This window comes from Melozone crissalis, unplaced genomic scaffold (genome assembly GCF_028551555.1).
Source record: "Melozone crissalis strain CALT ecotype California unplaced genomic scaffold, PUWL_Pcris_2 ptg000046l_1, whole genome shotgun sequence".
Lineage (NCBI taxonomy): Eukaryota > Metazoa > Chordata > Aves > Passeriformes > Passerellidae > Melozone > Melozone crissalis.
The window spans coordinates 10,255,103-10,326,739 of NW_026535824.1; positions in this window are offsets into that span (position 1 = coordinate 10,255,103).

The following is a 71,637-nucleotide window of genomic DNA, read 5'->3' on the forward strand; positions in this document are numbered from 1 at the left end:
TTCTTTAATCTTTCTCAGAGTAAATACTGTGAAAGAAATTGAGTATCAGACAGTGCAGGGAGACTGAATTCTCCCTCCTCCATGCAGGCAGGCCTTGTGTACAATGCTAACTTTGTGTTTAGCTGAGGCCAGAACCTTGTGCAGGTGTCCAAAGGTGCAGGGAGAGCCCAGGCTCCTTCCCCCAGCAAGGGCAGGGAGTAGGCTCTGGCCAAGGCTGGCGCTGCTGCTGCTCCTTGTCCCTGTGCCCAGGGTTTGCTCTCTCCTCCCCAGCAGCTGCCCCGCCCCTGTGCGCAAGTGTGCAGCCCAACTCCTCCTGTCCCTGATGGAGAGGATTGGAGTCACCAAGCTCGCAGGCACACCCAGGGCTGAGAGGCTGCCACATGTGGCAGGGAAGCTTGCTCAGGACTGTCACAAGGACACAAGGTAATGATCTTCATTTCACCTCCTAAAACAGGAAAACCGTTTTGTGTCTGGCTATAAAGGTGAAACCACACAAGAGTGGAAACTAAAGGGAATATGAAGTTACCTCACAGTGTGAATAAGGCTCACAGAATCATGGAATATGCTGAGTTGGAAGGGACCCATCAGGGTCATCAAGTCAATCTCCTGGCCATGTGCAGTGACCCCAAGAGTCACTCCATGTGCTTGAGAGCATTGTCCAAACTCTTCTTGAGCTCTGTCAGCCTTGGTACTGTGACCACTGCTCTGGGTTGCCTGGGCAAATGGCTCTACTGGGAAACCTGAGGTTGGCCAGCAAAAAGGAACATTGCCAACTTTTCCCTGTGGCTTGAAGGATTCTTTACTGAGATCAAAAGATCTCAGATCTGCCAGTCCAACACTTTTGTTTGGCCTTAGGTGGACAAGAAAAAGCCAAAATGTTGGCTAATGTTCATCACTGAAGCATCCCAAACATGCATTTCTCATTAACTTCAGACTTTCCTAGAAATATTTCAGGGGTCTTTAGCCAACATATTCAGTCTTTCTAAACCTGTTCTGCAGATTTCTAGAATGCTGTTATCTGTGGCTCAGTGAGCTCCACATTTCTTCTTGAAGAAAACTGTGGTTTCCTAGTAGCAAAATCAACCCAAACCACACAAATCCCCTACCTTTGATGATGAAATTGCCATTAATAGCTGCCAAGAGCAACTAGCTGCCCCTGTGCATACACATAGTATAGAATAATCAAGAGGATGCATGAGGTGTTTTGTCCTGGCTTCCCTGCCAGTTAAAGAAAGGCAAATTATTGTGCAATGGCAGCAAGACACTGCTAATAAGCTTTGACAACAAAGCAGATGTGTTTTGCTTGTTCCCTGGGATCCTTTGATGCCACAGAAGCACACCCACAGTTTCAGAGTGAAATGGTATTTTTCTCTTGCCCCACATTTTCCTCTTGCCTTTTGTGTTCAGCTGACAGCACTGTGCAGTGTCAAGTGAGGTAAATTTCCCTCTTTGCTGAGTAGGTAATGCCTTCTCATGCAAGGATTGCACCTGATGAGTTTAAGGTATCAGCCTCTTCTGTTAAAACTCTTCCTTTGCTTGTTCACTTTTCTTTTGTTTCCTTCCTTCCTGCCTTCCTTCCTTAGGCATTATGGACAGGAGATGGTGAAGATGTTGCTCAATCATCAACAATTTAAAATGCTTTTGGAACGATCTCTTCCCCCCTGTGATCTGGAAGATATTCTGACAAGAATTCAGAAGAAAGTAAGGGCTTGGCAGGAGAAATGTCTCCTTTGTGCAAGTATTGCCTCTGCTAATATGAAATCAAAGATACCCAATCTGTCTTTAGCTAATTCCTCTTCTGCTGAATCATTTTGCTCCTGGGAATGAGCTGTTAATCCTCAGCCTGTTCATCTGCAGACCACAAAGGAACTGATATTATTAGGGAAAAGTGGGGTTTTGAATATTTTCAATATCGGTCACAAAGAGGAAAGGGAAAGAGGAGAAAATGGTTTTACATTTAAGCGTAAGCCCCCACCATGCTCTCTCTACTCTGCCCCCTGTAAAGCAATTAAGTGAGAATTGTACTTCTGAAGATAACAGAGTCTTTGCAAAGTACACTGGAAGTAGTAGTACCAAGAAAATTCCCAAATTTACGAAAGATGTCCAAGTCAACCCTAATTACTACAATGACTGTCTGTCGTTTGGGAATACTGCCCTGCTGTCAAGCCCTGTGGAGCTGGAAGAAGCTTGGTGAATTCAGCAGCATCCATTGGAAAATCCTTTGTTTGTTTGGGGGAGGATTTTATATTTTGTTATTGACATTATAGAAGGGAGCCTGCCTTTGTGCAGGAGCAAGGAGAGTGAGTGTTGAACCAAATCGACTTGCAACACAATGGGCCAACCCCCAAAAGAGTCCAATTTTTTCTGTTGATTCCTTTACAAACACTTGTTGCCTACCAGTTTGCATTATTCCCATTTATGCTCAAGACTAAGGAATTTGGGATTTTAGACTGCTGCTCAGTCTGGTAGCACCCATAACCTGCCTTGGGCTATTGAAAACAAAGACTTGGCATCACTGAATCTCTGGTCGGTTTCCATCTGTAAGTTAGGAAATGTTTCCCTAAGCCTTGGTAGCAGTGGTCCTGGTTCTAACTTGTGTTTTAAACAGGGAATTTCCTGTTTTATATTCTAAAGATTGATGAGGTTTCTCTATGTCTTTGTAGGGGATGGAAAACCAGAAGGCTGAAGGCCCATCTGTCAAGGAGCCGGTGAAGGAGAGGAACGATGGCTCAAAGAAGCCCCAGGCCACATTGTCTTCTTGCAAACGGTACTGAGCACTTTTCTTAGATGTGACAAAGCACATGACAAGCTTTACATGTCTCTTCCTCAGGAAAAACTTTCTGGCAGAGATGACCAATGCCACAGATTGTTTCCTTTCCCTACTCTAGGATATGCTCTAGGATAAAAAATGTCTACTTTTGCATTGTGCTGAACACAACTTCTCTGGAGGGGTTTCCACAAAAATGGAGAGACAAAAAGACACCCATTGGTTGCAGCTCAGACGATCCAGTGCAGTGGCAAGGGCAGTGCTGTGGAGGCTGGGAGAGGGCCAAGTTTCTGCTGCCTGACTTGGCACAAGTAAATTCAAACAGTGTTGTAATCACATTGTTGTATATCATATTTCAAGAGTCTCATACCTTCTGGGTGGTTTTCTCACAGCAGCTCTTCACAGCAGTGGTGTTGTTGCTTCTCAGTCAGGACTCCTCTCCAGCCCTCCCTGAATGCCTCACCCCCTTTTATCCTAGCTACCTCCATGGGCTGCAGCTGCTGCCCAATTAAGGACATCATAGCTGCAGCCAACTTACAATAACTAGAATCAGGGCAGGGTCACTTATACAATACAGAGATCTTTTACTGCCATACATATATTTACTCAGACCCCTATATTTCCCCCTTTTCTTTTAACAATTACAGTAGTTACAATACACATATCTGTCCCAGCTCTCAGGCTGCCACAGCTCTTGGCTGTCCTATCTTCTATCATGTCGGGGGGGTCCCATACCTTCTCTCGGTGTTTTCTTATGGCTGCAGATCTTCATCATGTCAGGGTCACTAGATGTTGTATTCATATTGTTGTATATCATATTTCCAGAGTCTCATACCTTCAGGGTGGTTTTCTCACAGCAGCTCTTCACAGAAGTGTTGTTGCTTCTCAATCAGGGCTCCTCTCCAACTCTCCCTGAACACCAACCCCCCCCCCCGCCCCCCGCCCCTTTTATCCCAGCTACCTCCACGGGCTGCAGCTGCTGCTGCCCAATTAAGGACATCACAGCTGCAGCCCACTTACAATAACTAGAATCAGGGCAGGGTCACTTATACAATACAGAGATCTTTTACTGCCATACATATATTTACTCAGGCCCCTATAAAAAAGGGCTTTTTTTCATCTGAGTGGAGTCATTTTCAGATAGGTGTTTTGATGAGAAATCTCAGTCTGGAAGCAAGATGCCATTCCACAAAGGTGGAGTTCTCATCTGTGAGGTTTGGCCTGGCTGAATCATGGTTTTCTTTCCCTCAAACAGTACCAAGTTTGAGTAGTAAGTAGCAAGGCAATTCCTGAACAACTTCAGTCAACAGGTGTCTGAATGTGGACTTTTTGCCTTGATATTCCTGTTCTTCATGTAATTTGCTTGATGGACAGCATGTTTGGTTTATTTCCCCCTGTGCTGCAATCAGCATTTAAGACAGGAATTGCTCCTTGCTGTCTCTTCATCGCAGTTGCAGAGCTACTTGTACCTGTTCTCCTCTGAGAGCAGAGGGGATTTATTTAGCTCTGTCCTGCTCAGCAGTGGCAGGAAAGTGACCACATGCCTCAGTAGCATAGCTACCATCTTCCTGTGCTCATGGAAGAGACAGGTTGATCAGGAGAATTGTTCCCAGTGGGGTTGTTAAGCTGTGCATCTAGTCTCCAGGGAAGCAAATGAAATGGGAGCGTAGTTCTGGGATGTCTGGCTTTTGTTTTTATCTGTTACTGATTTTCTGAATCCTTCAACTATGGCCCTGTTTATCTGTTCAGATGCATCTGAGCTACTTTTCCAGATTGTCATGCCTGGTTGTAGAGACACTTCTCCAGAGTGATGAGTTCCCTTATTCCTAGACACACATGTCCCATATGAGGAGGCATTTAAACTTGGAAGTAGTGTCTCTCTTTCTCCACAAAGCAATGTGACCTGTGTGCCCTGGCAGCCATCTGAAGATAGATCAGATGCATCTCATCCTTGGTTTTCCTGAGTGAGCACTGGCAAGAATGTTACTTGCAGATTGTCTGCCATAATGATTATCATGAAGTCCACGTTGTTCTTCAGAGCCTCATGATTTTCCAACTTGAAATCACATGATTAGGAAAACTGCTCAAGATGTTTTGCTCACAATTAACTTGAAGGTATTGTCTGTGGCTGCAGCTCTCTCCATAGAGAGCAGCAGGCACAACTTTGCCAGGCATTGTCCTGGGGAAGGATGTTAGAAGACCAGAGAAAAGAATGAGAAACAATTCTATCTTCACTTGCTGCACCTGTTGTTGTGAACATGTGGAATGTGATATGGAGATTTATTTACCAAAGGCTAATTTCTTAATTGGCCACTGGTGATGGTGTTTTGGATTCAATTGGCCAGTCTGGTCTGTCTGTATCAGACTGTCTGTAAGGGCAATGAGGCATGGCATGGCATGGCATGGCATGGCATGGCATAGCAATTGATCAGCCTTCTGGAATCATGGAGTCAATGCTAATTATTTCCTCAACGGGGGTGCCATGCTACGATAATTATCACCAACAGGTCCTCATTTGGTTTTATTTTCCAGGGTGAAACCTACCTCTGATGGACACCTCCTACACTGTGCAAAAGCCCAGGTCACGTCACCTCCAGCTGTGGAAGAAACGGAGCTGCTCCAGAAGCTTTACCATCTCCTGGAAGTCAAGGGGTTTCAGACAAGGATGGAAGGAGTGGAACTCCTCCTAGACCTGTGCAAAACCAGCCCCCAGCTCATCTCCACTAACATTGTTCAAGTATGTAGGGTATCTTCAATGCTCCTTTCCTTTAGCTCCTTTCCTAAGCCTGTAGCAGCAAAGTTAATTCAGTGTGTCTTGGCACTCCATCCTGGCTGTTTGTCACACGCTGGTCCCTCTTACCCAGAAAAAATTTAATTCAGGTCCAGGCTTCAGGACAAGTTATTTCAGTCCAGCTGTATTTGTCTGGCAGGTGCTTATTGATGCTGTTCATCAGATGATGGCAGAATTTTCTGCTGGTGTAACTGCTGCTCTCTCCTACTCCCAGTTGGGTGAAGTGAAGGGAATCCAGCCCCTGAAAGCATGGCAATTGTTCTCTAGACCAAACATAGGTTTGCATAGGGAAGAGAAGTATCAGGCTGGGTTGGTTTAAACCCAGTTGCTTTTTTAAGAATACTTCTATATACTCCATCTTGTCTTACACGGGCACAGCTCTGGCTACTCATTTCCCTTCTTGTTCCTATTCCTCTTTGTAAAGACAGTGCTCACCCTTCTTGGGGGTCTGTTTTTCTCTTTGGAAAAGGAGGAAAACAGCTAAGGACTCATCTCTGCCTTCCGCTCCCAGTAGCTGCTTTTTCCCTTTTTCCAGGAAAAGGTGCCTGATAATGAGGCTGTCAAGGGACTGAACCTGCTCTAATGAGAGCTGTACAGCACATGACATTTCAGAAGTCTACTTGTTACTTAGAGAAATGGTCCAGATCCTGGAAGAGTTGATCATAGCCCTGCACTTCTCCAGACACTGGCTCAGAAACAAACAAAAGAAAACTTAGATCTCCTCCAGCCATAGTTTTGGCAAAATCATAATTGCCCTCAGTACTTGAGGCAACTGTATAGAAAACCGGGCATTGTAAACATCTGCTTCCATTCAAAGCAAAGGTACTCTTTAGCATTAATAAATGGAATTAATTTAATGATTTATGGATGGAGAGAAATAGCATAGGAACTATTCTGTCCCCAGCCAAACCTCTTAAAAACAGAAGAAAATCTTTCAACCAGCATGAGGTTGTGCCACCATTCCAGTGAGTGGCCCACAGGAAAACAGTGAAATTATGCAAGCGAGTGCTGACCTGACAGAAAGAATCACTTTCATCTTTGACATTGCTGACTGCTACATCCACTCTTCAAACCAGGACATTTGAATCCAACTTTCACGTTGCTTGTTCTCTTCACAGATTTTTGAATATTTTGTCCTGAGAATATCTGACAGCCACAAGAAAGTGAAGCAGAGGGCGCTGGATGTGCTGGCTGAAATCACAGGGGCCCTGAAAGATGCCTTGAACCCGGTGATCATTGGTTTGGTGGAGGGAATAACAAAGAACCTGAACTCAAAGGATCCCAGGGTTCGTGGGGCAGCTGTGAAAGCACTGGAAGAATCCATTGCTCCTTTGGGTAAGGCTGAGCCCTGGCGGCGACTCTCCTCAACTTCGTCTCTGTCTCTCCTGCACAAGAGAGCGCTGAGTGCCTTGACAGCTGCTCTTGTCTGTGGAACACTCCAGCTGACACCCACCAGAGGCTGTGCAGGTGCAGTCCTTATGCACCATCCCCAACAGGCTGGAGTGGGATCAGCATTCCCCAACAGTCCCAGGAGCCCTTGGCTCTGTGCTGCTTGTCTGAAGAGCAGGTCCTGGACTGCAGCTTTGCTACAGTTCAGAGGCAAAGGGAGTTGTGGAGTTTGCTTGGGCACCACCTGACTTCCCAAATGAACAGCTTTGCTGTTGGCATGAAGGGACGCTGACCCACCAGAGCTTCTGCAGAGCAGCCACCTGGGAGGCTCCACATTAGAGGCATTAGCTGCCTATTTTCCACTTTTCTTCTTTGTCTTCTATTTTCAAGGGGGAACTTGTGATTCACCAAGTTCATTTCTTTAGAGCAAAGAGGTATAAACCCAGCTGTCAATGATGCCTTGTTCCACTTGTTGTTTTGCATGGGGCAAGATGGCCAGAGCAATTAACTACATAGGCAAGGGCTGCTCTAAATTCCTTTGCCACACACATTTATGTCAGCTCTGAAAATTCCGTACTGGGGGAATATGACTGAAAAAAGGAGTGTTGAAGAGGCAGGTCTTCAAGGGGAGTTTCCACTTTCTCCTCCCCAGCTGCTCTGTGATCTCAGGAACTGTCTGACTCCGTGCCTTTCTGTGACCCAAGTATGGGGCTCTTCCTTTTTGCTCTGGGATGCAAAACCTTTTCACTGCTTCCATGTGACTGAACTCTTGAGGTCTCTGATGTGAAATGTTTTAACACAGCTCCTGGTACAGCAGACATGTTTGGATTTACAAATGTGAAAGGAGAGCTTTTCTTCTGGAATTTAAAACCCTGCCAAGTATGCTGGAAGGAAAGAAGAATAGGATTCAAACATCTGCAGAAATGTGCTTGATTTTATAAAATGGGGTTGGCCCTGCCCTTTCTCCTATGACCTGAGAAAAGTGAGCAGAAACATGTGTTTCACTTGTAGATAAAGTGTCACTGCTGAAAGAGTTCAGCTACCAATGGAATCACCTGAGTGGCCAAGCCCTGCTGGATGTCACCGAGCGTATCACAGGTATGGCCTCCCCTTCTGAGCCAAGAGCTCTTCCCAGGGAGTATTTACAGGGAATGCCTGTGAGCAGACAGCAGAGCAGCTCCTCCAAATCAGGAGGTGCTGAGCTTGTCCCTGCTGCCCCATAGCCAAGGCAGGTGGGTTTGGCAGGTTTTCCCTGGCTGCTGCAGAGCTGGGCAGCATCTGAGATGGGGGCAGCGCTCGGCCTGGGGCTGAGCTCTCACTGGGGCATCTCAGAACCACCTCCAGCAAAGGGAGGGCTAAAAATGCCCCAGCTGGCTCCTCTCTGGGGAGCTCAGGGACATCTGTGACCTTTGAGGGGAAATGGTGGCAAATGCTGTTTCAGGGCATCAGTTTGTTTTGTTCTCACAGAATTCTTTTTTTTCTCTTGGAAAGTTTTGAGACTGAACTGTGCAGAGCCTGGGGGTCACAGCTTGGGTCAAAACTCAACAGAGGTATCAGAGGCACGGGTTTAGTGCAAGGCAGCCTCTTGGGGCACAGGGACAGAAGCAGAGTGCTGAGGCTCCCTGCCTGTGCTGTCAGAGTGGCCTTGGACTGAGCCTTTCAGGGTGTGCAAACAGTGTCTGCCTGTGTCAGCGCTGTCCAAAATGCTGCAAATGCAGCTGATAATTGATTCCTCGGAGGAGCTTGCTGTGTTAGCAAGAGCCAAGGAATGGAAAAATGATAATCTCAATATATAGTAGAGAAGATGATTGATAGCCTTGCTTTAACTGGGGCTAAATCCACTGCTAATTATGCCAACATCTTTGAATGCAAGGTTTAATACACTTTGTGTCTTCATTAGGAATCTCAAAAGGGCATGTTCAGCGATTGGGAATGTCAAAGGCCCTTTAAAGAGCATTTGAAAAATATAGATCTCCAGCAATAGGGCATTTAGTTTAGCAGTTCTTTTGATCTCTTTTTCAAATAAAGGAATTAACCATAAATTAGGACTACTTTAGAAAAGGCAGATGTTCTCTCTGAGATTTAGCAGGACCGGACAGCTGTTCCTCACATTCAGTAGTCACTGATGTCTTTAATTGCATTTAAATTCAAATGAATTCCCATTTTAAAATGGGTACCATAACCTTTTCTTGCTTAGAAGAATTGGTTTTGGGCACTTGCAGGAGCTCTTTCAATGTTGATGTCTGCTGGTGGATTAACAGCATAGAGAAAATGAAGTTTCTTCCACCAAAGAATATTAAATTGCTGCTGAATAACATTTTGTCCGATTAGAAAATAAGAATGGTCTCCAGAGCATTTCAGGTTTTCATCTCTTAGCCAAATCTGCCTGTTACAAGGAGCCTGTTGCTAGTAAACATTTGTCCGTGTTTGATACAGTTCAGTTCAGAAAATGAGCAGAGAGATTTCAGAGACAATATGAGAAAACACTCATGTTTTGGTTACATTTCAGTCCCCTGTGTAGCATTTTTCTTTCTCTATGCCCCTATTTGAGTGGACATTATAAGAAAAAATGCCATTAACATTGGGAGGGGAAGTGGCATTAAAATGTGGAGATGGCCAAATGCCAAGGCAATGGGGTCTGGGTAATTGTCTAAGACACCCTGAGGTTTGAAACAGCTCTTTGTTGGAAGCCCCAAAAGCATTCTGCCAAAGACACCAGCTGGTCACTGATGTTTCTCATCCAGCTGTCAGGCAGCAGCCATCTCTGGTGGGCTGGAGTTTTAAGGTGTGTTCTAATCCTGCCCTTTGCTGTGTGTCACTGAGCACAGGGAAGAGCCAGATTAGACATTTGGCACTTGGCATCAAAGTTACAAAAATGGAATCATCCCTTTTATTAGAAATCTCTCAATTTCCTCTCTATGGTACATTTCCAAATCTTCAGTGTTGGTTTAGACAACTTCTTAATGGAAATCAAAGGCAATTGGACATTTCATTCATTGTTCATGCAGAGATTGTGAAATAATTTAGTGAAGGTAGGAAGTCTGCTACAGGGACAAGGGCTCTGGTTGGAGAAATTATTCCTGAGGGGTTGGTGCTTCTGTTTCCAGGATGATCAGCTGCATTGCCCATTTCTGGATCAAGGGGTCTGGGCGCTATATTGCTGATCTTGGCCAGAGAGGCTGGCAAGAAGCAGAAGCAGAGGTAGATCCTTGTTTGCATGGAGGCTGGTGGGTAAGGAGCTGTGTCTCTGTCCCGGCAGTGCTTGTGCAGGAGGTTCATGCTAGGAGCCCTGAAGTCGTCCAGCGCGACGCCCTGCCTGTGCTCTGGTCCTTCCTAGGGAACAAGGTGCTGCCTGTGCGGAGCGCCAACGTCCGCACCGTGGCCACCAAGCTTGCCTCTGCCCTCTACAAGGTGATGGGCACCCAGCTGAAGAAATGTGCTGCCAGCAAGCCTCCACGTGTGCGGGAAAACCTCTCCAAAATGCTGGGCTGTTGAAGGTGATATGCTCTCCAGAAAGCTGAGGAAGTGCTGAGTTGGACACCTCTGGATTTGCCTTTTTAGCTGTGCCAAAAATGACGAAATCCTAAGGAAGGGTGTGCATCTGCCCCCACTCTCTCCATTGCCCTTCCTAGTCATGGCATGGGTGGCCTGAAGCAGCTCCAGACTGAGGACAAGGTGAAGGGCAATCATGGCTCAGCCTCACACAGAGGTGACGGGGGAGCTGGGCCAATCTCTGCTGGGAGGAAGGGTCTTGTGGCAGCCCAGAGAGGCTGTGCACATTGCCAGGGAACAGCTGTGCCCTGCATGTGCCCTTGCACTGAGCTGTGCTGCTGCCAGTGCCCCTGGAGCTGTGGGGCTGCTGAGCTGTGGGGCAGGCAGAGGAGCAGGAGGGTGCATGTGCAGCTGAGCCATTCCTGTAGAGCACAGGGCTCTGGGCTCCCTGCTGTCCCAGGGTGGCCCAGAGGCCAGGCTGTGCCTGTGCTAGCTCTGGGGAAGTGGCTCAGGGTTGTGCCCTGGCCTGCCTCAAGTGTCTGCCAGCAGGAGCATGTTTCCCTGTGCAGCTGTTTAGAAGTTTGGAGGAAATGTGTCCCAGGAAATATGGAGCTTCAGATGCTTTAGGTTTACATGGTGGCCTCTGTTAAACTTTGCCTCTCTGTTAAACTTTGTGTCTCCATTTTGCAGATCTGGCTGGTTACAGTCTTACCGAGGAGTTTTCTCCGGACTCTTTTCATGTTCCCTCACCCACAAAGTCCTCCTCTCCCGTCCAGAAGAGCTCTCTTTCCTCCAAGCTCAAGAAGAAGCTGCCGCCTGTATGAAGAGTGTTTGAAGAATAGGATTGATGCATTAGGCTTCATAGTTACAGATGTACATATGTTCTGATCTTTAGATGTAGTTTTGAATTAATGTGTTTTGATTGTATCTTTAAAATTTGATGACATATTTTTAATTGTATATATTTTTTGATGATGAAAAGAAAATAAATAGATAAATAAATAAAATATAAATAAACCAAGAGAAGAATGTGAGACTTGGCATTACAACAGGGTCACCTGTTGACCTGTTTGAGGGACAATGGATCCAAAAGATCCTGCCCAGTCAAAGGTTTTTGTCTTGGTTTGGAAAGACAGGAGTCCTCTAAGGAAGGCAGGAGCCTCCCCTGAAATGGAGAATGTAAACCCTCCCCGCCCCTCCGAATTGCTATAAATTTTAAATTAAGGGGCTCTCATGCAAAAATATGGGAGCAGGAAATAACAGTTCTTTAATAGGGAAAAGAAAAAAAAAAGGATAAAATAAACAATGCAGTACACTAGAACAACACTGACAGAGTCAGAACCCAATCAGACACCCCACAGGTCAGGGTGTTGGTGGCAGTCCAATTGGAAATGTGGCTGCAGCCCTCCTGAAGTGTCAGGTGTGGTTCTGCTGGAGCGGGGGGCATCTGTAGAGAAGGATGTATTCTTCCTCTGAAGACCCAGTGGGAGAAGCGACAGCTGCTGTTCCTCTGGGGAATCCCGTGGAGAAAGCCGTGCTAGTGTAGTGTTCCAGAATCTCGGATTTTATCTGGGTAGCAATGCTTGGCTCCTCCCTCTGGGTGGAGCATCTCACAATGGGATGTTATAGTTCTTATCAGTCATGCAGTGACATTCAATAGTCTGTTATCAGCAGATGTCCCCTCCCGAGGGAGATGTGAATGTGGTCACTCAAAGAGAGAGATAAAGCAAACTGCCCACTTGACAAAGGTAATCTGCCATACAGATGGTAATGGAAAACATTTTGCATTGCAATCTTCAACACCAGTGCACACCAGATCTTGGCAGGGAATGTGCTGACACTGAGAAATTGCCAAATGACACTGAGAAATTGCCAACTTTCTGTGCCAGCAAACTGCTGGAATTATGCTGTGCAGGCATCTGAAAAATTCCAGATCTGGGCACTGGCGGTGTCAGCAAACACAAGATTGGGCTGGTGTAGGCGCCAGGTATTTGTCTGGTTTGGCTTTCTTTGCCAGCAAATTGCTGCACTTGGGCTGTGGTGGCACAGGGAAATGTCCAGATCTGGGCATTGGCGGTGCCATCAAATACCAGGCCTGGGTGGTGACACTCTTGGCACCAGGAAATTGCTGTGTTTTGTCTTTTTTTTCCAAAAAAATTGCTGCTCCCCCATTGGTGCATCCTGTGTCACCCTACTATATCTCCAGCCCCGGCTCCCTTCTCCATTGGATCATTTGTACCCTGACCCCTCCTGCCTTCCTCCAGTTATATACCCTGGCCCCAGCCCTGCTTCTGGCTCTTCACCTCTGGTTCCCTTCAGCAGAGGTTGTGCTCCTGCTTGCTCCTGTTTCCCTCTTCACCCTCACTTCACCTGGACCCTGGGATTTTCCCTTAATAAACCCGGCTGGATCTGCTCTGTGAGGAGTCCTCTCATCCCTCTGGTGAGGCTTTGATTGCACCATCTGGGCTCAGGGTCTGCTGGGCTGGGGGAGTTGTCAAGGCAGTCCCAAGTGGAGACACTTTCGGTGCTGCAGGCACCTGACAGCACCTCCCTGGGGAAGCTGCTCTGGCCACCCACAGCAACCAATTCCTTTTCCCAAGCAGCAGCTCCCAGCGTCCTCCACCGAAGCCCAGAGAGAGAGGGAGCAGCTGCCCTCAGCCCTGTCCTTTACCGCATCCCAATTCTCATGGAATGTCCCCCCTCGGAGAGAAACTCCCAGAGAAGAGAAGTGTGACCAGACCCCCTCCTCCCCTGAGCTTGATCACTTCTTTTGTTTCTTAAGGATCCAGTCCATCAGAGAAGTGGGACTGCACTGACAGCTGGAACACCAGCAGGGGATCACCCCACACTGCCCAGTGTGCACCAGGCTCAACAAGGTCTGCTTTCCCCCTCATTCCACCAGGCCTCTTCCCTTGGCTGTGGTTTTGCTGGATAGTGGGTCAGGACAGTGAGAATCTCCTTCATCCATTCATTCACTATTTAGGGCCCTGTAGACACTTCCTCAATTTCTCTCCAAGGTGACCTCAGCCCACCAATGATGTCACAGCTCTTGTCCATCGGGTCAAGAATCCCCCAGGAGGACACTCTGGTCTCTTCCAAGGACACAAAGCAGCAAAACCCCCAAGGAAAATCTTCCTCCTTGGGTGAGTTCCAGAGCAAACAGTCAAGGCAGTGGCCTGAAATGTTTTCCCAGCTGGTCAATAACACTTCTCTGATGGATCCACATTGTCCCTGGGGAAAGAAATGTGCAGAACCCTTCACTGTTGCCCTGGAATGTCAAACAGGAATCACAGCCACAGACAGCTCTCAGGAACCACTTCAATGTGGATTTTCCTTCCTGGAAGCCCAAGATGTCTGAATGTCGTCCTGGTGCCTCAGGGCCTGGGCAAACAGGGCTTGTCAGAGATGCTGGCAGAGCACCAAGATCCCTCCTCCTCACAGGGAACCTCTGTTACCCCAATTAGCTCCGAGTCGCTGCCTGGGGACAGGTGCCCACTTCCCCATGAGCCTGGGATGGGCACATCCTGCTCAGGGCCAGTGCTGGCCTGGGCCCAGAGCCAGGGCCATGGCCCAGGTGCTCTGGGAGGGCTCCATGGCTGCATGTGTGACAGGATGAGGGGCACAGCAGGGTATATTCCCCTCTGGACAGTGCTCTTGGCATGGAGCTTGGTTGGGTTTGGCATCTACAGCGAAAGGGATATTGGGTTGTGTGGATGTGGGAATCTTCACTCCTGAGCCATTCCCCAGCCCTCAGCCTTGTCTGCAGGTGATCAGCATTGCCCAGTGCTCCCCAGTGTCTGCAGTGTCTGAGATGCCAATCAGTCACCTGATCACATGTCCCTTGTTCCCCTTGTTCTCCCAAACATGTTGGGTTTGGGGCCGGGCTCAGCTCTGGGGTGTCCCACAGGGAAAGCTCTGGGAGGGGACGGGCAGCAGGAGATGGGGGATCTGGCACTGGGGGCTGTTGGAAGATGGATTGTGTTGGAGTGGGGGTTGTCCCCACAGGGTCCCCAGGTGCCTCTGTCTCCCTGCCTGCCCCCCTTGGCCCCCCAGGTGCCTGGGCCCTTCCAGGGCCAGCTGCCCCGTGCAGGAAGCTGGAGGGATGCCGGGAGAGGGGGCTGGATCCGTGCCACACGTGGGGTGGGATGGACTCTGTGCCAGGGCTGGGCTTGTGGCTAGGGCGGGGGGCTGTGCCAGGCTGGGCTTTGGCCTGAGGGCTGGCAGGAAGGGTGAAGGGAGGAGTCCCGGCAGGGATAAAGGTGCTCCTCACCTGCTGCAGCCTCAGGCAGAGCTGCCCAGAGACACAGGAAGATGAATGTGGCTGCGCTCAGTGTGGCCCTGCTCTTCTCCATCCTGCTGTGCCTCCCAGCACAGGCCAAGGTGAGGCACCAGCCAAATCCTCTCCTCACATCCTGCCCTTTCTGGCCTCCCATCCCACCCTTTTGGTCCCTCCTCTGTGTCCCATTCAGGGTCCCCAGGTGCCCTCCCACTGACCATTCCTGAGGCCTTTCCTTCCATGACCCCCATCAATCCTTTGCCTTTCTTCCTGGCCACTGCACAGGGGTCCCCCTGTATAACTCCCTGACTCACCCCCACTCCCACAGCATCTCCCAGTCTCGTTGGTTTTGTCCCCACCCATCCTCATTCTTCTGTCCCCACCAAGCCCCTCCCTTGCCCACCCATGTCCCTACACCTCAATTCCTTCCTCCTCCCCTGTACCTCACACCCTGCTCCTTCCACACCCTCAGCCCTGTCCCCTGGGCCCTCAATTGACCCCAGATCAGTGTCTTTGGGTCTCCCCTCACCTCAAACAGATCTCCTTGGAGGCCCTGAATTCCCATCCCTCTGCCTGCATCCTGCTCCCTGCTCCATGTGTCCCCCTAGCCCCACAAGGTCCAGTCCAGACCCAGCCTTTGTTCTCCTTTCCAGGCACTCCTGGAAGGAACCCAAGATGATCTCCGGGAGGTGAGCAGGCTGCTGGCATTGGAGGGCATCCCCTCAGGGAACTGGGGGGCAGTGGTGTCCCCCCATCCCTTGCTGGCACCAGGGACATCCCAGTGACCAGAGAGGTCTCCTGGTCTCTCTGCAGTTGGATTTAGACAAGGTTGCGGTCCTGGAGACGCCTCTGGTGGGTACCACGAGTTCTGCCAGTGTCAGACCCTTCCCTTGTGTGGCCACCACAGCCCAGGCCATCCCAGTCTGTCCCAGCACAGCCCAGTGCACCCCTCCTGACAGCCCAGACAATGCCCTTCCCCAGGGATCCTCCCCAGGGAAGCCTTTGCCCAGGGCCCTGCTACATTCCCATCCCTGACACCCCAGGACCCCCTGGATGAGCCAGGACGCAGCCCCTGCCCCAGCTGTGCCTCTTGGCCAGGAGCCCAGCGCTTCCGGGCAGCAGCACAGCAGCTCCTGCACCCCATTGCTGCCACAGCCCCTTCCCCAAGGCCCCCCTGCTCTCCCCTGCCTCCCAGTGCAGCCCAGTGCCCCCGGTGTGTCTCTAATGCTGCCTTTGTCCCCAGCCCCCTGTGGCTAAAGAGCTGTGGGCTCTCCTGCGGCAGAAGCGCCTGGCTGCCTCTCTGGATGCCTAGGTGAGCCGTGCCTGCAGGGACAGGGCTGGGGACAAAGCCCATCCATGCCCCAGTAGGCTCCAGAGGTCACCTTCTGGGGTTTGTCTTTTAGCACTGGAAAGACCAGTGTCCTTTTTCCTCTCCAGTGGCATAAAGAGATGATCATCCATAGAGGAACCCCTGATCCCTTTGGGCCCTGGGCCATTTCTCCTGAATAATCAATCATCAAGAATCAATAAACCCTTTGAGCAAAACTTTGCTCTGTGTCTGTGTGTGTGTCCGTGGGTCTGGATTTCCTCCTTTCCAGTGGTCCAGGCAAGTCAGGTCAGGTCTGGGCTCTGCTGCCTTGACACAGTCTGTGCTTTCCCCCAGACAAATGGTGTGTTGGGAGTTGTGCAGAGTCCAGGGGGAGTGGGTTGAGTAGGTGGGTGGGTGTCCAGGTGGTGAGAAAGGCTTTGGTTCACTGTGAGTGTGGTAGGAATGGCCTGTCTTTAAAAGAAAAAAAATAAACTAAAAAAAAAAAGCTTTCTTTTAAAACTTTTTCTCCCTGTGAGAAATGACTGTTCACTTCTCAAAATTTTGAAAGGTTTATTAAAAGTTTAACAAAAATTCAAGAAGAGGACTAAATAAGGGAAAAATTACAGTACTGGGAGCCTCCCCCACTTCGTGACTGGTAACCACATGGCTGGCTCATCCACACAATGGCTGCTCTCCCTTATATATCCTTCCTGGTCAACAGGCAGCCCCAGCTCCTCCCAAAGGCTGTCTGTTGACTCTTGGTCGTTGTCCATTGGTGTAGACTGCTTTCTTGGAACTGGATTGGAGGACAGGTGGTGCTAAGCCATGCCTCTTAGGAACAATCTGCCCCTCCCCAAATGCCTGGACTACCAAGATCACATCAGGATAACAATGCTGGGGGGTGCGACATATTGCAGTAACACAACTATACATCTGTACAACTTCTCTTAACACACTTAGCACATTCACCCTTTAATTGGGAGAGCCAACCATCTCATTACTCATCTCAAACACTGTGGCATTCACATTCTCTGGAAAAATCCCTCCGCCCAGGATTCTTCTCCTGGGAAGCTAAGAAGCCTCAGAGAAAAAGGAAAACAATTCTTATCTCATTTGATTCTCCTATGTTATGCTCATGTGCAGAATGTGTTTGGAGATTGTTTACCCACAGGTGATTTGTTTGATTGGATTCTGGTGTGAGTTATTTTGACTCATTGGCCAATTATGGCCAAGCTGTGTCGAGACTCTGGAAAGAGTCAGGAGTTTTCATTATTATTTTTTGAACGTTCACTAAGAATCCTTTCTCTATTCTTTAGTATAGTATAGTATTCTTTACTAAAGAATAGTATTATAAAGTAATAAATTACCCTTCTGAGGACATGAAGTTAAATGCATCATTCCTGCCTTCGTCGGGCATCCCTGAAATACAATATAACACTCCCAAAATTCTTGATTTACTCAAAAGAATTTAAATGCCAAAAAAAAAAAATCTTCCAATGTCAAAAGTATGTTGAAATTATTTATTGGTCTTGAAATTTGGTTCCCTGGTGGGATGGGGCTGCTGGGTCTACCTGTCTATGGGGCACTGTGGGGCTCTGGGGTTTCCTGGGTGAGGGGCCCTACACAGTCACCTGTAATGCCTGGCCACAGTGGGGTAGAGCCACCGCGGTGTCCTAGAAAAGGGCGAGTGGTTCTACCTGCCTCTGGGGTTGTTCTTGGCCGCTGGGTCCATCGGCTCCAGCAGGACTTGGGTGAATTTTGGGGTGGGCCAGGTGGATCAGTTGTCCCTGGCCATCCTGAGAGCTCACCAGGGCTCAGTCGTGTTCGCTGACTCCAGTTCCAGTACTGAAGGAACCACTGACGGCACTGCCCCAAGGAAGCCTCACAGTAGAACTGGCACAGGGCATTGCCCTGGCAGAGGGGCAGGGAAAATGTCTTGGCCGTGAGCAGCAGAATGGCCAGAAAGCCCCTGGTGCAGGAGTTCCCCACCAAAGCAGGTTGAAGGCAGGTTTGGGTTGCATTCCTGCTGTCCTGGCAGTGAAATTCTGGGCAGAGGGCACAGAGGTGTCTTCTCCACGGGGCTCCAAGGTGACACGGAGATGCTGTGAGGGAGCTGAGCCCTGCCTGAGGGCAGACTCAGCCCAGCAGGAGCCCTGAGCTGACACCGCACTGGAGTCCATAGCTGGCTCTGGGGCACTGCGGTGCCATGAGTGGGGAACAGCTTCCCCTGAAACAGGGAAAGCTGAACCTTGGAGCCACCTGCTTCACAGCTGGAATGGTGTCAGCATCAGGGAGCAGACTAAAGAGGAGAGGGAGGCCTTTGGTGTGAGATTCTGAGGAAGCTTTATTTGTCAAAGGGAACAGGCACCAAAGAGCCTCAACCACCAGTGTGCTCAGGATTTTATACAGCACTAGAACTGCGAGTGAGCACGATCACTGAGCCAATAGGAAATCAGGGAGGGAGGAGCAAAAGGAGGGGAATACATCTCAGGGACCAATGGGGATAAGGGGGTGGAGAGTGCAGGTCACATGGGCCAATGGGGCGTCACACATGAGAGGAATTCCCGAGAGGCGGAACCTGCAGGGAAGGGGTTTACGGGAGACTGACAGGGAAGGGTCCAGAACAGGGGCAGAGTTTACAGGGATGGATAGGGAAGGCATGGGAATATAAAATGGGGATTATAATGATTGAAGGGTAAAAGGGGAGGGATATAACCTGGGAATAATCTTGGGGAAGTACAACATACAGGGGGTGAACTGGAACAGACCATCCAAAAAACTATGAAATAAAAGGGCACTGCAACAGCACTTGATAAAGAGGGATGCAGCACACGTTTTATGGTGCAAAAAGAAAGGATCAATCCTGTGCTATTTTTATAGGGTCTTTTTCTAAGCCTTTTTATAGGATTTTTTAAGAGCATCCCCTGTCTATCCCCAGTTGGTCAGCAACAAGTTGTTACCCTGTATTGATTGGTCACTCAAACCCCTGGTGTGTACGTGCAGTAAAAGTTGTTTGTGAGAGATAGTATTCATTTTTCTATCTAAGAGTGGAAAAACAGTTTATACAGGTGGCTAGTGTTTATCACAGTCCTATAGCTCTTTTTCAAGGAAAGTAGGTTGTTTTCCACAGTCCTAGAGCTCTTTCTGAGGAAAAACAAGTTGTTTTTCACTGCTCCACAACTCTGTTCTCACTAAGAGTTGTCAGCTTTCTCATGGCTTCTGTCGGCTCAGGTCAGGATTCAGTTTTTTGGCCTTTGGCTGCTGTTTCACCACCACAGAAAACATCATTACTGTCCCAAAAAATAAAAGCAGCTGAGATGCAGCTCACTGCCTTCTAGAAAGTGAAAAGAGATGCAGGTGCCTGGAGGCCCACGAGAGAAATGGTGGTATTGAAAATGTGAGAAGCAAAGTTTTATCCATAGAGGCAGTGTCTGACCTCAAGGAAGACCTTTCCTATCAGTCAAGACTTCCTTAGTGTCCTGGGGTGACGTTATGATGCTTGTATCCCCATTCATATGTTCTGTGCCTTTAAGACCGGCTCTGAAGAGTGGAAGTTTTGTTTGGGTTTCTCTTATCAGGGACACAGAGACGGGCAGTACTTAGGGCTGTTTTGGCTTCTTGCTTTCAGCTTGCTGCTTTTCTTGCTCTCTTTTCTGCTCTTGCTTCTGCTCTGCTTTGGCCTCTGCTTATTAGCTAGTTTAGCTAAACAGTCCAAATTCCTTCCTGGACTGTTTCTCCTCTCCTGTTTCTGTGACCATCTCGAACCTGCTCTGGACTGGGACCTGGGAACACTGAGGGTTTGCACCGTTTGGCTGCAGCAGCTGCCCCAGCGCCGGAGGGACTGAGAACAGAGCAACAACCCCAGAAAGAGACTTTCTGATTTTGTCATCTTTCTCAGAGCGGTGTCATCTGGTATTGTTCATTTTGTGTGCTGGGGGGTGCTTTGTCTGTCAAATAAACAGGTTCTTTCCACTTCTCTCTGAGGAATTTTTCCCGAACCAGTTGCGGGGGGAGGGGCCATGTGCGTTTGCTGTCTGGAGGGGCCCTCCTTTGCAGATTCTTTAATAAATTTGCCCTAAACCAGGACAAAATATTGATGCCCATCCTGAGGGCTCGAGAGAGTGGAAAAACCCTGTTTTGACTGCACTTTGGTTGCTATTACTCTGTGTTCGTTTAAATCAGCTAATAGCGATGTTTTTTAATTCATAATGTCTATTGGGATGATGGCTTGCATGCATTTCTGGTCCCTAGGGTTTTTTGAGATTTTAATACCTCTCTGGTCCCTAGGTTTATTTTCTTACCCAGAAATAGCTTTAGTATTGTCCCTAATATGTAGTTTTTACATCAGAGGGGCAGTGACCAGAGTAGCTATCCTGCTGGGCTTGGTGGCAATGATGTGCAAGAAGTTTATAAACATGCTAGGGTCTGCTCCAGGTACGAATGGTTCATGGCTATGGTTATGTATACAGTTTGTTGGAGGAGGAGCAGGAGGGAATGAGGTTTTTCAGCCTCTGCTTTCCTTCTTCTCCTATGAATCAGTTGCATCACTAGTGAAGGATGTTCAGTTTCCCCTCAATGTTAAAGAAACCATCTTTCTGGTATTCAATCTGGTAACCTTCCTCTATACAGCCTGCTGCTTCTCTAGAATGAGGGCTGAGATTTCTAGATGGGCTGATGAGACCCCTGACTCAGGAGTAGACCCTGGTGTGGAAAATCCTAAATGGTGTGGAAAATGGGAGGATATGGGCCAAATCCTGAGGGAATTCTCTGACCCTTTAGTCTGGGATTTTCCCCATGAACAAATTCAGAACCCAGCTGAGGTGGGCAAACATCTGAAAGAGAAGTACCAGGATGAGCCTAAGGAGAGGAAGGTCATTGCAGTGAGCTGGGCCCTGGCATATGCTTATCGCATACTGCTAGATACTGTTGGGCAGCAGACAGAGGCGGGGGGCAGGGAAATAAATCAGCAGCTGTCCCGGTGACTCAGGCTGCAGCTAACACTCCAGGCTCGAAGCCAGCATCTAAACCCATGACTGTTGCTACCAGCACCAGAAGTGGGAAATGCACGGACAAGACCAATCAACCAGTGGATGATGATGATGATGATGGTGAAGGAGAAGGAACCTCAATGCCTCCTGACATAAAATCAGGAGTCAAAGCAGCAGGTGCAAGATCAGATGCAAATATTGAGTCTTATTTCCTGAAGGACCTTCGTGGCTTACGGAAGGATTACATACGACGACCCGATGAATCCATAATTAGTTGGCTGGTCCGTCTCTGGGATGCTGCAGGCGAGGCTACAATTCTGGATAGCACTGAAGCCAGGCATTTGGGATCCCTGTCACAGGATCCTGTCATTGACCAAGAAATGATGACGGGGGCTAATCCACACAGCCTCTGAGCATGAGTCTTGGACAGTGTTGCATGAAGATACCTGTGTGCAGATGATCTCTATATGCAACAAATTCAGTGGAAGATCGTAGAGCAAGGGATCCAACACCTGAGAGAAATGGCAGTGGCAGAGATTATCTTCTCAGATGATGTAACAACTAGGAACCCAGACTTAGTACCATGCACGTCTGTGATGTGGCGAAAACTTGTACGACTTGGGCCACACGAATATGCTTCTGCCTTAGCCATCATGAAGAGGGATGAGAGGGATGAGACTGTGCTTGACATGGCAAGGAAGCTCCGAGCATATGCAGATGCTGTACATGGCCCGACACATGCCAGAATCGCAGCGGTAGAAACACGTCTGCAGAACTTAGAGGATAAGATAGAGGAGAACCATAAGAAGCTTAGAGAGGAGATTAAAGAAGACCTTCTCCAAATTTCAGCAGTACAGATCCGAGGTTCTGGTCTCCAAGGCAGACGTTTCCCAGATGGTGAGAGAAGGTACACCCCATGAGCTGAGCTGTGGTTTTTACCTGTGTGATTGTGGGGGAAACATGAGAAGGTGGGATAGGAAACCTACTGCTGTTCTGGCACGAGGGGTGCGTGAACTGAAGGAAGCCACCCGAAGAAAAGCAGCTCCAGTTGCCCGTAGCCGAACAGCCAGGTATGATGATGATGACATGTCTGATCCCCTCAAAGGAACATCCAGAACATATGTCCAGGGAAAGAAGGATAACCAGGCTTAGAGGGGCCCTGCCTCTAGCCAGGTAGAGGCCAGGGAAAATCGTGCTTTCTGGTCTGTGTGGATTCGTTGGCCTGGCACATTGGAACCACAAGAGTACAAAGCTTTGGTCAATACTGGTGCGCAATGCACATTAATCCCATCAAGACATGTGGGGACAGAGTCTGTTTCTATTGCTGGTGTGACAGGGGGATCCCAGGATTTCACTTTGGTGGAGACTGATGTGAGCCTAACGGGAAATGAGTGGAAGAAGCATCCTATTGTGACTGGCCCAGAGGCCCCATGTATTTTGGGCATAGACTACCTTTGAAGTGGGTACTTCAAAGACCCAAAAGGACTCAGATGGGCATTTGGAATAGCTGCTGTAGAGACAGAGGGCATCCAGCAATTGAACACCTTACCTAGGTTGTCTGAGAATCCATCTGCCGTAGGATGCCTGACGGGAGAAGAGCAACGAGTGCCAATTGCCACTTCCATAGTGCATCAACGACAGTATAGGACCACTCCAGATGCTGTGATCCCCATCCATAAGATGATCTGAGAGCTGGAGAGCCAAGGGGTGGTCAGCAAGACCCACTCACCCTTCAACAGCCCCATTTGGCCTGTGCAAAAATCTGAAAGAGAATGGAGATGGACAGTGGACTACCGTGCATTGAATGAAGTGACTCCACCACTGAGTGCTGCTGTGCCAGACATATTAGAGCTCCAGTACGAACTTGAGTCCAAGGCAGCAAAGTGGTATGCCACTATAGACATTGCCAATGCATTTTTCTCCATTCCTCTGGCAGCAGAATGCAGGCCTCAGTTTGCTTTCACATGGAGGGGAGTGCAGTACACCTGGAACTGACTGCCCCAGGGATGGAAGCACAGCCCCACCATCTGCCATGGACTGATCCAGACAGCACTAGAAAGGGGTGAGGCTCCAGAACATCTGCAGTATATTGATGACATCATTGTGTGGGGGAACACAGCTGCGGAAGTGTTTGAGAAAGGGAAGGAAATCATCCAGATCCTCCTGGGAGCTGGTTTCACCATTAAAAAGAGCAAAGTAAAGGGACCAGCTTGTGAGATTCAATTCCTGGGAGTGAAGTGGCAAGATGGACGGCGTCAGATTCCTACAGATGTCATCAACAAGATCACAGCAATGTCTCCACCCACCAATAAGAAAGAGACAAGCTTTCTTGGGTGCAATAGCTTTTTGGAGGATGCATATTCCTGAGTACAGTCAGATCGTGAGCCCTCTTTACCTGGTCACCCGCAAGAAGAACAATTTCCACTGGGGCCCTGAGCAGCAACAAGCCTTTGTCCAGATCAAGCAGGAGATTGCTCATGCAGTAGCCCTTGGCCCGGTCAGGACAGGACCAGAGGTAAAGAACATGCTCTACTCTGCAGCCGGGAACTATGGCTTGTCCTGGAGCCTTTGGCAGAAGGTGCCTGAGGAGACTCGGGGTCAACCACTGGGATTTTGGAGTCGAAGCTACAGAGGGTCTGAAGCCAACTACACTCCAACAGAGAAAGAAATCCTGGATGCCTATGAAGGAGTCCAGGCTGCCTTGGAGGTAATAGGCACTGAAGCACAACTCCTCCTGGCACCCCGACTACCGGTGCTGGGGTGGATGTTCAAAGGCAAGGTTCCTTCCACTCACCGTGCCACCAGTGCTACATGGAGCAAGTGGATTGCTCTTATCACTCAGTGGTCCTGTATAGGTAAACTGAATCGCCCTGGGATTTTGGAGGTCATTACAAATTGGCCCGAAGGTGAGAATTTTGGTGTCACAGATGAAGAGGAACAAGAACCAGTGACACGTGGTGAAGAGGCTCCTCCCTATAACCAACTGCCACCAGAGGAAACATGCTACGGTCTTTTCACTGATGGTTCCTGTTGCATCGTAGGGATGAAACGGAAGTGGAAAGAAGCCGTATGGAGCCCCACACAACAGGTTGCACAAGCTTACCGAGGGAGAAGGTGGATCAAGCCAACTTGCTGAATTCAAAGCTGTTCAACTGGCCCTGGACATTGCTGAGAGAGAGAAGTGGCCAAAGCTCTACCTCTACACTGATTCATGGATGGTAGCCAATGCTCTGTGGGGATGGCTGGAGAGGTGGAAAAAGGCCAACTGGCAACGTAGAGGGAAACCGATCTGGGCTGCTGATGAGTGGAAGGACATTGCTACCAGGGTAGGGAGGCTACCTGTGAAAGTCCGCCATTTAGATGCCCATGTACCCAAGGGTAGGGCCAATGAGGAGCCCCAAACAATGAGCAGGTAGACCAAGCTGCAAAGATAGGGGTGTCCAAAATAGACCAAGATTGGGAACATAAGGGAGAGTTATTCCTAGCTAGATGGGCCCATGATGACTCAGGCCACCAGGGCAGAGATGCCACCTATAAGTGGGCACGAGCTCGAGGGGTGGATCTAACCATGGACAGTATTTCTCAGGTTATCCATGACTGTGAGACGTGTGCTGCCATCAAGCAGGCCAAGCAAGTGAAGCCCCTATGGTACAGTGGGCGGTGGTCCAAGTACAAGTATGGGGCGGCCTGGCAGATTGACTACATCACACTGCCCCAGACACACCAGGGCAAGCGCTACGTGCTGACCATGGTGGAAGCCACCACTGGATGGTTGGAAACCTACCCTGTGTTTCATGCTACAGCCCGGAACACCATCCTGGGCCTTGAAAAGCAAGTTCTGTGGAGACATGGCACCCCTGAGAGGATCGAGTCCGACAACGGGACTCATTTCAAGAACAGTCTTATCAACACCTGGGCTAGGGAACATGGCATTTAGTGGGTGTACCATATCCCCTACCATGCACCAGCTGCAGGAAAAGTGAAGTACAATGGACTACTAAAAACCCAGTTAAAAGCTTTGGGTGGGGGATCTTTCAAAAATTGGGAGCAGCATTTAGCAAAGGCCACCTGGTTAGTTAACACCCGAGGTTCCACCAACTGAGCAGGTCCTGCCCAGTCTGAGTCCCTGAATATAATAGAAGGAGACAAAGTCCCAGTGGTACATATCAGAAGTTTGTTAGGGAAGACTGTGTGGATCAATTCTGCCTCGAGTACAGACAAACCCATTCGTGGGGTTGTCTTTGCTCAGGGACCAGGTTGCACGTGGTGGATAATGCAAAGAGATGGAACAACACGATGTGTACCTCACGGAGATCTGATTGTGGGGTAAGAATGATGTGCAATATCACTGTTCATTGGATGTTACTGCCATTGTCTGTACATTAAACCATACATACATGAGATAGAAGGAAATGTGTAAAAGTTGAAGGTCTGGGCAAGTAGAAGATGGAGAAGAAAATGTGTAAGTGTCGAAGGTCTGAGCAAGTGATAGATGGAGCTTTAAGTGACTAAAGTGAAAAGGGGGAATCCTGCAGCTCTGTAATATAGGGCCTGGATTCAGTGGTCCAGTGTGGGGATGTGATGAAGGCATGATGGGTATTGCTTGTAATTTTGGGGGAACAGATGGAAATTTTGTATGAATAATGCATGATGTGTTGTAGTATGTTGATGATATGGGGATAAGGGGTGGGATGTCCTGGGGTGACGTTATGATGCTTGTATCCCCATTCATATGTTCTGTGCCTTTAAGACCGGCTCTGAAGAGTGGAAGTTTTGTTTGGGTTTCTCTTATCAGGGACACAGAGACAGGCAGTACTTAGGGCTGTTTTGGCTTCTTGCTTTCAGCTTGCTGCTTTTCTTGCTCTCTTTTCTGCTCTTGCTTCTGCTCTGCTTTGTGCTCTGCTTATTAGCTAGTTTAGCTAAACAGTCCAAATTCCTTCCTGGACTGTTTCTCCTCTCCTGTTTCTGTGACCATCTCGAACCTGCTCTGGACTGGGACCTGGGAACACTGAGGGTTTGCACCGTTTGGCTGCAGCAGCTGCCCCAGCGCCGGAGGGACTGAGAACAGAGCAACCACCCCTGAAAGAGACTTTCTGATTTTGTCATCTTTCTCAGAGCGGTGTCATCTGGTATTGTTCATTTTGTGTGCTGGGGGATGCTGTGTCTGTCAAATAAACAGGTTCTTTCCACTTCTCTCTGAGGAATTTTTCCCGAACCAGTTGGGAGGGGAGGGGCTGTGTGGGTTTGCTTTCTGGAGGGGCCCTCCTTTGCAGATTCTTTAACAAATTTGCCCTAAACCAGGACACTTAGGGAACAGCCTGCTTCAACATCAATTATAAATTAATGTTATATTGCCTCTTATGGAAAGAAAACTAATGAGAGAAAATCTTGAAAATGGGAAAAAATCATTTGAGGTAATTGCTCATTGAAATCTTTTTCATTAATTCCACTCCTGACAAAATTAATTCTTTAAGATAATTCTGGTAGAGGTGCTGTTCCTTTGGGTTTTGTGCACTCTGAGGAGTCCCATGGGAGATTTGGTGCCAACTCCATGAGTCTCAGTTCCTCAAAGAAGATATCACAAATGTCCAAGAAAAGGAAGTGCGAAGCAAAGGTAGAAGACACCTTCCAGGGCCCAAGATAATGTTCTCCTCCTCACAGGATTTTTGCCCTGGTCAGATGGGACTGTCCAAGGGGGAGAGAGACTTCCTGAGCAATCCTTTGCTCTCTGGACACTGATCAGATTGATGCCGGGAGAGGCTCCCTGGAGCAGAGGCTGGGTAGAATTAAAGGAATAAAGCAGGGATTTATTAAAAGCCCTTCAAAGGATTCACCTTGAGCAGGACAAGAGCCCAGCGGTGGCTACACTCAAAATGGATGACTGGTCAGGAGTTTTCACACTTTTCTAAGGTTTGGTCCATTTAAATATTGGGGTTAATTGTCCAGTTACAGCCTCAGGTTATGCAGTCCCATCATCCCGGTTTGCTTTCCTCAATTCACTGTTGTTTGCACTTTTTGGGCCTGAAGCTGCAACAATGTCCGGTTCTGGGGCTGGAAAAGGATTGTTTTGTCTGACTACACTGTGAAGAGAACTTGCTAACACTCTGTATGAAGTCCAGAGTTACAGATTAATGTAATACAGAATCGGGAAATATGATAGCTAAAACTGAAGGCATCAGCCTGTTCAATGTTCCCTTGGTTCCATGGGGATTCACAGTGTCACAATGGCCACTTGTTCCCATGAGGTTCCCCAGTGTCACCGTGCTGTCCTTGAACCCACCTGGTCTAAGTGACCCATGGTTCCATGAGGTTCTGCAGTGTCACTGTGGTGTCCTTGGACCCACCTGGTCCCAAGTGACCCATGGTTCCATGAGGTTCCCCAGTGTCACCATGGTGTCCTTGGACCCACCTGGTCACAACTGACCCATGGCTCCATGAGGTTCTCTGGTGTCACCATGATCACTGTCAGAGGCTGGATGAGATCAATGTCCTGACATACCATGGGACAAGCTGTCAATCAGTCACAAAGTAGGGACAGTGCTAACCCAGCCCTGATTGCCCGAGTGATCAGAAATCCCACCTGGGGGAGGCCCACAAAGGCCCGGCAGCTTAAAAACATGGAGCACAAGGTCAGCCCCTGGTATGGACTCTGCCTTCTCCTGGGATTTGTGTCTCACCTGTGCTGGAACCCTAGGAACTGATAGTCATATGCGTGGCTTTCTATAGAGTTTCTGTCTTTCTGTCTCTCTCTCTTTCTTCTTCTTCTGATGCTCTTTATATGGAACATTTTTAGGTACCTCAATAGCTTACGTGTTCAATGATTTCTAGGTCAAATGAGCTAGGTTAATGAAGTTACTGCTATGATGAGTGTTTTATGTATAATTGGATGTTGCATTAAATCCTCTTCCAAAGTTTCTTGGTTTTTTATACTTTCCCAGTAAAATTTTATATCATTTCGACCTCTTGAGAATATCTGGCTGGTGTTTATCCTGTGCACCAAACTCAAGTAAAGGAGCCTTTGGTCATCTCCAGCATTTCAGTGTTTTGGGCTGTTACACCCCACAGGCTCACAATGGCCTCTTGTTTCCACACTGGCCCCTTGGTTCCATGTTACATGGCTTTGCATGGGTCTTCAGGGGTGAAGAGATAGACAAGAATCTTGCTTCATGATCAGAAGGCTTGATTTATTAATTTATGATATGTATTACATTATGACTATACTAATAGGAATAGAGAGAAAAGTTCAGAAGCTGCTAAGCTAAGAATAGAAAAGGAATCAATAACAACGGAGCTCAGCTTGTCTTTGATTGGCCCTTAATTGTACACAAGCAACATGGACCAATCACAAGTGCACCTGTTACATTCCAGAGCAGCAGATAACAATTGTTTACATTCTCTTTCTGGGGCCTCAGCTTCCCAGAAGGGGAAAAATCCTAAAGAAAGGATTTTTATGAAACATATCGGTGACAGTTCCATGGGCCCCAACAGTGCCACAATGATCCCCTTGGTTCCACAACTTCCCACAGTGTTGTAGAGAATACATTGAAAAGGAGTAGATATAAAGTTCCAATGATAGTTCTAGATTGTTTGTTTAATGTTTTATAGTTATGTAAAACTCATTATTAATTGTTTGTCAAAGGTTTTATAATTATGTAAATCCCCTTACCATTGGGTATTGCCCCTGCTGCTCCCACTCTGATCTTAAATGGCGAACCAACCGAGACCATAAAGAAGATGATTACGTCACCTAATAAGCAAATATGAAACTCCCATAAGACTTAGCAGAAAAGGATTACATAACAAAAACCCCTAGAACAACGAACTGTCCCGTTCTCGGCTGTTTTTGATGGTCTGGAAAGGCTCGGGATGGCCTTGGACAGCCCGCGCTCCAAAGGATGAAAAGAGTCTTCAGGTTTTTTCTCGGTCTTCAGTGTTTATTAGTTTTTATCTACAAGATTTTCTCTCGGCCCGACAGAGGTCTGCACAGCACGCCAGCCATGAGCACACTGCGAGCCCTCGGGGCGGTCACTTATCTTTATACCCAAAACTACGTATAAGATATTTACCGATTTTCCCCAATACCTTTCACCCTTATTGACAAGTGCATTTTTAGTAAGAACCAATCCCAAAGTGCCACCACCACCACAGAAGATGGAGGCCAAGAAGAAGAAGAAGAAGGACAGGACACGCCCCAATTCCTCCATCTTACTTCTCTAGACCCCCCTGTACCAAAATTCTAAAACCTGTGTTTCACACTTTAATTAACCTATCCCTTCACCATTTATCCCAGCGAGATCCTCCCATCCTCATACAGGTGTCGTGTCCTGTGCAGGATCAAAGTCCAGCCACCAGACACTTCTGGCAACATTCCAGGACCTCCGAGCCCCCCAGGGGTTATCTCGGTGACTCTGCACATCAGTCCTGATGTGCTGAGATCCCACAACGAACCACCATGCAAATAAAGAATCAAAATAACGCCTCTAAACAGAGAGAACATCAGACAATATCAAAGGCCCTGGTCAGAACTTCTTCCTTTCGTCACCCTAACCAGAGTGGGCCAAGAGCAGTAAAAGATTATGAACCTGAAACCAACAGGTGTCTACTCAGAGACTCTCATGAGGAAAGAAGACCCAGCTCTGCTGGATGGTGGAGCTGACCTCCTCCTCCTCCTCACCGTCTCGGGAGGAGCGGTGGTGTGCACACACCCCCATGGGTCCCCTACCTAGACTGTTTCCAGTAAAGTTCAAATCACTAAAGAGCTGGTCACATGCCATTCATAACAGTCTTGGGGACTGGTCTTGGACAGGCCACACCCAAAGAGGATTGAGGGCCTCCGGGATATCTGGCCCTGTCTGGAACGGTGGGCAGCAGCCTAGGATCAAACAGTGTGGAGGATCATTGGTGAGTAAAGGTGGTGGCACAAGTAGGAGGCAAGCAAAAGAAGTGTGTGTGAGATGGGGCCTGGCAGCCTGGAGCCCCGAAGCAGCTGTGGGCCTCTGAGTACCGTGGTTCAGACTCCTGCGAGGGGACCGGCCACAAACGGAGGGAAGCAAGAGAAGCCTTAGTGAGTGAGACACCTCCCAGGGGAATGAAGTGGGCCCCCCCCTCTGGGTGTGCGGAGAAATAGAAATGTGAGTGGCACACAAGGGGTCGTGTCATGGTTTGACCCTGGCACAATGCCAGTGCCTCCATGAGAATACCCTCTCCCTGGTGTCTGCTGTGAGATGTGACCAGGAATAAGAAAAGCAGGCTCCTGCTTAGAAATAAAGAAAACTTTATTAACTAAACTACAAGAAAAGAAGAAAAAAAAAACATAAGGAAAATGAAAACCTTACAAAAGCATTTTCCTCCTCCCCTCTATCAAATTTCCCAATGCCATACATTCTCCCGAATCACCAACTCTCTGTCCAGCACCACCCTTTAGAATAGTCAAACTTCAGTCCATGAAGAGGAGAGGAGTCCTTCTTGCACCATAGGCTTCCCCTGGAAACATGTTGAAACCTCGTGTGCTTCCATGTCACTCAGCACCGCCCGGAAAATCCTTTTGCCATCGTGACATCTTCCTTCCACGCCCAGTGCTCTCACCACTGTGCATGGACCAGAGCTGCTTCTAGGGTTGTCTTTCAAGGATGCCTTGTCTCACTCCAAAAAAGGCACAGTCTCTCCTTCGGGACATCTGTCCCCCCCCAGTTTTTTCACCCCCTGGGGCCGAGGGGTACCCACACTGAACCCTCCTGGTTCTGAGGCACTGCCTCCCCCTAAATGCAGTCTCTGTGTCACAGGAAAAAAAATGGTTCCATCTATGGCCACACAAGAAAAGTCCAGCCAAAAGGCTACTCCGTCATCTCTCCCCCCACCTCAAGAGTCTTCTGCACTTCCCTAGTGGCCCCTTCCCTCTTATCTCATCTCTTATCCCTTTTCTCATTCAGCTCCAGGAGGATCAGCATTTGCAAGGTTTCTGTCATGCAGGAAAAGGGTTAAAAATTTCAGTCTCTGCCTGTCCCAGAGCTCTGGAACTCCCACGCTGCCCTGCCGGGCACCTTCTTGCCACACTCTCCCCCTTCTCCTCCTGGGCCGGCTGCTATCACATTCAGTTGCTGGCTCTCCCTCTCTCTCTTCTGGTGAGGGGCGGGGGGGATGGCTGCCCGATGTCTCTTGGTGCTCCTCTATCCTTCCATCCTCAAGGGCCTCTTCACTTCCCATCTCTGTCCAGACCCAGGCCTACCACAGGGCTGCCCCTTCCCCGCCCAGTAGCAGCAGCTGAATAGGGGAGGGAGATCCGACCTCTTTCCCTCAAAGTCCCAAGAAAGCTTCTCAGGGGCACAGCTCTGGTTTTTAAACCCTGTGTGTTCTCAGAGGTGTGTCCAAACCTCACTGGCTACATCAGGTGCCAATATTAAAATCTGAGCACCCATTGGTTTGACCACAGCATCCCAGAATTCCCATTTCCCGGTCAAACCAGCACAGGTCGGCCTTCCCCTTTAAGGCTTGGCAGGTGCCCTCAGGGCGTGCTGAGAGTGGCAGAAGAATTGGTGAGTTGGCATGCAAACCCCGAACGAAGCTCCGGGTACAAGGAGGATCGGGGCAGTGTGAGTCACGCACAATCCCTGCAGTGGGGGGACACGGGTGCCTACCAGGGTTTAGGGTGCCCCAAGTACAGCAGCAGCACTGTGTAGAGCCAAGAGAGCCTCAGTGCCCAGGGTGGGACGGCGGTGATGGGGGTTCAGTGTGCCACAGTTCAGGTAGAAACCGTAAACCCACTGGAGACACCCTGGGGGGATTGGGGTCACAGGGCAGGGCAGTGCTGGGTTGGCTGACAGGGCAGGGCAAGGCTGGACCTACCCCTTCTTCCCCCCCACACAAAATGTTTAGAGCCAACAATCTCCTCCAGTGTGTCACAACAGGCAATGTTGGAGGTGAAATCCCAATTGTGGCCATGGGCACCTGGCTGAGAAGGACAGTTCTTTTTCATAGGAAGGAAAGCACAGAGCCCCAAGGTTTGGAAGGCAGGTGAGAGCCCCAGTAGGCCAAGGCCAGCTAGACTTGTCAGTAATGGCAGATTTTGTATTTAGGGAATTTTGGAGGTGGAACCCCAAATTTGGCCATGGGCACCTGGAGAAGCAGGACAGTTCTTTCCCATGGGAAAGAGAACATGGAGCCTTCTGCAGTGTTTTGGGGACAGATGAGAGGTGACCATTGTGAAAGTACGGCCAGCCAGACTTGTCCTGGCAATATTCCTATTGGAAGAATCCCTGGTTATCAGGAACTTTGGAGGTGAAATCCCAATTCTGGCCATAGGTGCCTGGAGCAGAAGGACAGTTCTTTTCCATTGGGAAGGAAAGCACAGAACCCCAGTGTTTCAGCAGCAGATGAGAAGTGACCTTCAACATGCAAAGGTCACTTGGACCAGTCAGGCAGTCCATGGGAGGCCAAACCAGCCAGACCTGTTCTGTGTTCCCTTAGTTTTATGGGGCTCCATAGTGTCACAGTGGTGCCTTGGATCCATGGGGCCCCACAGTGACATAATGGTGACTTGATTCCATGGGTTCCAGCAGTGTCACTATGGCCCCTTGATTGCAAGAAGACCTGCAGTGTCACACTGGCCCCTGGGTTCAATGGGGTCCCACAATGTCACAGTGGCCCCTAGGTGTCATAGGGCCCTGCAGTGTCACAATGGTCCCAAGGATTCCATGAGCCCTTGCAGTGTCACAATGGTCTCCGTAGTTCCTCAGGCCCCACAATGTGACATGACTCCTCTGTTCCATGAGCTCTGCAATGTCACAATGGACCTTTGGGCCCTGGGGCTTTGCTGTGTCACAATGGTCTCCTCTGGCTCCACAGTGTCACAATGGACCATTGATGACAGGAGGCCACTCTGTGTCACCCTAGAGCTTTGGTTCCATGTAGCCCTGCAGTGTCACAATGGTCTCCTTTGGAAGTCCAGTGTCACAATGGACCACAGATGGCATCAGGCCCTGCAGTGTCACAATGGATCTTTGGTTCCATGCAGCCCTGCAGTGTCACAAAGGCCTCTTGGTTTCATGAGGCCCCACAATGTCACAGTGGTCCTCCCAGGGTCACAATGGTCTCACTGGTTCCATGAGGCCTCACAGTGTCACAATGCTTTGCTTATTCCATGAGGCCTCACTGTGTCACAATGGTCTCCATGATTCCATGAGTCCCCTGAGTGTCACAATGGTCTCTGTGATTTCATGCCCCTCAGTGTCACAATGGCCCCTTGGTTCCATGAGGCTATAGAATGTCTTAATTGTCTTTGCATGGTTCCATGAGGCCTTGCAATATAACAATGGACCTTTGGTTCCATGGAGTCTTGCAGTGTCACATTGGCCCCTTGGTTCCATGACACCCCAAAGTGTCAGAATGGTCTCCATGGTTCCATGAGGCCTCATGGTGTCACAATGGCCCCTTGGTTTGATGGGGCCTTTTAGTGTCACAATGACCCCTACATTCCATAGAGCCACCCAGTGTCAGTACAGTCCTCTTGGTTACATGAGGCCCAGCAATGTCACCATGGTCTCCATGATTCCATGAGGCCCCACAGTGTCACAGTTGTCCCTTGGTGTCACAGGGCCTCACAGTGTCACAATGGCCCCTTGGTCTTACAGAGCCCCACAGTGTCACAATGGTCCCTTGGTCTCACAGGGCCCCACAGTGTCACAATGGTCTCTTGGTTCCATGGCCCTGTGCTGCTACATTCCCCCCTCCCCTTTTCAGGCCGCCCTGCCAGCTGAGAAATGCTCCTTGGGCCTCGGCATTGGCCAACACCCCCTGGGCTCAGCTCCTCTTCAGCTCATCACAAACACTGTCTGCTCCAGGCACTGCTGCTGCCCAACCAGCTCCTGGTTCCTTTAGCAGCAGCCCTGGGAACTGTTTTTGTTCCTTCAGTGGCACAAGATCCCTGTTCTCACCCTGCCAAAGAAAGCTGTTTGTGCCAAGTGCGGCCAGGATGAACCATTGCTGGGACTGAAGCCCCTCTCTTGGGGCCCTGCAAACAGTGCTGCAAAAGGAGCTCTTGAAGATCTTCTGGGCCAGCGACTCCCTCTGAGTGGGGCCTCTCCGAGCCCGGAACTCTCCTGTTTGCTGCACTCGGGGATCCTGAACAACCACAGAGCCTGGGCCAATCCCCCCACTCCTCCAGGCTCAACCAGTTTTGTGGAGAAAAGAAGAAACCTCACAACTTTATAAAAGTTCTAAAGCTCGGTATGTTTATTACAGCACCAGACACATGCGGAGAAAACTCCTCAAAGGCATGCGTACCTCTGAGAACTTCAGATCTCCTTTTATCCCCCTCTCAAATACATATGCATACAGTTTCACAATAGGTTCATACATATTCATTTTTATGGGTTTCGTGTGACTTTTACCACTAGTTCCTTTTTAGCAGAAAGAATTCCGAGGTCAGGCTGACTTGCCCTTACAGCAGTCCCTGTCTCTCTCTATCATCTTCTGTCTCCTCCCCTTTATCTCTGTCCTTCGCTGAAGTAACTTCACAGAGCTGAGGCTTTGCAGTCTGGCTGAATAACTACTATTTCTAACCACAGACTCAACACAAAAATGTACATATCACCTAAATTAAAATGGATTTCTATCCTGGAAAATTTTCACTTTGCTTCAAACCCTTTGCCCTTTGCTGGGGAGATGCCAAAGCATCAGCAGTGAGCATTGCCTGCCCACAGGGCTATTGCTTACAGGTGCCTTGCACTTGATAGTGGGGCCCTGGAAAAAGTTAAAGATAGAATGTAAAATGTTAAGCTTTGTGTTTTCCTAGATCAACTGATAAATTATATAATTGTTAGATTGTTCAGTAATTAAATATAATTATTATATAACCATAAGAAGAATAATGAGAAACTATGCTTGAAATTCAGAGGGGGGCTAAATCTATGTATAGAATAGAACGATATAAGTTTAATAATTAACATGAAAGTTATATAACGATAGAGTATAAAAACATGATCATTTCAGATGTATGGTCGGAGTCAGATTTGGGTTGAATATACCCCTGGCATCCAGAGCTCTTAACAAAAAGCACCGCATATAATCGTTCTGTGATTATGCGGTTTTGAACGCTAACATTTTGGTGACCCAGATGGGCCCTTGTGAGTGCTGCTGAGCGAGTTCGCGACTCGATCATGCTCCAGCCAGCACCGAGGGATTCTCAGGGAGCCCATCGGCCGCAACCACTCCTGCCGCTCACAACGTCCCCAGGAGAAAGGTAAGGGGCTTTTTTTTTACTTTGGTTGTGTTTTGGATGCATGCCAAATAAGACACAGCGAAGCTATGCTTGGTTGGGCTAAAGGAATTCCTGGTGGTACAAGCCTAGGCGCCATTCCATAAGACAATCGCGAAAGCGTTGCGGGTTCGGCAGTTTGTGGTATATTTGAAATGGAGAAACTTAAAGGGCTTTTGGGCAGTAACACCCCTATGCCGCAAACTTCTCCTTTTGGGTGCTTATTAGCACATTGGAAACAGGGTAATTTTGGGGAAGAACTATGTAAAACTAAGTTGATTGATTATTGTAATTCATGGTGGCCAGAATATGCCTTGGAGAACAGTGAAAAATGGCCAAAATACGGTACTCTGCAATATAACACTATTTTGCAGTTAATGTTGTTTTGTAAACAAGAAGGAAAATGGGATGAAGTCCCATATGTTGATCTATTTTTCTATTTACGGGGAAAGCCAGAATGGCAGGATGAATGTGGATTCTTAGTGATTAAAACATCTGCAAAGTGTGGGGTTTGTGAGGAACATTGTTTAGAACACTTGGCATTAAAAGAAAGCCTGAGCAGGGAAAATTATACAGATATTGATTTACAAGTAGCTCCAATAGGAACAAGAGAACCTAACCCTATCCCACCTATTTCACCTCTTGCATCTGTCCCTATCCCACTGCCTGCTCCTAACCCACCTAGTCCTGAACCTATCTTGTCTACTACACCTTTCCCTCTTTATCCTCCTCTCCCATCATCACCTGATCCCTCTTCCTCAGAAGATGAGCAAAACTTAACTGCGATAGAAAGGGGAAAGAGGAGAGGTATGCAAGTGAAAAAGATAGCAACGGTAATGAATCAGTGACCCCAATAGCCCACAGAACCCGGAGTCGGTCAAAGCTTGCCCCAGTTGTGAATAGAAAAGGCATAAGCAAGCAAAAATGGACTGTGATTGCCCCCTTGCAACAAGGTGTAGGAGTGGAAGGGCCAGTATTTGTAAAAGTGCCTTTTTCCCCGGCAGACTTAGTCATTTGGAAACAGTCAGCCGGAACTTATAGAGAAAATCCTGATAAAATGGCACGAGTAGTAAAAATGGTTATGAAAACTCAAAATCCTGACTGGGATGACATACAAGTAATATTAGATACTCTGATGGATTCTACTGAAAAAGAAATGGTACTTAAGGCCGCCAAACAGAAGGCAAGGGAGGATATTAGAAATGGACTAGTAACAGGGAATTTAGATGCGAATTTCCCAATTGAGGATCCAAATTGAGACCCTAATTTATTTTGCGATATGAGGAAATTACGGAAATATCAAGAGTGGATCCAAATACGAGTTCAGAACGCTGTGCCCAAAACTATAAATTGGTCCAAACTATATGAGGTTCGACAGGAAAAGAAGGTATCTCCCACTGCGTTTTTGGAGAGGCATAAGGAGGTGGCAAGGAAATATAGAGATCTTCAAATGGACACAGAACAAGCAAAGGTTCAGCTCGCTCTCATATTCTTGGGCCAATCACAGGATGACATTCGTAGCAAATTGCAAAAATTAGAAGGGGAAGAATTAAGGAATTTGGATAAGCTACTTGAGGTAGCCTGGAAGGTATATAACAATCGCGAAAGAGAAGTTAGTAAAAAGGAGCAGCAGAATCTTTTGGCAGTAATACAAGGGAAAGGGAGCCCAAATTTCAGGGGACGTAACAGGAATGATCAGGGTAGGAGACCAGTTACCCAGGGGTTAAGCCTGAATCAATGTGCATATTGCAAGGGGGTGGGACATTGGAAGTGAGATTGTCCAGAATTGTTTCACCAGGACAATCAGTTCCAACAGGGAAATGCTGCCAAAGCCATGGTGTTAGGAGAATATAACTAGCTGAACCTGTGGAACAGGTTCAAGAACTCACCACAAATATACAATAGAATTTAATCCGCCAATATTTCCAGTAAAGAAACCAAATAGGTGAATATAGGTTAGTGCAGGATTTGAGAGCAATAAATAAAAAGGACATTTATCCAGTGGTAACAAATTCTCACACATTGCTAACATCCGTAAAGGGGATATATAAGTGGTTTACTGTAATTCCTTTAAGAGATGCCTTTCTCTGCATACCCTTTGATAAAGAAAGTAGGAAACTGTTTGTCTTTGAGTGGAAAAACCCAGGGAACGGAAGAAAGACCCAGCTCACCTGGACACGACAAGCACTCGCCGACCCTATTTGGAAACTAACTGGCAAAGGAAGTGGAGATTTGGACCAAAAATGGGCAAGTACCAAGAGACCAATACTTACTGTTGCAGTATGTTGATGATATACTAATAGCTACAGAAGAAAAAGCAACCTGTATAAAGGTAACCACTGAGATTTAAATTTCTCAAGGGCAACGAAAATTAGGTACTAACCGTATCCAAGCTATTTGTGCTATTCCAGAGTCCCAGAATTTACATGATCTGCGAGTCTTCCTCGGGATGGCAGGATGGTGTCGCTTGTGGATCATGGACTATGGACTGATTGCAAAACCCCTGTATGAAGTTCAGAAGACGCAGCCATTCGCCTGGGGCAAACCACAGAAAGAAGCCTTCCTAAAATTAGAGGAAGCACTGACATCTGCTGCAGCATTAGGGTGTTACACAGCTTGCAAGGTGTGGGATCTCAGCCTCTCAGGACTAGGGTGTAGGGTGACCAAGACCACCCCTGGGGGGGCTCGGGAGTCCTGGAGTGATGCCAGAAATGTCTGGTGGCTAGACTTTGATCCCACATGGGAGACGACATCAGTATGAGGATAGGAGGATTTCACCGGGGTGAATGGTGAAGGGATAAGTTAATTGGAGTGTGAGATACAGGGTTTAAGATTTCTGTACAAGGGGGTCTAAAGAAGTAAGATGGAGGAATTGGGGCGTGCCCTTCTCCTTCTTCCTCTTCTTCTTGGCCTCCATCTTCTGTGGTGATGTTGGCACTTTGGGATTGGTCCTTACCAAAAGTGCACTGGTTAATAAGGGTAGAGGGTATTGGAGAAAAATGATAAATATTGTATACGTAACTCCGAGTATAAAGATAACTGGCCGCCCCGGGGACTCTCAGTGTGTGCCCATGGCTGACTGCTGAGCAGAACTCTGTCAGGCCAAGAGAAAATCTTTTAGATAAGCAATTAATAAACACCGAGACCGAGAAAAGATCTGAAGTACCTTCTCGTCCTTTGGAGCGCGGGCTGCCCAAGGCCACCTCGGGCCTTTCCAGACCATCTAAACAGCCGAAAATCCGACAGCAAGGGTTTTCAGGGTGAAGAGAGAGACAAGAATGTTGACCTCATGTTCAGAAGGCTTGATTTATTATTTTATGATATATATTACATTATGACTATACTACAAAGAATAGAGAGAAAGTTCTCAGAAAGCTAGCTAAGCTAAGAATAGAAAAGGAATGAATAACAAAGTTCTGTGTCCAGGCAGAAAGCAAGAAGAGCTCTGCCGTGAGTGGTCAGTAAATCCAAACATCCACAGGAGACCAATCACGGACCCACCTGTTACATTCCACAGCAGCAGATAACCATTGTTTACATTTGTTGCTGAGGCCACAGCTTCTCAGAAGGGAGAAAAAATCCTAAAGAAAGGATTTTTATGAAAAGATGTCTGTGACATTTCACCTTTTAAAGTCTATTAAATTAAAAAGAAAAATGTTTGTAATTTTCTCTGCTGTGCACATGCAGAGGAAAGAACAAACACTTGACAGGTTATCTGTTGCCGATCCAAATCTCAGTCAAGTGCTGGTGTGGAATGAACAGGGAATTTCTTCACCTGTAGAACACACAATTCTATCAAATTACTAAAACAATCTTACAATATAAGAAAATGCAAAAACAATGCAAAGAAAGTTCAAGTCCAAACAGCTGAGTTTCAGGAAAAAGTCCATGGACTGAAGATGTTCCTCTTTGACATATCTGAAAGTCCCTTTTTGGTCCTGAAACAGGTTTGCTGCAGAAAAGTCCATCAATAGTTATCAAAAGTCCATCAATAATTATGAAAAGTCCATTGACAGTCACAAAATAATTTCAAACAATTTGAGACAACTTCTGGAATGTCTTGATGTCTTGCCACTGCCCTTTATTTATTGAACAACTTGGCTGGAGCTAATTTTTGGCCCTTCAATGTTTCAGAGCTGCTGCCAGCTATTCAACTCCTTTAATTTTTTTTTTTTTTTTTTTTTTTTTTGTGATCGAAAAGAGCAGCATCAGCAGACCAGCCAGAGAAAGGCCCTGGGGGGCCCTGGCCCATACGGACGGACGAGAAACCCCAGATCCAGCCCACAAAAAGGCGGGCCAGGACCAGTAGGGGAAAGCAAAACCCCCAAACCCATCAGGAGGCCAGGAGGTGGCGCCGGCCCAGAGACCCGAGCCCAACAGCCCAAGCCCAATCCACAAGGCAGGCTCTGACTTGCCACAGGCCTGCACTCTGCTGCCAGTACAATGGCAGAACGGGTGGTGAGATGCTTCTTTTCCCCTAAATCACCAAGACATGCCAGCAGCAGAAGTATAGAAGCAGCCCCAAGGACCCTCATCTCGGGTCTAGGAATGTTTGTTCCCCACAGCAAGCAAGCCATGATCGCTTCCCGCTCTGCCCTCTGCCTCTGCAATGTAAATGCAACAGGTGTGTCTCCCATCTGCCTCACGGCACCACCCCCTCTGGGCTGGGGACCAAAGGCAGAACTTTCGGGACCCACCTGCCCCTCGCCGCTGGGGCACAAAAGGGGCGGCAGCGATGGCAACCTCCAAGGGGCAGCAGCTGACCAAACACCCCCAAACCCACCGAGAATGCTGATTTTGAGCACAGGCAGACAGGCTGCACCCACAGCCAGCTGGCAAGCACCCCCTCCTCCCCGGAAGGAGAGACTGACGCCCTCTTCCCCTGTCCCAGCTTCCCCCGCAGGGGCAGCCCCGGGACAACCCAAAAAACTCGGTGGGGAAGCCGCGCTGGATGCAGGAGCTGCCGCAGACTGCTCCGAGTGTCCCACGGGTTCAACGCCGTCTTCAGCATCATCCCAAACAGGCTCTGGCTCAGCTTGAGGTGGTGGGGATGCGCAGGAACACGCCGCTGCTGTGTCGCTGGGCTCTGAGAGCGGCAGCAGGCACGGCACGGGGTCGGCAGCATCTTCTGCCGCTGGCTCTGGGGTCAGCTGCAGAGATGCAGTTGCAGAAGCCAGCGGAGTGTGCACGGGAGGTGGCAGGGCTGGCATGGGCAGCGGCGGAACAGCCGGGAGGGGCAGTGGCGAAGGATCGCTGTTGCTTAGCAACATCAGCACAGCCACAGGGAGTGGTGTTTCTGAGCTCTCAGGCTCAGGCGGGGAAGCTGGCGGAGGCGCGGGCGGGAGTGCCCAGGGAGGCGGCCGCAGGGAGGGTCTGGGAGGCGCTCATAGCGCTGGCTGGGGTGGTGCTCGTGGCGCTGGCCGGGGCGGGGCCTGCAGGGCTGCCAGGGGCAGTGCCGCCCATTCTTCACCCCCCGGAGAGAGAGAAGGCAGGGGGAAAGACTGCTCCAACTGAGCATGCTCCAAAGACGCAGTTAAAAAAAAACTTCTTCGGCTCCCGGCGGAATTTCACCCCCCTGGCAGGGTGGCAGGGGGGCTGGAAAGCAGCAAATCATCCCCCAAAGGGTCTTCTCCTGCTGGAGACGAGGGAAATGGAGCTTGTCCCTTGCAGTTAGCAATCCAGGGAAAAACAGTTGCTCGCCGTTTCAAAATAGAAAAGAGTACACAGAAGACTGGGTAAATGCGGGGGCGTCCCACACCACGGTCCCAAACGAATTGGAAAATGGAATCCATGCCTACCCATACGAAAACATCAAAGGCATAGAGCACATTTGTAACGAACCCAAAAAGCTTTGCCCATCAAAAAAACCCATAGAAATCTGTCTCCAACAGGAGAATTCCGTCCTCTTCACCCCATTTTTGCCAGAGGGCAATAACTTTCTCCTCTGAAGGAGAGAAAAGAACCTCATCCTCTATGGGGGAAGTCCTCCATATCAGCAGCCACAAACTACAAATGGCTGCATCTTCAGAAAGGGAAAAGCCAACAGTACCTTTTGAAAGAGTCCAGCATGCTCTGGCCAGCTGCATGGTGCTGCTAGGCTGTCCAAACATCTTCCTGGAAGCTTTTCAGAAGGTTCTCTTTGTGGTCAGCCTTGGCTGTGAACTCTGTCCAAATCAGGATCTTCAGTTCTTCAGCTCCTGGCTAGAATCCACTTCTGTGGTCACTTGTGAAGCAACCATCAATGCCACACATTTGGGGTTTACCCAGTGCAGCAATATGCTCCTCTGGGGTCTCACCAGTTGATGGTTTTTGTCCTGCTCAGTCAGGGTTCACCAATTGTTACAGGGCTTGCAAGGGTCTTCAGGGTAAAGAGAGAGACGAGAATGTTGACCTCGTGTTCAGAAGGCTTGATTTATTAGGTTATGATAGATATTACATTATTACTATGCTAAAGGGAATAGAAGGAAAGTTCTCAGAAGCTAGCTAAGCTAAGAATAGAAAAGGAATGAATAAAAAAAGGAGCTCTCTCTGATTCTGTCCCAGAGAGAGCTCGGTCTTTGATTGGCCCTTAATTGTACACATCCAACATGGGCCAATCACAGGTGCACCTGTTGCATTTCACAGCAGCAGATAACCATTGTTTACATTCTTTTTCTGGGGCCTGAGCTTCCCAGAAGGAAAAATCCTAAAGAAAGGATTTTTATGAGAAGATGTCTGACAGTGTTTCTCACCCTTGGGTACCCCAGACTCTGAAACGGGGACCCTGCACAGGTGGCACCCCTGGAGCCCCTCTGACCCCACCTGGGGAAGGAACCTCTGGCATTGCCAGGAGCCTCAGCAGCCCAGAGAGAGGGGACACCAATACACACTGGGGCTGCAGGAGCCCAGACAGGAGGGAGCCTCTGAACCCCAAAGTGGAGAGACCAGATAGGGGAACTCCGTGGTGGGTGTTTTCTTGCTGAATCTTGGTGGTTTCGGTTTTTTTGCTGAATCTTGGTGGTTTGGGGTTTTTTTGCTGAATCTTGGAGGTTTGGGGTTTTTTGCTGAATCTTGGTGGTTTGGGTTTTTCTGAGGGTGGCTGAATCCTGGTGGTCTGGAGGCTTTTATGGACATCAAACACCTGGTGACTTCTAGAAATGGAGTCAGGCAGGAGAAACAGCCTGTCCCCAAAATCCCACTCTTGACATCCCTCATCCCTCTCGGCAGTCCTCCCTCTAACATCCCTAAGCCTCTGGGAAGAGCCCAAAGGGATGGAAGAGCCTAAAACGCTGCTGGAGTGCCTGAGCTGCTCCCAGCTGTGGATGTTCCTTTTCACAAACCTCTCCTGGTCAGAGCCACGGGGGGTTGGGAAGGAATTTAGGGGATCCTGAGAGGATTGGAAGGGGTTTTGGTGGCTCTTGGCTACATTTGTGGTGCTGGGAGGGGGTTAAGGGAGCTTTGGAGGGGTCTGTGGGAGAGTTTTGGGAGTTGTGGAAGGGCGGTGTTGCTTGGAGAGAACTTGGGTGGGTCTAGGGAGAGGTGGGAAAGAGTTTTGATGGATCTTGGGGCCATTTCTATTGCACAGAGTGGTTCGGGGTGTGGGGGACAGCAGGGATCTGTGGGGTGGTTTGATGGAGCTGGAGTGGCTGTGGGGCTGGGAGGGGGTTTCAGGGCAGCTGTGACCCCCCAGACCCCCAGAGCTGCCCCCAGACCCTGCGCACAAGGTGCTGCTGGGGGACAGGGGCTCCATGGAGGGGTTTGTGTTCCTGGCACCGTGGGAGTGAGGGGGGATACCCCGGGGCCGTGTGTGACCCCCCATGCTGGTGTCACCCCCTTGTCCTCCCCTCAGGGCTCCTGCCCCAGCTCTGCTGCCCCAGAGGGAATTTAGGGAGGGGGCAGAGGGGGTGAGCAGCCCCTGCTGGGGGATGGCCCTGGCCCAGCCCCTTTGTTCAGCACCGAGCTCGGCTGGGGCTGCAGGAGGAAGAGGCCGATGGGAAGCAGATCCTGCAGCTGGGACAGTGCTTGGGGTCAGGGCAAGGTCCTGCCCTGCACACCTGGCTCAGGTGTGACCCTGCCCCAGCAAGGGAGCGGGACATTCCCATCCCCACGGATCAGGGCTGGGAGCAGCACTTGGAGCACAGACACGGAAATACTGGGAGTGACTGGGAGCTCACTAAGAGGGTGAATTATCCCCCCTGCCCTTTTCAGGCCTCCCTGCCAGCTGAGAAATGCTCCTTGGGCCTCGACGTTGGCCAACAGCCCCTGGGCTCAGCTCCTCTTCAGCTCATCACAAACACTGTCTGCTCCAGGCACTGCTGATGCCCAACTAGCTCCTGGTTCCTTTAGCAGCAGCCCTGGGAACTGTTTTTGTTCCCTCAGTGGCACAAGATCCCTGTTCTCACCCTGCCAAAGAAAGCTGTGGGTGCCAAGTGCGGCCAGGATGAACCATTGCTGGGACTGAAGCCCCTCTCTTGGGGCCCTGCAAACAGCGCTCCAAAAGGAGCCCTTGGAGCTCTCCTGGGCCGGCAACTCCCTCTGAGTGGGGCCTCTCTCAGCCGGGAACTCTCCTGTTTGCTGCGCTCGGGGATCCTGAACAACCACAGAGCCTGGGCTGATCCCCCCACTCCTCCAGGCTCAGCCCTTTGCCCTTTGCTGGGGAGATGCCAAAGGATCCACAGTGAGCATTGCCTGCCCTCAGGGGAATTTCTCACAGGTGCCTTGCACTGACTCTTTGTATCTGTGTGCACACAAGAGTGCCTGTGTTGGGGAAATGTGGAAGAAATGCTGCTCTCTAAGGGGTTTGAGTGCCTTGGATAGCTGAGTTAGTCAGTGCTATAAGTGAGGTTAAGTCATAAGGTGCAAGCTAATTTAAATGTTCCGAAGAGTTTTTTTTTGTTGTTAAATTTAATATAAATTATAAACTAAATTGAATAATTTTTAGTGTTATTCCACTATTACATCATTAAGCCATTGATTATAAATTAGGTCAAATAGTGTTAAGTGCTGTTCTTTTGCTAAATGCTGAAGTCTAAAGTATCAGTTAAGTCCTGTTAAGCTTTTAGGCCGTATTCCTTTTATCCTTGCCCTCACTGTCCTTTTGGCACAGACACACACAGGGACAGTTCTCTGTGCATTTCTGGTTTGATTGCCTGGATTTGGTTTGGTTTTGTTGTTGCTTTGTTTCCTTGGTGTGTCTGAAGCGTCCAGTCAGGAGCAGAGTGACTCTTGCCAAGGAACTTTGTGCTGCTGTCCCTTAATATTAAATGTGATTTTTGCTGCTCCCTTGCTGGGGATGTTTTCAGCGCTCTCAAGGCCTTGTTGGTAGCAGGGTGAAGGAGCCCTGGCCCAGGCTCTGGCCCTGGGGGACACGGGGACGCTGCCAGGGGGGTCCCTGTCCCCCTGTGCCACCCCCAGGGCCCCGGCCCCCCGTCCCCATGTCAGGCTCTGGGGTCGATCTCGTGGAACATCCTCTGGGGGAGGCTGTGGGGCCGGGGCTGGGGGGACCCGGGGGGACAGGGGACCCCGCTGTGCATGAGCAGGGTTGGATTGCTCTGGGGGGAGCTGTGAGGGGGGCCGGGGCAGAGTGACCTCCCCAGGGACCTCACACAGCCCCTGTGCTGTCACACAGCCCCTTGCTGACATCACAGCTGCTCTGTGCCTCTATGACACAGCCCCAGAGGTGCTGCTGTGACACAGCCCCCTCTGGGCCATCCCACAGCCCCTGCCAGTGCTGAGCCCCTGTGAGCTCTGTCTGTGCCCTGCTGGTGTCCCTGACGGGCCCTGGCAGTGCCCCAGCCCTGCTGGGCTGTGCACAGGAGCTGCCCCTGGCCAGAGCTGTCTCTCTGCAGCGCTGCCCTTGCCAAGAGCTGCCTCTGGGCCAGGAGCCCAGCCCAGCTCAGCAGCACAGACACAGCACAAAGACCTTAATGACCCTCTGGGGCTTTGGTGCTCTTTGCATCAGACCCAGTCCCTCAGAGTGTGCTCAAAAAATTCCTCAAGAACTCAATGTAAGATGAAAACACTGAAGTTTCTTGTACTTTCGTAAATCCCTTCAAGGCAAAAGACTGAGAAAGTGTCCCCAGGTTCCAGGTAGAGTAGAACACTGGAGGCAGTGATGACAGGCAGGGACAAGCGAGGGAAAGGTGTCTCTGGTGCTGAGCAAACCTGCGCCTCTGTCCCTGCAGGCTGTCGGCATCCCCTGGCTGCCCCACCTGGCTAGCCCCTTCCTTTGCTGACAGCTCTGCCTCCTGCCTGCCTCTGCCTGCCCACACAGAGCCTTGGGCTGCTCCAGGCTCCTGCTGGGGGACGTGCTGCACCACAGCCCTGCCCTGGCAGGGAAATTCCTTTCTCCTCATGTCCAGTCTGGACCTCCCCAGCTGCCCTTGCTGCCATTATTTCCTTCTCATGCCTATATCCTCTATGAAGAAAAGCTCCAGCCTCTCTGAAACCACCCATCCATCCCTCCCAGACTATTCCTGTTCTGTCCTCAGTCTCCACACCACTGAGCCCACAGTACACAGTCTCTACTTGCTGGTTCTGGGATGAGGCCTCCAAACCCCATCTTGGGAGATTTTTGGAAAAAAAAATAAGGTCTGTGAAAATGGAAAAATCGTGGTCAAAGTTATTTTCTCCCAAATCTTACCATGATAGAAAAGGGTCAATATGTTTAAACTGAATAAAGGTGGATTTACATTTGTTAGAATGAGGAAATATTTTACAATTATGAAAGTGGGAGGAAACTGCAGTTGTTTTTCCAGAGAATTGGATGCCCCATCCCAGGAATTGTCCAAGAGCAGGAGCTTTGTGCAGCCTGACCCAGTGAAACCCTCTCATCCCCAGTGAGAGAATTCCCGTAGTGTGGGTTCTCTGATGTGCTGGGTGCCCTCACAACGCTTCTGGCCAGAATGTCTGCTGAGGGCAGCCAGGCTGCTGCAGGGGCAGTGACCTCACAGCCATCACCATGGCAGCCCTGTCCCTTGGGCCTGGCTCTCCCCTTTCCTCTGCCCCTGCCTTGGCTCTGCTGGCATGAAGAGTTTTGTCATTAATATCTTGTCCTCAAGGTGCTGGGGCAAATGTCTTCCCAGTCAGGCTCCTGGGGCAGAAGTGGCTTTTCAGAGCCCAGCCAGGAATGAGCCCTGAGGCAGCAGCTCTGCAGTGGTGGCCACCAGGCCGGGCTGCCAAGGGAGGCTTCTGGCCATGGCCTGCAAGCAGCTGCTGCTGCCAAGGTGCCTTTGGTGCCTCAGGCTCTCCCTGGCACAGCTCCCAGCATGGCACTCTGCCCTTGTGCCCGAGCCCTTCCCTGTGCTGGGGCTGGCCTGGGGCTTTTCCTGCAGCGGGACCTGCCCTGCTCATGGCACAGGAAAGGCAGTTCCTGCTGGAGCAGGAGGCTCTGCCTGCAATGGGCTGCAGCAACTCCAGCAAGGCCCTGCTGACTTCAAAATTGCTGCCTAGAGCATTATATTCTAATAATTGTTATAGCTCCTTAACTGTGGAGTAAATAACTGTGCTGGTGATCTTTCCATCTGATCATGATCAGAATAAGCCAGAGACATACTTCTATAAATTAATCTGGTATTCTATCATGAATCCTGCAGGACAAATTGTGTTAGTCGAATTCCACCTGTTCAATCTTTTACACCTTTGACAAATTCTGGGGCTGGGATTGGATCCAGCCACTCCCAGTCTCCTCTCTTAGAAGGAAATTTAGAAGTCTAGGGGCCCTGCAGGGGTTTGAGAATCCATGGAGGCTGTTGGGTGTCATTTCTCCACCTCATGTCTCAGCAGAAGTTTCTCCAATAAAGAAATAAAGCTTTTGCCTGAAGCTCCCACTGTGCCCATGACAGGAACCCCTGTGAGTGTCTGGGACATCCCGGCTCTTTGGCAGCCTGGGGACTCCTGGGATGTCACCATGGAGCCCCTGTGAGTCCCTGTGACAGATGAGTGCCTTTGAAGCCCAGGGTGCCCTGGGATGTCACCATGGAATGGCTGTGACTGCCTCTGACCACAGGGCTCTTTACCATTTCAGAAACACGTAGAAGGTGTCCATGGGGCCCCTGTCCCTGCCTGGACATTCCAGCTCTGGAACAGCCAGGAGACTCTTGGAAAGTTCCCATGGAACCCCTCTGAGGGCCTGTGACAAATCCGATCCTTAGCAGGCAACCATCACCAGGACACTGTTGCTATGGTCAGTTTCTGTGGCAACCATCACCAGGACCCTGTTGCTATGGTCAGTTTCCATGGCAAGCCTCACCAGACCCTGTTGATATGGTCAGTTTCCATGGCAACCATCACCAGCGCCCTGTTGCTATGGTCGGTCCTGTGGAAGTCCATCTGAAAATCCTTCATTTTTGCCTCACAATTGTCATGAGAAAAAGACCACCGAAAAGTTAAAAACACTTGAGCCAGTTGGGAAAGAAAGTCTCATGCTTATTCAGTGTGTTTACAGGTATGTGTTTCCAGGTGGTGTTTGCAGAACATGCCATGCTGTACTCGAAGGGGCATGCTGTCCTTTTCTGAACAATGGAACTGGACTTTCTTCCAAACTCCTGACTTGGCTGGACTGAGCTCTGGGGTGGCTCCCCCCTCCAAGAGAAGACCCCTCTTGTCTGCCTTCAACCACCGTGATGGACCAACAGGGATGCGAATCCCCTCATCAAGGAACCAAGAACCCCTCTGGCACCCTATTGGCACCCCCATGGTACACCCCTGGCACCCCCCTGGCAACCTCCTTCCAGAGACTGGGACTGTACCCCCTCCCAACTCGGGGAGGGGGGAAAACCTGCCCAGAGTAAATGTACCTGCGAGCATTCAGCCATGAAAGCAATGGAATAGCCTCTCCCCCTCCTCCTGTTCCTACTCTTTTCCCCTCCATGGAAACCTAACTTTGGCCACCCTTCCCCCAACCGAGAACAGTATATTTGGGGTTCGGTTTCGACTGTCCTTTGAGATCTCCCCAAAGCATGCACCAGCAAGTTTTGGTGGCGGGATCCCGAAGACATAACGTTTTGGTAGCTATACCCCTTCCCTGACCTTCTTTCCTCCCTTTATCCCTTGTCCTACCCTTTTCTTCCCCAGATCCCCTAACCAAATGCATATTCAGCTGTGGTTATCATCAATAAAATTGCATTTTGTTGATTTGTTACTGCAAAACCCCTGTGCCTTTGTTGGTTATTTTTGCACCAAAAAGTCATTCGTCACCCATTCATTTCGGGTGGACCTTCACAAGTCCCTTGGCAGTTCCATGGAGACTCCATGCCAGGGGTGGTTGCCATGGACACCAGCTCAGGCCTGCAGCCAGAGCCCATTGACATGGCAACCATTTGCAGCTCCATCCCCAGGCTCATGGGATCCCAGAACCACAGAATTGGCTGAGCTGGGAGGGACCCACCAGGATCCTCCAGTCCAACTGCTGGCCCTGCACAGGACACCCCAACAATGCCAGCCTGGGCCTGGCAGCGCTGTCCAAACGCTGCTGGAGCTCAGAGAGCCCTGGAGCTGGGACCCTTCCCTGGGGAGCCTGGGCAGGGCCCCAGCAGCCTCTGGGCAAAAACCTTTTCCTGACATCCAACCTGAGCCTGCCCCGACTCAGCTCGTTCCCTCCACTCCTGTCCCTAGGCACGAGAGGGAAGATGTTCCCACAGCCCCAGCCAGGGACCTGCTCCCAAGGTTGTGGCCATGGCCACCAGGGCTGAGACCAGCTGGGATGCTCGGTTTCCACGGGCCGAGGTTCAGGAATGGGATTCCCCGATTTCCCACTCCCGTTAAAACCGTGCTGCCCTCACTGCCCTCGCTGCCCTCCCGCCTCCCATGGAAAGCACAAAAGGCAAAGATTCCAGGCTGAGATAAGAACAATTTACTGAGAACACCAACGAGATAAGGAACAAACAAACACAGAAACAATATTGATAACAGAAGGGACTGTTTACAGGGAAAACTACAACACAACTCCCTGGGTCTGCCGGGCCACAATTTCCCCTTCCTGGAAATTTCACCCTTCTTCTCAGGGAGAGAGAGAGTCCATTTCCTGCCCCTGGCAATGACCTGATGTGGGAGTGATTGTAATGAGAGGGCCATGGCCAGACCTTCATGTTTTTCCAACCCACATCATGTCATTTGCAGGGACAGGAAAAGGTACATGTGTCTTCCCAGCATGGATCATGGGGAGCATGGATCATCAGGGCTCTTCCCAACATGGATACTCCAATGATTGGAGTTGGGGCAGTGCACAAAATCCTCCTGCACTTGGGGCATTGGAGGCCTTCCCTTGCCGGTGTCTCCGTTGGTGACTGGTCAAGGCAGAGCTCTGGGTGAAGCTTTTCCCGCACTGGGGACACTCGTAAGGCCTCTCCCCAGTGTGGATGCACCGGTGGGTGATGAGGGTGAAGTTGCAGTTGAATCCCTTCCCGCAGTCAGGGCAGCAGAAGGGCCTCTCATCCGTGTGAATCCGATAGTGCAGGAGGAGACTGGAGCTGCTCAGAAACCTCTTCCCACAGGTGGGGCACTTGTGGGGCCTCTCCCCAGAGTGGATGCGCTGGTGCCTGATGAGGTTGGAATTGTTCTTGAAGCCCTTCCCACACTCAAGGCAGCGGAAGGGCCTCTCCTCTGTGTGAATCTGCTGGTGCTGGAGGAGACTGAAGCTGGTCTGAAATCTCTTCTGAGACTGGGAACACTCGTAGGGCCTTTCCCCAGTGTGAATGCATTGGTGCCTGATGAGTTCTGACCTGCAGCTGAAGCCCTTCCCACACTCCCCACACTCGTAGGCCCATTCCCCGGTGTGGATGCGTTGGTGGCGGATCAGGCTGCTCCTCTGCCTGAAGCTCTTCCAACACTCCAAGCACTTGTAGCGCTTCTCTCCATCATGAAGCTGCTCATGGACCACCAGCTCTGAGCTCTGTCTGAAGCTCTGTCCACCTTCTTGGCTAAGGGAGGGTCTTTCCTCCTCAGAGCACACTGGGCTGGGTTTGGAGCCCCTCTTCCTGTGGAATCTCTGGGGATTTTCCTCCCCATTGGATTCCTGTGCCCTGGAGTAACTCATAATGGCCTCTTCCACGAGGTTCTGCTGTGGGGATTTGTCCTCCCTGGTCCCAATCCTCAGCTTCTTGTCTAGGGGAGGAAAGACAAGAAGAGGATGGGATTTGGCTCCGTGTCAGAAGGAAGGGGAAGGAGATCCCCCCAGTGCATCCCTGGCAGGATGGGGTTGGCAGTAGGGTTGTCCTGCAGCCAGGGGCAGTGCTGGGCTGGGAGATGGAGCAGGAGAGAGGGGGAAAAGGGCACTGATTTCCCCCTCACCTGCCCGGGTGTCCCGGGGATCCTGCTTGTTCCTCACAGCTTCCTTTTCCATCTGGCAAAGGTTTGGGGATGGGAAATTCTGTTTTGGGAGGAAAACAAGGAATGAGTACATTGAGTTTTGCACTGGGTTTAAGGCAACCCTGGGGAGCATCTAAACCAGAATTACAATTTAATAACAAAATGAAGATCAAGGCAATGATACAGAAACACTGCCCTAAACTGACAGAGTCAGGATAGAACCTGACACCCTGTTGGTCAGGGTGGTGGCAGCAGTCCCATTAAATGGTGGCTGCAGTCCTGTTGGAGAGATGGACATGATTCTGTCAGAGCAGTGATCTTGTAGAAGGGTCTGGTTTTCCTCTGGATGTCCAGTGGTGGTTATGGAGCTCTTGTCCTCTGGCAATCAAGTAGGCAAGCTGCTCCTGGTGTAAGGCTCAGCTGATATCCAAGTAGGAATGCTTGGATCCTCCCCCTGGGTGGAGCATCCAACATTGGGATGATGGAATTTTATCAGTCCTGCAGTGACACTCAATGGCCTATTCACAGAAAATATCTCCCTTGGAGGGCGTTATCAGGGGTGAGTCATGGAAGAGATAAAGAACACTGTCCCACCTGTTTGTAACAGTTTATGGAGATGGTGATTGAAAACATGCATTTGGTTACATCTTACATTGCAACCTGAAACAGTGGGGTAATCCCTGCTCAGGGGGTGAACACCACCCCCCTTACCCAAACTGGCTCAGCTGTAAAACCCCCACACACAGGGGACAATGTCACACTTGCCCTGCTCCAGGGGAGGTCTCTGTCCCTTGTCACTCATCTTTTCTCTTTCTTTCCATGTCTCTCTCTAACTCACATTTACTGTTCAATAAAATCTATTTTGGATTTGGTTGCGTTATCACCTTAATTGGGGCAGAGGCATCTCTCTAACAATTTTCTTGACCATATTGCCATATTATTTTGGCACAGTGAGTTCAGGGCACTGTTCTCTGACCCCAAGTGCCTTTGAAAACAGCATGATTCCCTCCACTGAGGAGGTTGTGGTTCTCTCTGGAAGAGCTCTTAGAAACTTGGACACAGTCCCTCCTTCCTCCTGAGGAGCTTATGGAGCTTATAAAAGCTTTATTTCTTTATGGGAGAAATGATGAGGAAAATGGCTTTTATGGGTGGCCAGTGTAAACAAAATAATTTGCTGTCTTTCCTTATAAATTTGTTAAAATCACTGGAGGAAACGGAGCAAATGTTACCAGTGAGACTGACAAGGTTCATTCACCCCACGGTGAGGAATGCAAGGCAGCTGAAAGTCCCACAAGAAGCCCAGCTCAAGTAGCTAAATTTCTGAAGAAGTCCTGAATTCCCAGGCTTGGGGGGCTTTACCAAATGTGAGAATCATTTATCTCTTTATCCCTGTCACCTTTGTGACTGCTACACAGAGCTTTCCCTTCCTTTTAATAATCTGTATTTGGCCAAATTTCCACTTTCCTTTTATCGGAACCTGCCAGCAGCTTAGCTGGAGCTGTGCAGGAAGCAATGAATATTGGAAGTGCCACATCACTGCATGTATTTTCGGTTTATTCATGTTTGGGATTTGTTTGCACTTTCATCACAAGTTACTTGTGGGAAGAGCATATATTCTTCAAAGTGATTTTGCAGAGTCAAGTTTGATTTCTGCCAAATCTATTTTGTCCAGTGCCCAGAGGATGCTCAAGGGGTCTCTGTGCCTCTCACACTGGGGGATGCTTGGGAGGGATTTGGGGGGATTTTTCCTGTCCCTGTCACCCCAGGCCATTCCCCAGGGGGTGTCCCTGTCCCTGTTACCCCAGGCCATTCCCCAGGGGGTCTCCCTGTCACCCCAGGCCATTCCCCAGGGAGTGTCTCTGTCCCTCTCACCCCAGGCCATTCCCCAGGGGGTCTCCATCATTCTCACCCCAGGGAATGCCTGGGCGGTCTCCTTCCCTCTCACCCCTGTGCCAGGGGGTGCTCGGGGCAGTCTCTGTCCCTCTCAGCCCAGGGAATGCTCGGGGGTCTCTGTCCCCTTGCCCTGGGGGATGCTCGGGGGGTCTCCATCCCTCTGGCCTCAGGCAATGCCTGTGCAGGGCTGGAGACCAGGGACTCTGTGTCCCTCTCACCACTGAGGGTGCTCGGGGCTCAGGGGGGTCTCCGACCTTCTGGGGAGGCTGGGGGGGTGTCTGTCCCTCTCAGCCCTCCTGTGACCCCACCCAAACATCATCGGGGTGAGAGGGACAGAGACACCCCCAAATCCCCAGAAGGGCTGAACCTGAGGTTTGGTTTGGGGCTGAGGATTTAGGAAGGGGATGGAATTGGAGCTGGGGGTCGAGTTGGGGCTGAGAGTTGGATTAGAGCTGGGATTGGGGTAAAGGCTAGACATGGGATTAACTTTAGGGCTGGGGTTGGGATGGATGAGTTTGGGACTGGGATAAGAATAAATGCAGAACTGTGTCTAAACATGGAGTAAGACTGAGACCAGGATCAGGGTCAGGTTTGGGATGGAGCTCACCCAGAGCGGCACAGGGGGGATGTCACGGTGGGAAGGTTTGGGGAAAATCCTGGTTTGGGGAAAAACAAGGTGTGAATGCCTTGGGTTGCGGATTCCTCCCACCCATGTCCATTTCTAGAAGTCACCTGATGTACAAAAATCAAGAGTGAATAAAAAAAAGCCACCAGGAGTTTCCCATTTCCAGTCTCATCCCTCTTGGGTTATGGTTGGTCCCCCATCTCAGGGCTGGTGGGGATCCCATGGGTCCTGGGGATCCCTCCTCTCCAGGGTCCTGCTTTTGGATTCTGGGAGGTTCTTGGGTCCCAAGGTCCCAGCCTCCCCTTAATCCAGCCACTTGGAGTTCCCCCTTCTTTGCACCACCCTGCCCTGGATTAGGGCAAATTTGGTTGAAACCCTCCAAAAGGAGTTTCCTCTAGAATGCCGATTCAGCAGCCCCACCCTCAGCCAATTAGGGAAAATATTTCTGTGGAGAAAAGTCTAAAAAAACTTTATTTTAAAGGCAAAGCATTCACCAGCACAAAATTTGAACATTATTAAGCAATAAAACCTCCTGCTGCTCCAAAATAGATGACAAACTTCGAAAGTCCCTCCTTTGGTTGTAGCTCTGGGCACTCAGCGTCTTATCAGTGTTTTATCAGTGTCTTATCAGTCTCTTATCAGTCTCTTATCAGTCCATCCAGCGCTGGAAATGCCTCCTCGGCCCAGGCCCATCCCGATGGGCCTCAGGTGGGAGCTGCCGGTGGTGTTCTGGTTGTTCAGTCCAGAGCAGGTTTAAACAGCTCCAAAGAAAAAGAAAAACCACAGTCCAGGGAACTTCTCTGCCTCAGAGGCCTAAAAACTGACTAAAAGCAAAGGAGAGCTCCATCCCGCTGTCTGTCCATCCAGCACCTGGAATGTAGAGGAGTGAGTACAGTTGCCGAAAACAAACTGCATCCTCTTCCTCCTCCCCTTTGCTCTCAGAGCCAGCCTTAAAGGTGCAGAACTCATTTCTGGGCTAAACAGATCGATGGGGTACGAGCATCATGAAGTCACCCCAGGACACGCCCCTGTCAGGGTCAGGGGGTCCCGTCCCTGCCTCATCTCCAGGCTGCTGGGGGTCCCCCAGCTCCAGTATCGCCCCTTCCCCTCTCCCTGCCCCAGGGGTCCCCCGTTCCACAGCCCCGGCTCTCACGGGGATCCCCAAAACCAATGTCCCACTCCGTCGGTACTGGGCCATCCCCACGTGGACCCCCCAGGACCCTCCCGAGGGGCGATTGCGGCTCCTCTCCCCCTGAAGAAGCTCCTCTTAGGGAGCCTGGAGATATCCGGGGCTCGAGTCCGGGATCTGCCGGCTCCGAACACTCTCCAAAAAAATCCTCCTGAAGACCCCTGGCTGGAGTTATTTGGGAATTTAGCTACTTGAGCTGGGCTTCTTGTAGGACTTTTAGCAGCCCTGTTTTCCTTACCTTGGAGTAAATGAACTTTATCAGTCAAGCTGATATCATTTTCTCCCTTTCCTCCAGTGATTTTAACAAACTTTTCAAGGAAGGAAAACAAAATATTTTCTTTACACTGGCCTCTAGAACAGCCATTTTCTTCATCGTTTCTCCAATAAGTTCCCTAGGAGGATGAGGGACTGTGTCCAAGTTTCTAAGAGCTCTTCCAGAGAGAACCACAACCTCCTCAGTGGAGGGAATCATGCTGTTTTCAAAGGCACTTGGGGTCAGAGAACAGTGCCCTGAACTCACTGTGCCAAAATAATATGGCAATATGGTCAAGAAAATTGTTAGAGAGATGCCTCTGCCCCAATTAAGGTGCTAACGAGACCAAATCCAAGGCAGATTTTATTGAACAGTAAATGTGAGTTAGAGAGAGACATGGAAAGAAAGAGAAAAGGGGGGAGAGCAAGGGAATGACAGGGACAGAGACCTCCCCTGGAGCAGGGCAAGCGTGACATTGTCCCCTGTGTGTGTGGCCTTCCCAGGGTGGGGGTTTTACACTTGAGCTAGTTTGGGTAAGGGGGGTGGTGTTACCCCACTGTTTCAGGTTGCAATGTAAGATGTAACCAAATGCACTTTTCCAATCCTCCTCCTCATAAACTGCTATAAACAGGCGGGGCAGTGTTCTTTATCTCTTCCATGACTCACCCCTGATAACGCCCTCCAGGGGTGATATTTTCTGTGAATGAGCCATTGAGTGTCACTGCAGGACTGATAAAATTCCATCATCCCAATGTGGGATGCTCCACCCAGGGGGAGGATCCAAGCATTCCTACTTGGATAGAAGCTGAGCCTTACACCAGGAGCAGCTTGCCTACTTGATTGCCAGAGGACAAGAGCTCCATAACCACCACTGGACATCCAGAGGAAGACCAGACCCTTCTACAAGATCACTGCTCTGACAGAATCACGTTCATCTCTCCAACAGTACTGCAACCATCATTTAATAGGACTGCTGCCACCACCCTGACCAACAGGGTGTCAGGTTCTATCCTGACTCTGTCAGTTTAAGGCAGTGTTTCTATATCATTGCCTTGATCTTAATTTTCTTTTTAAATAGTTATTCTGGCTTAGACCGTTTCCCAGGTTTGCCTTCAAACCAGTACAAAAAACAATGTGCTCATCTGTTGTTTTCCAGCAAAACAGAATTTCCCAGTCCCAAAACTTTGCCAGATGGAAGAGGAGGCTGCAAGGAAAAGGAACATGCTCTGGGACACCCGGGCAGGTGAGGAGGAAATCAGTGCCCCTTTCCCCCTCTCTCCTGCTCCATCTCCCAGCCCAGTACAGCCCCTGGCTGCAGGATAAACCCGGGGTCAACACTGTCCTGCTGGGGATGCACTGGGGGGATCTCCTTCCCCTTCCCTCTGACATGGAGACAAATCCCATCCTGTCTTTGTCCTTCCTCCCCCAGACAAGGAGCTGAGGATGGAGACCAGGGAGGAAAAATCCCCATGGCAGAACCTCATAGAAGAGGCTGTTTTGAGCAGCTCCACGGCACAGGAATCCAACCGGGAGGAAAAGCCAGAGTGATCCCACAGGAGGAGGGTGTGCAAGCCTAGCCCAGTGTGCTCTGAGGAGGAAAGACCCACCCTGAGCCAGGAAGCTGGGCAGAGCTTCAGCCAGAGCTCGGAGCTGGTGGCCCGTGGGCAGCTTCATGATAGGGAGAAGTCTTACAAATGCTTGGAGTGTGGCAAGATCTTCAGGCAGGGCAAATACCCTGATCAGCCACCAGATGATTCACACTGGGAAATGGGCTTCTGAGTGTGGGGAGTGTGGGAAGGGCTTCAGCTGCAGCTCTGCCCTTGTCAACCACCAGTGGATTCACACCAAGGAGAGGCCCTTCCACTGACCTGACTGTGGGAAGGGCTTCAACCACAACTCCAAGCTCATCATCCACCAGGGCATCCACACTGAGGAGAGGCCCTACGAGTGTCCCCACTGTGGGAAGAGCTTCTCAGACTGGTCATTCTTTAACCGGCACCAATGGAGGAACCAGTAAGGGAGGCCTTACGAGAGCCCTGACTGCAGGTGGAGCTTCATGCACTGCTCCATCGCCATCCCCATTGGAGGACCCACAATGGTCAGAGCCCTGGTGACCCACATTCCTTGTGATACACAGTGGGAAGTGATATGTGTTTCTTCTTTGCCTCTTAGTGTCTTTTGATTTATCTCCCTCCCTTCATAACACAAATAATCAGGGTAAAAATCCACCCAGTTCATCAAAGGCATCTAAAGCCTCACATTTTACTTGTGTTTTGAGGGAAACTTGGATTCTTGGCGATATCTGGGAGGATATGGGGGGTTTTGGGGGTATTTAGTTTGGTTTTCTTTATTTCTTGGCACTCCAAAAGATGAGAGGGATTGATCTGTCAGCTCAAAACCACTCAATGCTACTGAAAACTACTCAATCCCACCCCAAAATTCCTCAATTCTACATCCCCTGGGGGTGAAATGGGGATGGAATTAGATTGGGCGAAGTGGGATGCAAATCAGGAGGGGTAAGATGGGCATCGGGTGGGGAAGGATGGGTGGGATGTGGTTTGGGAGGTGTGAAATGGGGGAAATACATCTTGGGGAGGGGGTCATGATGTTCAGGAGTGGTGGGATGGGTTGGGTTTGGGACTGGGAAGGTGGGCTGGGGTCCAGAATGAGGCAGCCGAAGTTTGGGGATGATGAAGGGAAGGGAAGCCCGTTACTGAGTGAGTTTTTGGATATTCCATGTTCTTGAAGAAATGCTGGGGTATCTCACATTTCTGAGGTGGTTTTGGCGCACTCCCAAGCTCTTGGGGGTTTCCTGAGGGCAGCTCCATGGAGCCCCATTGCCAGGGGTGGTTGCCATGGGCAGGAGCTCAGGGATGTAGCCAGAGTCTGTATCGGTGCTGGAGAGCAGAGAAATGATGAATGGCCCCAGACAACTCCAGTGTGTGTTTGGAGACCTGTGAGCTTACTGAGGAGAGGTCAACAGCAATCCCCAGGAGAGATGCACCTTAGACTCCGGGCGTTCCTCATAGCTCAGGGTGAGGAAAGAAGCTTCCCCCATGGTACATTGCAGCACTATATTAATTTATCCCAATTCTTTCCTCCCTATTGGCCTGTTGGCCTTTCCCACCCCTTTTACCCTTATATGTTCATGTTCTGGTGAGTTCTCCCTTCCCTGTAATCCCATTGGTTTATGTCTCTGGCTATCCACTCTAGCATTTCCTATTGGTCCCTTCCCTGTGTACCACCCGTGAGCCCTCAGACCATTGGATCCCTGATGCTCTTCTCCACCCTCTCTTTTCCTCATTTATAACCTAGACCCACCTTTGGCTTTGTCTTTGGCCCTGGACCTCTTCAGCGTTGCCTGAAATAAAGCACATTGGAACTCCATGCCTGGAACCTCCCATGTCTTCACTGCCGACCTGCTCCATGTGTGTGTCTGTGTGTATGTGTGTCTCTGTGTGTGTGTGTGTGTGTGTGTGTGTCTGTGTGTGGGTGTGGGTGAGTGTGTGCTGGGGCTCTCGTGTCTCCTGCCTGTTGGTGCAAGATGCTCTCAGGGAAGTTGCATCTACCACCACCGCAGACCACAACAGTGGGGCCCGAACAGGACCTTCATCTGGTACCCCTGGAGAGCGTCTCCAGCATGGCTGTAATCTAAGTCGCCTTTGGGTCAGCCACTAGCCTAAGACAACCTCTGAGTTTTATGTGGGCACGCTGAGGAGAGAGACCTGCAACCCTCCCAGAGTCGTGGGCTGGAGGATCGCTTTCCTTGACACACCCCCACGAGATCCTTTGTTGATGCACTGCTGGTGAGTATGTTTCAGTCAGAGTCACCCTTTTCTTTTGTTTTCTCATTTTAACTTGTGGGTGGAAAGACTGCAGAATGGGCACAAAACTCGTTCCACAATGGGAGATTTATATCCAAGTTACATTAGCCCTAGTTGCTCAGGAAATTAATTTTTCAAAGGGGAATTTGAAAGCTTTTGTTCATTTTCCTTTCAAATATTTTATGTTACAAAGGAATCAGTTTTATCGCTTGAGGTTTGGGATATGTTGGGATCAAGTTATTGATTTTGTAAACGGAGGGGAATTTTAAAGTGGAGAAGTTTTGTTGTCTTTTTCATTCCATTTATGGCAAAAAGTTTTATCTTCTTTCATGTTCTATTTATTATTCAGTTTAAAAATCAGGGGAAATTTGGGAAAAGTTTTGGGTCCCCACTTCAAAAGCCCTTCCCCTTCATCTCCCCTCAAGCTCCTAAACCCTTTTCCCTTCCTGAGGAGCAATCAGCAGGTGGATGTCGCTATTCAGCACAGGATTGCTGCCGTCTCCCTCACGCCTCCCAGTCTCCTCTCACCCCTTACCCGGACAGCACTGGCCATGCTGCTCTGGACCTTCCCCTCAACTTTTCTCCTATTCCTGCATACGCTCTTTTGTCTCCTTCAGTGGCCATTACCCCACAAAATGGTGCCGGTACGTTGCCAGCCCTGCCATTTTGTCCCCTCCTGATCCCAGTTTTCCCACCCTTGCACCCCAAAATGGCCACTTTCCCACCTCTCCTCTGCCCTTTCCTGCTCCTCCATAATCAGGCTCCTCCCCTTTGACACGCTCCCCTCCACCCATGGCGTCAATGTCCGCTCCTGTATCAGGATCACCCCTTTTCATCAGTGCCACCCTTCTCAATGCAGGCCCTGCCTCTCCCCTCATGGTCTCCGCCTTCTCCACCCCGGGCTCCACCCCTGGTGGCCATGACACTTCTGGCTCCCACATCACCAGAGCTGGAAGCGGACATGATGGTGACTGGAAGGCAGCCACCTAGGCTGCCAGTAGCCCACGACCCGGGGCCACACCAGTTATCCAGGAGCATTGCTCCTCTACCAGCAGGCCCTCCTCCTCAGCAGAAGACAGTGATTCCACAGACTCTAACACCAAGCCTGAGGATCACTGGGCAGGGGTGTGGGAACAAGCTGCTAGGGAAGGTGACTGGGAGATGGCAGGAAGATTGCAGACCCTGGAGGCCCCTGTCCAATCCAAAAGAGGGAGGAACCCAAAGCAGGAATTCATGCCTGAGACGAAGCGTTGCAAGGCATGCAGAGACTGTGAGAGGGGTCCCTGTCCTACAAGAATAACGAGCCTTGCCAAAAGATGTGATGACTAGCACAAGCAGCATGGAAAAGAAAACAAAAGATGCGGTGTATCAATGCAACCAATAATCTGATAAAGAAAACAGCTCTACACTGCCTGAACAATACAACTTCCTATTGGTCTTGCATTCCACAAAAAAAGACATTGTTTAATTAGGTCCTACTCATCCAATTATTTCAGTTGTATCCTAATCTTATGTACTATTTCCATTTTGAGTTAATAATTTAGTACTATTATGACTTATAGCTATTGTTATGTTAGTTATTATCCCTTATTTTGTAAGGTGCTTGCAGAAATCCATAGGGGAAGCCTTCTAATTAAACAAAAAAGAGGAGTTGTGGGGGCCTGTGAGCCTACAGGGGGGAGGGCAACAGCAATGCCCTGGAGAGATGCACCTTAGACTCTGGGCATTCCTCATAGCTCAGGGTGAGGAAAGAAACTTCCCCCATGGTGCTCTACAGCACTACGGTAATTTGTCCCAGTTCTGTCCTCCGCATTGGCCCCTTGGCCTTCCCTACCCCTATTGACCTCATATATTCATGTTCTAGAGAGTTCTCCCTTCCCTGTCTTCCCATTACTTGATGTCCTCACCTATCCACCCTGGCATTTTCTATGAGTCCCTTTCCCTGTATACCACCCCTAAACCCTTAGATTCCTGATGATCTCCTCCACTCCCTCTTTTCCTGTATTTATACCCTAAACCCTCCTTTATCTTTAACCCCTGCACCCCAGAAGCATTTGACCAAAAAAAAACCCCTCGATAGAACTCCATGCCTGGATGCTCCCATGTCTCAACTGCTGAGCTGCTGCTGTGTGCGTGTGTGTGTGTGTGTGTGTGTGTGTGTGTGTGTGTGTGTGTATTTTTGTGTGTTTGTCTGTGTGTGTGTCTGTATGTGTCTGTGTGTCTCTGTGTCTCTGTGTGTGGGTGAGTGTGTGTATGTGTGTGTGTGTGTCTGTGTCTGTGTCTGTGTGTCTCTGTGTCTGTGTATCTGTGTGTCTGTGCTGGTGCTCTCAGGGCTCCTGCCCGTTGGCACAAGGTTGTGTCCACCACCACCATAGACCACATCAATAACCCCTTTTCTTCATTTACTCTGTGGTGTAAATGAGCCATTCAGTCTAATCATGACCAGAATCAATCAGAGCTGTATTTATATAAATTTATCTGGTATTCAGTCTTTAATCCTGCAGGACAAATTGTGTAAAAGTTCAATTCCACCAGTCCAATCCTTTACACCTTTGACAAAGTCTGGGGCAGGGATTGGATCCGGCTGTTCACAGTCTCCTCTTTTAGAAGGAATTTTAGAAGTCTAGGGGCCCTGCAGGGGTTTGAGGATCCATGGTGGCTGCTGGGTGTCATTTCTCCACCTCATGTCTCAGCAGAAGTTTCTCCAAGGAAGAAACAAAGCTTTTGCCTGAAGCTCCCACTCTGCCCATGACAGGAACCCCTGTGAGTGTCTGGGATATCCTGGCCCTTTGGCAGCCTGGGGACTCCTGGGATGTCACCGTGGAGCCCTCGTGAGTGCCTCTGACAAATCAGCGCCTGAGCAGCCCAGGGTGCCCTGGGATGTCACCATGGAATGGCTGTGACTGCCTCTGACCACAGGGCCCCTTATCATTCCCAGAAAGTCCTGGGAGGTCTCTATGGACACCCTGTCTCTGCCTGTGACATTCCAGCTCTGGAACAGCCAGGAGACTCTTGGAAAGTCCCCATGGAACCTCTCTGAGGGCCTGTGAGAAATCTGACCCTTAGCAGGCAACCATCACCAGGACCCTGTTGCTCTGGACAGTTTCCATGGCAACCATCACCAGCCCCTGTTGCTATGCTCAGTCCCTTGGAAGCTCCATGGAGACCCCATGCCAGGGGTGGTTACCATGGACACCAGCTCAGGCCTACAGCCAGAGCCCATTGACATGGCAACCATTGGCAGTCCCATCCCCAGGCTCATGGGATCCCAGAACCACAGAATTGGCTGAGCTGGGAGGGACCCATCAGGATCCTCCTTCTGGCCCTGCACATGACGCCCCAACAATGCCAGCCTGGGCCTGGCAGCGCTGTCCAAACGCTGCTGGAGCTCAGAGAGCCCTGGAGCTGGGACCCTTCCCTGGGGAGCCTGGGCAGGGCCCCAGCAGCCTCTGGGCAAAAACCTTTTCCTGACATCCAACCTGAGCCTGCCCCGACTCAGCTGCACCTGTTCCCTCCACTCCTGTCCCTGGGAACCGGAGGAAAGAGGTTCCCACAGCCCCAGCCAGGGACCCGCTCCGAAGGCTCTTGCCATGGCCACCAGGGCTGGGACCGGCTGGGATGCTCGGTTTGCAGGGGCCGGGGTTCAGAAATGGGATTCCCCAGTTTTCTGCTCCTGCTAAAACCATGCTGCCGCTCGCTGCCCTCCCGCCTCCCATGGAAAGCACAAAAGGCAAAAATCCCACCGTGGGATGAGAAAAATTTATTGGGAACAGCACCCACATAAGACACAAACAGGAACAGCAACAACACTGGTAACAGAAGGGATCAGAAAAACTATTTAGAGGGAAAACTGCAACACCACTGACTGTCTCTTTCCAGCCAAATATTCACACCTGCCTGGAAAGGACACCCTTCTCTCAAGTGGAGAGAGTCCCTTTCCTGCCTCTGGCATTGACCTGAAGCAGGAGTGAAAATAATGACATGGCATCAGCCAGACCCTTATGTTCTTCAATCCCACATCATGTCGTTGGCAGGGGCAGGAAAAAGGAAAGGAGTCTTGCCAGTAAGGATCACAGGGAGCATGGAGCACCAGCGTTCTTCCCAACGTGGGTTCTCCAATGGGGGTTGAAGCTGGAGCTGTGCACAAAGCTCTTCCTGCAGTTAGAGCATTTGCAGGGCTTCCCTTACTGGTGCCTCCGTTGGTGTTTGGCCAAGGCAGAGCTCCGGGTGAAGCTCTTCCCACACTCGGGACACTCATAGGGCCTCTCCCCAGTGTGGATGCGCCAGTGGGTGACAAGGTGGGAGTTTTGCTTGAAGCCCTTCCCACAGTCAGGGCAGCGGAAGGGCCTCTCCTCTGTGTGAATTCGCTCATGCAGAAGGAGATGGGAACTGGTCTGAAACCTCTTCCCACACTGGGGACACTCGTAGGGCCGTTCCCCAGCGTGGATGCGTTGATGGATGATGAGGTGGGAGTTTTGCTTGAAGCCCTTCCCACAGTCAGGGCAGCGGAAGGGCCTCTCCTCTGTGTGAATCCGCTGGTGCAGGATGAGATGGGAGCTGATCCGAAAACTCTTCTGACACTTGGAACACTCATAGGGCCGTTCCCCGGTGTGGATGCGTTTGTGGGTAACAAGCTCAGAGCTGCACCTGAAGCCCTTCCCACATTCCCCACACTCGTAGGGCCATTGCCCGGTGTGGATCATCTGGTGGCGGATCAGGGTGTTGCTCTGCCTGAAGCTCTTCCCACACTCCAAGCACTTGTAGGGCTTCTCTCCATCGTGAAGCTGCTCATGCACCACCAGCTCCGAGCCCTGTCTGAAGCTCTGTCCACCTTCCTGGCCCAGGGTGGGTCTTTCCTCCTCAGAGAGACCCGGGCTGGGTTTGGTGCCACTCGTTCTGTGGGACCTCTGGGACTTTTCCTCCCCATTGGATTCATGCGCAGTGGAGCTGCTCAAAGTGGCCTCTTCCACTAGGTTCTGTTTTGGAGATTTGTCCTTCCTGGTCTCCATCCTCAGCTTCTTGTCTGGGGGAGGAAGGACAAAGAGAGGATGAGATTTGCCTCTGTGTCACAGGGAAGGGGAAGGAGATCCCCCCAGTGCTTCCCTGGCAGGACGGCATTGGCAGTGGGGTTGTCCTGCAGCCAGGGGCCATGCTGGGCTGAGAGATGGAGCAGGAGAGAGGGGAAAAGGGGCACTGACTTCCTCTTCACCTGCCAGGGTGTCCTGAGGCATTGTTTCGGTTTTAATAGACAGGTGTCTGCTAAGGAATGCAAGAGCCTCCCTTGAAATGGAAAATGTAAACAACCTCCTTCTGAACTGTTAAAATTTTGAAATTTTGGGGCTCTAAGGCAACAGATATGGGACTAGGAATAACAGTTATATAGCAGGAAAATTAAAATATAAATGCAATAGTACAAAGAAAAAACACTGACAGATTCAGAATACGACCTGACATCACGTGGGGCACAGTGGTGGTGGCAGTCCCAATAAATGGTGGCTACAGTCCGCCTGCAGTGACAGGTGTGGTTTTGTAGAAGCAGGATCCTGTAGAACAGTGGGGTTTTCCTCTGAAGATCCAGTGGTGGTGGTGTTGGGCCTGGTCTTCCTCTGGCAATGTGGTGGAAAAGGCTGACTCTGGTCTTCCAGCCCTGTGATTATATCCAGGTAGGAATGCTTGGCTCCTCCCTCTGGGCGGAGATTCTCACAATGGGATGATGGAATTTTATCAGTCCTGCAGTGGCACTCAATGGCCCATTAACAGAAGATATCTCTGAGGAGGGAGGATGGGTTGTGGAAGAGATAAAGAAAACTGCTCAATTAACAAAAGATAACTGCCCCATCAGATAGGAATAGAATACACCCCCATATCCAACCTAAGACAGCTGGGAAATGCTTTGCAGTATTGTGTTTCTGTGTGTCTCTGTGTCTGTGTTCATGTGTATTTTACACTCAAAGTCCCCCAAATTTCCAAGAGGTTTTCCCTGGGGTGTTGTCTTGTCCCTGTGTCCATCTGCACCTCCCTGTGTCACTCTGTCACTGTCACCTCTACACATCTCTGAGCCCACTGGCACCTCCCAGGTTTGCACTGAATCCCTCCCTCCTGCCCTCCAGCACCAGCAATGACCACAGCAGGGAGCTCAGAGCAGGAGCAGCCAGGCCAGGGCTAACACCAGGATCAGGAGCACCTGGCAGAGGCAGGAGGAATCCCCCATTCCAGGGGGTGCAAGGGGGGCACCCATGTCCTCTCCCAGCCCCAGGGCTACAGACCAGGGAGAAGATGCCTCAATTGCCTCAGCTGATTGCTTCCCTCAGCCCTTGGCCCAGGAAGTCTCTGGCTGGAACAAACCTCTAGTGAAGAGTTTACGCAAGGAAGAGAAAAGAAAGGAATTGTTTCTTCCCTTTCCCTCATCACTGCCCGTTGTGCTGATTTTCTTGGCAGCTCTTAGCAAAACCAACAAAACAGCATCTGGAATGAGGTGTTTCCCAGGGTCAGTTCCTAAATAGGGCCAAAGGAATATTTTCTGTCAGGGAAAAAGTGACAAATGTGGGATTTGTTCAGACAGTTGAAAACATGACAGTTTCTAAGCACTGGAAATCCAGAGACTATAAAAACCAGAGTTTGCAGTTGTAATGGTCCATTGTCCTTCCTCTTCCCACTGCTGATTTGTCACATCCCAACTCCAGAGGAGCAGATTATGGAAAGAAGACTTGCAGGGAGTGTTGGAGGCCTAATCCCAGAAACTAGAAGAAAGAGTGAAATCAGGAAAAGATTTCCAGTTGTTTTCTTATCATATTGACCACAAATAGCTCTGCAGTCCATGTACAAAATCCAGATGAAGAGGCACGTTCCTGGTTTTTAATGCCAAATTGCAGTACTTTGGAACATCTTTCTGGATGAGAACAAACCACAGGCCAATAATTGACCCACTTCAGTTCCCAAATCAGAAATCATTCAACTTCTACCAAGTTGTCTTCCTCTGCAGGTGTCCCAGATTGCAAGGCAAGATGGATTCTATTTGCCATCTGTATGGCAGTTTTCCTTATCTCTTCCACAATCACTCCTCCCTCCTGGGGGGACATCTGCTGATAACAGGCTATTGAATGTCACTGCATGGCTGATAAGAACTACAGCATCCCATTGGGAGATGCTCCGCCCAGAGGGAAGAGCCAAGCATTCTAGCCAGATAGAATCTGGAGATTCTGGAATAGCAGCACAGCTTCTCCCCTGGATTTCCCAGAGGAACAGCAGCTGCCTCTTCTTCCACTGGATCCTCAGAGAAAGACTACAACCTTTTCTACAGAAGCCCTGCTCCAACTGAGCCACACCTGCCACTCCTGGAGGACTGCAGCCCCATTTTCAATTGGATTGCTACCAGCACCCTGACCAACAGGGTGCCAGGTTGTGTTCTGACTCTGCTATAGATGTTTTAATTTACTGCATCGTTTATTTTATCCTTTTATTTTCTTCCCTATGAAATAACTGTTATTTCCTGCTCCCATATTTTTTGCCTGAGAGCCCCTTAGTTTAAAATTTATAGCAATTCAGAGGGGGAGGGTTCACATTCTCCATTTCATGGGAGGCTCCTGCCTTCCTTTTCAGGCACCTGTCTTTCCAAACCAAGACAGCAGGACAGAAGGCACTTTGATTCCTTTTGTCCCAAGTTTCTCCTGAGTTCATGACTTCAGATGAACTGGAATGGTCCCAACAGCACAAAAGCAGCCACAATGAGCAGGATCAAATCCCCAGGTCACCATTAAATGCACTCGATCCACGCCTTCCACAGCCCAGCAGCAATTCCTGCCTCTGCCCCAGCTCTGGCTCAGCCTGAGGGGCATCGCTCTGGTGTGTGCGGGGCCGGCTCCTGCAGGACACAGCGCTGAGAGCTGCTCTGTGTCCTGAAACATCAGCATCTCAGGCGCCGCTCCACAGCTGCGGGGCTGTGCCACCACTGTTCCATGGCTGTAGTTCCTGTGCCACCACTGTTCTGCCTTTTCCATGCTCACTCCACTGCTGCTCAAAAGCTGTGCTGTGCTGTTTCTGCATGGTTCCTCAGCTCCTGCACCACTGCTCCACTGCTGCTCCAACACTGCTCATCTCCCACTGTTCCACTGCTCCTTTTCTGCTCCTCTCCTGCTCCCCTGTTGTTCCACGTCTGCTGCTTCTGTTCTAGTGCTGCTGCCACAGCTGTGGTGTCACAGAGAGGGGAACACTGGGGCTGCCAATGCTGTAGTGTCACAGAGAGGGGAATGTTGGGGCTGCCACTGCTGTGGTGCCACAGAGAAGTCAATGTTGGGACTGCCAATGCAGTGGTATCACAGAGAGGGGTGTGCTGGAGGAGTCACTGCTGTGGTATCACAGACAGGACAGTATTTGGGGCTGCCACCTCTGTGGTTTCACAAGGAGGGAAACGCTGGGGTTGCAATTGCTTTGGTGTCATAGACAGGGGGACATTGGTATTGCCACTGCTGTCATGTCACCGAGAGGGGAACACTGAGGTTTCCACCATTGGGGTGTTACTGACAAGGAAACACTGGGGCTGCAAATGTTGAGGAGACACAGAGAGGGGAATGTTCGAACTGCCACTGTGGTGCTGCCATAGAGAATAGAACTTTGGACAGCTACCCCTGCAGTGTCACAGAGAGGAGAACTTTGGGGCTTCCACTGATGTGGTGCCACAGAGAAGGGGACATTGGAGCTGCCCCAGCGGTGGTGTCACTGGGAGAACTTTGGGGCTACCACCACTGTGGTATCATAGACAGGGGAAGGTTGGGGCAGCCACTGGTGTGGTGTCAGAGAGAGAGGGACGTGGGGCTTCCACAGCTGCAGTGTCACAAAGACGGGAAAGTTGGGGCATTCACTGGGTCTCCACCAAGGCTAACAGTGAAAGCAGGGTTCTGCGGGAGGCAGCAGGGAGAGCAGACGTTGTGCTGGGTGAGCGAGGGAAGAGGATGAGGGCAGAAGGCGCAGCCCACCAGGAGGCCACCAGGCAGAGCTGTGGAGCCTCCCCAGATGAGGGTGACCTGCCCAGGGTGTGCCCTGCTGCCCCTGAGGACTGTGCTGCCACCCTTGGCAGAGGTGTTTGCCCAGCAGGATGTCCCCTGGTCACCTGGGGCCGTGCTGCTGCCCCAGGCGGGAGGGCGCTGTCAGCTGGGCTGCCGTCCCTGGGGTCAGTGCTGGAGGTGCCCTGAGCAGCCTGGCTGTGTTAAATGAGCACCCTGCAACCCCTCCCTGCCCTGCTGTGGCTGCCAAGACTCCTGAAAGCACTGGCTGCTGTGCAGCTGTGCCCTCTGCTGCCCCTTGTTCTGCCCTGCTGGCAGAAACTGCCACAACCGCCCAAGAGCAGCGCGGGTTGTCAATGGAGCACTCTGCTGCTGATCCAGAGGGTGGAGAGATGTCATGCTGCAGAGTCACATTGAACAGGCACTCTGCCACTCTGCTGTGCCCTGCTGCCACAGCTGGGACCCCAGAAGCAGCACTTGGTAGACGCAGAGAGGCACTTTGCCCCTGCAGCCGCTGCAAGGCACCCAGCTGCCACCACTGTGAGATGCCTTGCTCCTGCAGGACAGTGCCTGGCCATGGAGCGGGGTTTGCTGCTCCTCCACCAGGCCTGCCATACCAGCTGAGATCTCAGAAGCAGTGCCCGGCCCCTGTGAGATTCCAGCTCCTCTGTGCCATGCTGCTGCCCCTGTAGCCATCTCTGCCTGCGGTGGAACCACCTTTCTGTGCTTTGCTGTGACTGAAAGCACCCCTACAGCTGTGCCCAGGCGAGACAGTGCCTGGCCCCAGTGGGAGAGCACCCTGCCACTGTAAGGGGGTGCCTGGCTGAGGAGCTGTTCCTGGCTGCTATGGAGCTGCCCGTGCCTGTTGCCAAGCTTTACCCGGCTGCTGTGAGACTCCCAGCTGCTGTGGAACACCTGGCTACCATCAAGCCGTATCTGTCGCTCCATGTCCTGCTGTCAACTGCTGTGAAAAGGTGTCGGCCGAGTGGTTCACATGGGGAAGGTGACCAGGGGGGTCCCCAGGTGGGTGCCCCACCTTGGCCAGCACCCAGCAGCCAGCTTAGAACTGGTGCAAACCAGGGGAATACGACTTTGTTTAATTAAAACAAAGCATCACAAAGGCCTGAGGTGGGTGTTGATGCAATATGATTTCTGCCCAGTGCTCTGAATGTCAAAGTGAAGAAATTCAATGAAATGCAGGCAAGTGGCAGTAGCGACTATCACTCTCCTAAGGCAGTTTTTGAGAGTATAGTTAAAAACCGGGCATTGATGCAGAGATTGCACTTCCTCGTGGTCCTGCTGGATACCCTATGTAATGTAACCCAGTCAATCTCTGTCCCAGCACAGAGGCAGTGGGGATGGCCAGTTCAACATCCTCCTGTTGAAATTTCATCCTCCTGAAACAAATTTACAGTAAGAGCTGTGTGGCTTTTTGCCCAAAACCTGGCTCCAGAGTATTGGGATTTAATTCCAACATCACACTGCAACATCAGAGTTTGAAAGTGGGCAAAAGATTGCTACGTCCTTGGGGGTCCACTCTCATTCTTATTCTACCTCTCCTAAAATTGTGGCAAATTTACTATCCAGATCCATAAAATGGGGAACCACTTCAAAACCACACCTCTAAATGTGACTAGGTAGCCTTGGTGTCCTAGGGTTTTAATGTGGACAATTTGTCTCAATTTTGTAAGGGAAATTTGATGTCGTTATTTTCTAAAAAGCAGGTAGACCTCTTGTTTAAAAACTGGGTAGACCAAGTGTCAAACATTTTACCATCAGAACCCCCCATTTTGGCAGACCATGGATTGGCTACGCTGGTGAGCTTGGGGTTTTATAGATCAGAGCTTTTAGTGAATAACTTGGAATGTGTTCCTTTTCCCACAAGCTGGGAGGGTTTGAGCAGGCTGCCTGAGGTCTATGAACAGCTTGCACCACGGCCAAGTGTGGGACTGAAGACCTGCTTCTGAGGAATTGTGAATCATTTGTGCTTGACAACGGGAAGAGAAACAGCAATTTTGAGACTGAGGGCACACCAGAAACATCACCTGCTGAGCCGGAGAACAACACCAAGCTGGCGACATCCCCAGCTCAGACAGAGAACTGCAGGGAACAGACACTGGAAGACATCCTTACTGTGACTGTTCCTGATAAAAAAATCCACCTTGTCCTTGCTGTGGTACCCAGGTGAACTGTGTGTTGGGCTTGATTGAACATCTGAGGGCAACCCATGGGAAAAGGAGGGTTTGCTTTCAGTGTGCTCAATGTTAAAAAGAGTAGAGTAATTATCATAGTATTGTCATTTTCCTAAATGCAGGGGAACAGCAGAAATGGCTCCAGGCAGGGAGTGGATATGTGAGGAATGCAGCAGGGACTTCAAGATGATAATTGTTCTGGGACAACACAAAAGATTGGCACATTTATTGATTAGGAATCAGGAAAGGGTTGCTTTCCCACCCAAAAGAGACTTCCAACCAAGGAGCCCACAAAAGATGCTTGACTAAAGAGGAGGAAGAACTGCTGATAAGATTGGAGGCTCAGTTTGAGGGGAACAAGAACATCAATAAACTCATTGCAGGACACTCATCACAAGCAAAACAGCTAAACAAAGCAAGGACAAAAGGAGATTGCTGCCCAAGAAACCAGCCGAGGATGTAGATAAAGAAACAGGGATGAGTCATCAAACCAGGAGACCACATGAGGGCCTGAGAATGGACTTGGACAAAGATCCTGGGAGGAGTCAGATGCTTGGGAGAGCAGCTGCTGGAAGGAAAACAGATCCCAAGATGAGTCACTACCCTGATAAGGACAACAACAGCTGGGAAACAGCAAGTGCCAGAGGGAGAGGCAGCTGCAGACCCATTATCTCAGAACCCTCAGTGAATGGTATCAGCTGGGACAATTAACACCTTCCCACAGGCATTCAGGCACTTCCTAGATGGCCAGGAGATGCAATCAACAGTCAATCAATCAGCACAGCAATGCTTCTGATGCTTTGAATCAATCAGCCAGGTAAGAATAGCAACCAGAGATAAGGGAAAAATGGGGACCCAGGAAAAAGGAACAACAGGAGCTTTTCAAAAATGGATGAAAAGAAGAGCAGTTAAGAAAGGTAATTTTCTTTTCGTCCAGGACCTGTTCCATCTAGATAGGGGAAAACTTGCTAAAATGATCCTGAATGACACAGTGTTTGTCCTGTGAAATCATACCCATCGAACATTTTTCAGTTTTAAAAGCCATATGAGAACACTTGATAGCCTTGGGAACTTCCAAACTAATGGGAAAGCCGACAATGGTGCTTTCAGAGAATTAATTACAGCAAAAGAAATTGAAAAAAATGGGCAGGAGATGAGCAAAAACTCAGCTCCCAGTTTGGGATAACTCTAAGAGACATCAAGAAGATGGACCCAGAGAACTCCTGGACCACGGAGATCTTCAGCTTATGGTTAACATCAGGAAAAATCCCAGACATGGTGAGGGGTTGCAGGACTGTTTTGATTCCTAAGTCAACTAAACCAGAGTGCCTAAAGGACATTAACAACTGGAGACCCATCCAGATCCGATCTTGCTAAGGCTGTTCTCCAGCATTCTAACAGCCACACTGACCAAGGCTTGCCCCCTCAACCCAAGGCCAAGAGGCTTTATAAGAGCAGTGGGATGCTCTGAAAACCTGAAACTCCTGCAAATCATAATTTGGTTGACAGAAGGAGAACACAAACCCCTGGGTATTGTATTTGTGGACATCACCAAGGCTTTTGACACCAAAAGCCAGCAGCACTATCTACATGCCCTACAGGAAAGGGAAGCATATCCCCACATCATCAATTTGGTGAGCAAATTGATGTGTGAGCATTAATTTGTGTGAGCAAATCCATGTGCCTGCTCCCATATTTTTGCCTGAGAGCCCCCTTAATATAAAATTTATAGTAATTCAGAGGGGTGGGGAGGGTTTACATTCTCCATTTCAGGGGAGGCTCCTGCCTTCCTTAGCAGACTCCTGTCTTTCCAAACCCAGACAGATTTTGGCGCCCAACGTGAGGTTCGAGGGCACAGAAACAAAAAAGGGAATAACAGCTCTTGAGTAATCTAATTTTTGTGTGTGGCTATAGAAACCTCATTAAGTGACACCATGTGGTCCAGCTTGCCCTGGTTTGGGTGGCATGTGATCATAGTCCTATTTCTCCCATTTGTAGGTCCTCATCTAAACATGGGTCCTATAAACAAGGCTACTGTGTCTGTTATCTGGATTGTTTTATGGGTGAATAAGGTGAGGAATTAATGAATTTTTAACTTCCTCTGGACAGCAGGC